This window comes from Amblyomma maculatum, chromosome 6, assembly GCF_055883805.1.
Source record: "Amblyomma maculatum isolate TAMU_Amacu chromosome 6, ASM5588380v1, whole genome shotgun sequence".
NCBI classification, from domain to species: domain Eukaryota; kingdom Metazoa; phylum Arthropoda; class Arachnida; order Ixodida; family Ixodidae; genus Amblyomma; species Amblyomma maculatum.
Genome location: NC_139349.1, coordinates 67,203,059 through 67,275,147, shown reverse-complemented (window position 1 = coordinate 67,275,147; position 72,089 = coordinate 67,203,059). Strand labels below are relative to the sequence as shown.

General features: G+C 45.9%; 2 protein-coding genes across 3 annotated transcripts in view; both read right to left on the bottom strand.

The window, feature by feature from the left end:
* LOC146185932 (uncharacterized) overlaps positions 1-12,625 on the bottom strand; it is a 42,807-nt gene extending 30,182 nt beyond the window's left edge. Inside the window, exon 1 of one of the 2 annotated variants that reach the window (XM_084606859.1) lies at positions 12,102-12,625. In XM_084606859.1, coding sequence (XP_084462985.1) covers positions 12,102-12,262 — 161 coding nt within the window. In that variant the 5' untranslated portion in view covers positions 12,263-12,625. The remainder of the gene's footprint in view (positions 1-12,101) is intronic. The other variant, XM_084606860.1, reaches the window with a different exon arrangement.
* Positions 12,626-26,984: 14,359 nt separating this feature from the next.
* Positions 26,985-66,180, bottom strand: LOC146185931 (uncharacterized). The gene is made up of 12 exons (XM_084605603.1): positions 66,098-66,180; positions 63,803-63,874; positions 54,052-54,090; positions 52,845-52,957; positions 44,325-44,396; positions 44,127-44,263; positions 43,592-43,638; positions 37,626-37,737; positions 35,758-35,901; positions 33,271-33,415; positions 29,060-29,191; positions 26,985-27,211 (listed from the first exon to the last, which is right to left on the bottom strand). The coding sequence occupies exons 2-12, from the start codon at positions 63,846-63,848 to the stop codon at positions 27,185-27,187; spliced, it is 1,014 nt and encodes a 337-aa protein (XP_084461729.1). The 5' UTR covers positions 63,849-63,874; positions 66,098-66,180; the 3' UTR covers positions 26,985-27,184.
* Positions 66,181-72,089: the final 5,909 nt, after the last annotated feature.

Genomic DNA, 72,089 nt, shown 5'->3' with positions numbered 1-72,089 from the left:
CTGAAATGCGCCAGCAGTGGTTCCCTTATTCCGGCAGATTTCGTAACCTCTTCCGCCCAACTCACAATGAAACGTTTGCTTACTCCTGGGACATATTCCGTTACCCTTGTTCCTTTTTTCGCTAAACATAAATAACGTACCTTGTCATTGTCTTGTCTTCTCTATTTCACTTCTAGGATATCATGAACATGCATTTGATCCCTATCTAAGAGTTCTTCATTTCCCCTGATGAGTACGCCTATAATTTTCCTCTCCTCAGCTCTCTTAGAGTCGTCATTTTTATTTGGTTCTTTTCGTCTACTCCAAAGTTTATGCTGCGTAGGCAAGTAGCGGCATGATACAACTGTAGGCTTTCCACTTAAGAGACGGAGTTAAACTGTTCTCCATGTCCACTGAAGCGCTCAGCACACTTCAGTTTCACACTTTACACTGTACGCAGGTCACAGAAGCCAGACTTCGCATAGTAGAAAAGGTCTCTCAGCTCAGGCAATAGGTACTTGCTCGAAAAATCCGCTTGAAGTGCAATTAATCTTGGACGATACCCCAAAATTTGACGTATTTCTGCCCATAGGTTGGATATAGATCATAGTCCTTCGTCTCATGCCCTTATTCACGGGCCGTTGCTTCCTACTGATGCGCTCTGGCCAAGAGACTATGAATACAAAAAGTCGAAAAATAAAGGCAAGGAAACCCCGAGCAAGGATTGAAGAAAAAAAAAAAGAGGTGTAAGAAATCTTTATTCACATGGAGACCCGCCAACAAAGCATTCTCCCGATGACTCCTCACCACAGTTGTGGCTGATATTCATGCTACCAGAAGCCGACCTGCCCGCGAAAGACTACCGAACAAAAGGGAGCATCATTTGGGGGCACATATCAACATACCATATGCAAAATAGTTTAGTTTTTTTGAACACGCATGACGGGTCAAATATTTACAAGACAATGCTGCATTTTGGACTCGAAATAGGTGCGCATTACATCAGCGCGGACATAGGATAACGCGCCTTTTAAACTTGTTTCGATGGGCGGGGGCGAGAAGGGGGGGGGGGGGGGGGGGAGGCATAAATATGGCACCCAATATTTAAAGTCAAGATTTTTTATGTTATTTTTTACTTTTTGTGAAATATGACAAGCAAGCTAGGCGGGATGTCGGGCTGCTTGGCTCGAATGAGCAATGCATGCTCTACTTCGTTGGGTTCGCAGGGATACCAAATTGGATTGAGCCGTCGAGAACTATACACGTGCAGCTGCTAACCTCGTTTGCCTCTGAGCTTCAAAGAAATAAAGTAGGTCATGTCCTGCGCGCCTAACCCAATGTTTGCAGATGGCGGTATAGACTCCAAAGCCGCCAGGTTGCACCTCACTATATTTGCATCACTGACACTGATTCACGTGTTCAGAAGGTTGGTAGAGCATGATATAACTTGTGTTCTTCCATCTTCACATTTTCGCCACTCAAAAAAGAAAAAGAAAAAAGAGTTTACCTTTTTCTGCGCTACTATAGCAGCGCCTTGCGCTTCGGGCGCACAGAAGCGTAACGGGAGCCGCAGTCTTCAAAGCTTCGTGTGGGAGTACACGAAGGCGAGTCATATTTGCTGCCGAGACCATTGTGTGAACATCTTTATTCTTAGCTACTTGACCAGCATTGTGTGCAGCTGTAGTGGTTGTAGTTTTGTAGGAAAAGATTTCCCGGAATCATAATTGGCTGCTATGGTGTACATAATCGGTGTTTCTTTATTCTTTTCTTTTTCATTTAGCAGATTTCCCAGAAGCATAATCGGATTCTATGGTGTACTTAACCGCAGCGTTTCTTTAACCTTTTTTTTTTTTTCATGTAGCGAATCCCGTATAGTCTTTACGAACAGTTCAAGGCGCAATGTATCATCTACGCTCGTACTCACTTAGCGAGTGGAAGACATTCTCAAATGTATTGCAAATTAGCCCGTAATTGACACCTGCAAATAGGTGCTAAAAATTTGGGGACGGGGGGCCCGTTTTTGCGCTTTTGGTAGCTTTGGTTTGGCTGCACAAGCCGTACTGTGCGAAATCGCGAAAGAGTCGGTCTAATCCGGAACAATATACCAGTTTTGTGATTCATGATGCGACTTGATATATGCAACGGCTACGTTTTTGACCTCTAAGAGTGACCTCCCCAAAGGAGGGGGCACCTCTTCAGAATGCACGCGTATGCTACAGCAGGAGAAAAAAAAAACGAAAAAAAAAAACGCCCTCTTAGTATTCACTGTGGGCACTGCGGGTGGGTTCTTGCTAAATATTTCAATCATGACGTTCGTGCGGTACAGCGTCTGGGCGGGCTCCGACATCACTGGGCTCCTAAGCGACCGCTAGCCTGTCGACAAATGCTTAGCTGCCTATGTTAGCACGTGTGTTCGCCTAACGATACCAGTCCTCGCGCGTGGGACTTGTTCGTGCCGCTAACAAAGGAAGTCTACGTTACTTTGTTCCACCTGCCTTCTGTTTGCGCGCATCATGGAGACCGCAGTGGGCGCTTAGCGAGGCGCGCACTTCCTACGCAGTGGTTAGCGGGTGTTGCTCCGTAAGCCATACAGCGTCAGTAGAGCGATTAATCTTCTTTCTCGCAGCCTTAAACAGCAAGGACGACGACGTATATGCGTTGGGACTAGATGCTACTGTCATTTGTCAAAAATATACAGGCCACCGGGTCCGTAGCAACAATACGGAACTCCTCAGCTGCACGGGGAGAGGTGAGGAGCACCATTCGATTCTTTCTCACCCACGAGGGGTTTGTAGGGCAGATAAATGAATACGGGCCATATCCTGCACGCCCTATAGAATCACAACGGGTAGTATGCATGCTTTTGACAAATGCTGTCCGTTCCATGTCATCAACCCGAATATACAGTGAGGCACAAAAGTTTACGGGATGCGGATTTGTGGAAAAACTGTTATTTCTTCGCGGCCTCGCTAGGTTTTCTTGTGATAATTTTTTCTCTGAATGGGGCGTGCATGTCCCCTCGGGATTAATCACATTTCATTCTCTATGTTTGCTTAACCAAACAGAAAAAAAAAATATTAATTTTTCACGAACTTCTGTCCGCGCAAACTTTTGTCCCTGACTTTACAGAACCATCCACACGCGCCCCGAAAAAGTGCTAGGATCTGCCGTTGTGCCATGCCACGTGCTGAACGTGGTGGAACATTGAATGAACCCTATCAGACGGATCTAGTGATCCGGTACAATAATTGGCTACATTATACGCGTAACAGTTAGTGGATTCCGGCAGAGCGCCCCAGGCAATGCCAGGAGGCACGGAGTATATCGAATAGACGAATTCAGCACAAAATATGAAAGAAAAAAAAAAACTCAAAAAGCTGGTGGTGGTAGTGGTTGATTTATTATTATTATTATTATTATTATTATTATTATTATTATTATTATTATTATTATTATTATTATTATTATTATTATTATTATTATTATTATTATTATTATTATTATTATTATTATTATTATTATTATTATTATTTTGATAATCAAAAAGAAGGAAAAAAGTATTGCCGGCCGCAGCAACTGCTATCTAAAAAAACTGAAGCACTTGAGCTGCGGCTGGCGGGAAGGAAAAGGGGATAGGGAGAGGATAGCGAGGGGAAGTAGAGAGGGGAGCGATAGGAAGAAAGGACAGGGGGAGCTTTGTACATTCAAAATACTATTTCCGCATTGCTACTAGCGACAAGTATAGGTGCTGCGCTCGTGAACTTCAATAGCAAAAACTTGACTAGTCACAAGCGCATTCTCCGACAGGTATTAATTTGCGGAGGAGAACTCGTGTACGACACCTTCGCTATAATCTCTGCATACCGTCCCCATCGCCATCTGCGAACATGGTGGAGCTGACTTGGCTCGGCGTGGCATAGGTTCCAGCACACGTTCGTCAAGCAAAAGCTATAGTAAAAATGCTGGCAGCAGCTGGCGTCGCATGGCAGAACAGCACGTGTATAAGCTGTCGGCTTCATTGTGCCTCGCTCTGAAGTTGAGCCCTATTTGGAAGTGCTCGTGCCGTTAAGCCGCAAAAGACGATCAAACAAAAAAGACAGAAAATAAAAAGTGGATAAAACCGCAGCGAGAGCGAGAATGCGGCACATGAGAGAACGCCCGCTGAGCCACAGGTGGTGTAGCCTCGGCTGTGGTGGGAAGAGGCTCGCGGGCGTTGCATAATAGGCAGAACATGTACGTTAGCAACACTGGCTTGCGAGCTAATTCCGACCCCGAGGCAGAGGATAAAGGGACTGACTCTAATGAGCATTTTTCGCTTGTCATTGATTCTAAGGCCAGGACACAAAAACGGTTCTGTTGTATTTTAGTTTTATTTTTGTTCCTCCTGACTTCCGTAATCGGCTTGAACAGCACCATGTCGCCGTTATCCGAAAGTGGGTGCTACGGATATGAAAAATTTACGATGTGGCACGCGTACATCGGGGTACACAGGAAGAACGGCATAAAAATGATGAAAATAAATCGTTATATAATAGTGGCCTCCAGTAAAATATCCTGGCGGAATTCTGCCCTCATTTCGTACTTTTTTCACTGCTTTGCTTGTACGCCATAGCATATTGCAACTAAGCTTAGGTTCGCGAGGTACCGTTATCTGATGCAGAGCTCTGGAAGAGTGCACAGAGACACTTGTGCTACATTACTGACAGATGTCCATCGGTGTTGGCTTTTTTTCATCATCTTGACTTGCCTGAGAGTTTTTCAAATGACATTGCATGTTGGGCGCTCAGTCAGGTATATCCATATTTTTCATGTATGGGAAAACCCGTTTCCTCACCACGTGTGTTCCCGCTGAAACTTCGATTCTCTCAAAGCGTGTCGATGTCTTCGTGGTGCATGCATAAGTAGCCATTTGCTGTTATGTCTGAATTTGATATAAGAAAGGCTCTTGCGTATTTGTTGCCGATCAACTTGCGAAACCGTACTTTATTTCAACACAGCCACCGGAGTTAATAATATAAGTGGTGTATTGCTGTGGTCGATAGCAGGCTGTGATATGTGTTGTCACGTTCGTATTAGCGCTGGGCTCCGCTCAGTTGGTTTAATGGTGGATAAGGTGTAAACCACTTTTTCACTATGCTGCCTGCCTCAAAAAGGTGTTGAGGACATGCTGAAGGTGGCCTGTTTTGACAGATCATTAACATCTTCTAATGACAGATAGGATACTTTCACAAGAAACAGTGTTCACGAGATAGCTATAAAGCATAACAAATGACAGACACGTGTCACTCCACCCATTTTTGGCAGTCAGTGTGGCGAAGTTACCTCCGCGAGGATTCCTGAGACTAAGCTGTACCACCATCCACTTTCTTAGCAGTGATCATGGGGCCACAACACTCGCATCATAAGTTCTAGCTAAGTGGCGGTAAAAAGGTATCAAGTTTTGAAATTAAAGTTTTTCAGCAGTGAATGCACCTTTTCAGAAGGGCTAGACGCAACATAGCCATGTGGAGTTAAACAATAGATTTTCAGTAGAGGTGTTTGAAAAGTACTCTTTCCAAACGGAAACGAATAAGAACAGTGCAGCTTAGCTGCCCAATCTAATACAAATAGTACCCATAAAATCCGAAACGAATATGGACGAATATGAATAGAACAATTTTGCACGGGCAGTCGCAAGAGGAGTTCGTAACGGTCTTGTGGGCGCAGACTTTATTAACTAAATGAGTTTGTTCCACATTCTATTCTTTCTGCGTTTTTCGATAGTTTACGCACCCGAAACAATCTTGGACAGCGCCAAACCTGCCCAGCTTCTTAATCTTGTGGAGTTGCGTGAATAACTGTGGAAAGACGCAACGCTGAACTTCACTAAGGGACACGTAGCAAAAAGTTGGCACAAATGTCTCTGAATGACATGTCGTACTGTCCGAAAAGTACCTGCTGATACTCACGACGACAAAGGCTGGAGTCCCATACATCTAAGTAGTTGACTGGAGCAGGAGCTATAGATATGACCAGCGCCTCCTTTATACTTTCGAGGAGGCGCTGATATGACCCATGGCGTCCGGGATCGGGCACCAAAGCAGTGTTTGCTTAAATTGGTAGAGCTCTGCTGCGTCGGCCAAACTTGCAGGTCATATGTGTGACCATTATGAATACCGTGAATCGAGCAAACTGCGTCGTCGTGCAGAACCGTCCTGTCCGCGCAGACCAATAGCGCCAGCTTCCTGTCCGGGTCGCGATGGGCAGTTGTTTTGATACAATCGTCAAAGAAAACTAAGCGATGCCTTGTTCGAACTTTTGAGCAAATATTAAAGAAAATTGAATACCTAGGGACGTAGTTGATTCGGCACAAACAATTTTGGACATGCACTAATTAATTTGTTAGCTTACGAACGACCCTATTTTTCACTAAGAAGAAAAACCGAATAGAGGTTTCCTGGCTTCCATAGAAAGCGCAGCTGCTGGAGACCTTATAAATGCTAAACATTTGAAATTCTATGTGGCCTTTCTTTTTATATTGGCAACGTTGTAAGCAAAAGGGACAACTTGAGTACCCACATACGAAGCAGATAGCCATCATATTGTTTCACTTTTCGTCTTTCCTTTAGAGGGGGCAGAACAGGAGATACCAGAGAGCTGTGGATGCATTGTTCGGTAACTATAGTCGCACAGCACTAGTACAAGACCTGTGCTATCAGAGCTATGAAATGCCGTTCAAACCAATTATGATGATAAAGTGCATGCATACGTTTGCTTACGCTTGAAGCGAAGTTTCTATTTCATTCATTCTAATAATATTCCAAGGTATTTTTGTGGGTACCATATAGGGCGCAGTTAACATAAAGAAAACATCAAACACACTCGTGAAATAGACATCAATTTCGAACGGTATCAATTTTCCTTTTGCTTCATTCTGGCTGTCTTTCTGCCTGCTGGGTGCCGAGGAGGCGGCGGAAATAAGGCTCGGGTGCCTTGGTAAAGGGTGGTTGTGAGGACGGTTGGCTGCACGATGTTAGCGACGTTGCCTAGAGAGATTTTTTACCTTGGAAGGCTGAAATGCTGATACGCTCTGGTCAGTCTTGTTTGAGCTGAACTGCCGCCCAGTAAAGTACATTCACAAACTCCTCTACTGCCTCATACTGAACTTCTAAAACATAGGGGTTCATCTGTCATTGAGCTGCAAACTGAGTCAGTGAATCGACGTTTATTTAGAGGTGTTGAATTTTGGGCCCAGGAAGAGAATGAGGATGGAAAGGGGTGTCCTTTAAAGGAATCCTGTCAGGAGAGCTCGAGAGTACCACTAAAGGGTCAACCTCTTGTTTATGTGGCTCGTGACGTTTTGAAGTTTCAAACACTCGACGCCACCGGCCATTTCTTTTTCCGACATGTGAACGGCCGGTTACGCTTTCAACTTGGCTTGCCACAGGGACGATGAGCGGCATATGCGTTTGAAAAAGTCTGTAAAGGTTAGACAGCCACAGCCCATGATGCTCTTTGTAGAGCGAAGAAATCTCGGGAATCGCAGTGGGGGTGAGAGCAATGACAGCGAGGGCACGCAGTTTGTCTGAATCATACTAAACGAAGTTGAATAAGCTTTTATTGATGCAGCTGGCACGAATACGCGTCGTGATCAATTACTGCGTAGGGAACATTTTTCGTTTAATTTTATTTGCAAGAACCTATATGCTGTTCTGAACCTTGGAACCCCAAAAGAGACCTCCGGTTCGTACACCCTCAGTATGCGCAGTTCTGCGAACGAAGCACCCCTCTGCAGCAGCCGGTTTCAGCCCCATCGGAAGAAGGGTGTTGCCGCTTTTGGCGCTCGCGCTGACGGAGCGGCAAGCGATGGGCGCGATAAAAGACGCACTGGAGCAGTTCCACACAAGCGCGCGACATGCATGCGGAAAAGTTTCTCAGCGCGCATGACTTCCCGCATGAGAAGGGACGCGGGGGCGTGTAGCCGACTTTTACCACCGGCGCATACCAGCGTCTTGTACAGTCGTGAGAAATGGTTGCGAATGCCTGGAACCACTCGGGCATGGACACACGCGCATTTGAATTTCAAAGTGTTTCTGGCTATGTCACGGCAAGACGGGTAGGGAAAGATCGACGATCTGTGGTATAATGTTCTCATATTGATGGTGAAATGGGCGAGAACAGGTAGATCGTGAGGACGGTATAGAAGAAAAATTTTCATAGAGACGTCATCTTCGTTAGCTGTTAGTTAAATCTAATGCTCGCGGTAGATTCACTTGAGCAGCAGAGCGGCTGGTTCAAGAAAGCAGGACGGTAATGTAAATAATACAGTTTATAGAAAGGGGGCAGCATCTTCTATATATTTCAGCATTCAGACATGTAAGCAACATCCGCATACTTCGCGGATCCAGGTTAACAAAAAGTTCTTACGAAAACATTATCAGAATCAAAATTACATAGTAATGAAAAATGATTGTTAGCTTAGAGAACTCGAATTGGCATTCGATTCGGCAGGGACGCTTGCACTATTAGTGTTCAATTCGGATTATAAAAAGGTTCTATTTGCACTCCCTACCCGTATTGTTCGATTCCCGTCTGACCCTCTAATACAAAGTAGCTCCCCCAGTTTGAAGTTTCAGCGAACTCGGCAGTGTCACGTGGTTTCGTGACGCCATACAACTCGTCGGCCAATCAGTTCCGGTCATGGCCCCTGCCAACCGCCACCTACTAGAGGTATGCGCGTGAGTTTTCGCTCACTATATACACCAACAGTGCCGTTTCTTCTGGAGAGGGGGCGTTAACTCTTCCGAGCTAATACTGATTGGCAGAAATGAGGAGAGAACGATGATGCATTCACTATACAGAATACAGACAGAATAGAGCGTTCGGGCATTTTATTGCACATTCCTATAGAGATTCTGCAGGAAAGTCAAAATTCATAGATAAAGAGATAGGTTTGAGCCAGTGATCAAGTTTTCATTTGTGAAGTAAGATATTTAGTGACGTCATAACAAAGAAAAGTAAAGAAAAAGGTTAAGAAATGGGAAGTTCCCAAGATACTGCCTCATTATTTCGCAGCTTTTAAGGGCTACAAGACAACGAGTTTTAAGGCAGTTTAATGCGTTCAAGTAATGTGAGCAGTTTAATGATGTCACCCAGAAAGGACCCCTGCCAAAGTTTGTTTTTGAGCCGAAGACATTCCGGTAATGATGATGATGACGACGACGAAGACGATGTAGAACATTTCTTTCGTTTTAACTGGTGCTTGTAGCGAAATTTCCCCGCCTTGTTCAAGGGTATGTCAATCGAGAGGGTACGGTGGAATAAAAAAAAGTAAGCAAGCACGAGAAGAAGTGATAAATGTTTCGCTGTTCACATGCACAGGCGCTGCAGCAGCCTCGACTTCGGTGAACTGGAGACGGTAGAAAAGGTGGCGTTTATCTGGTACTCAGGTGGCCCCCTTCTTCGATGTACATTAACGAAGCTGTGCTTGATTTATTATCATCGTACCCTCGACGTAAAGTGCAAACCACCCATATTTCAATTTCGGATCGGAGGTCTCATACAATATACGTGTGGCGGAAATAGCAGCGGCAGAACGCCTCTACCATCTCTAAATTTTGAAGAAAAGCAGGAAGGCTCACGAAAGTGTTGATGTCGCAATATCCTAGCAAACAGCTGCAGCTATGAATGAATCTCGCCTGCACACGTAATATCGGCTCGTTTTATTCCCACTGCAAAATAATTAACATAAGGGAGTGGGGAGCTAGGGTTGTAGAGCGTTCTGAAACTATGATTCGTAGATCCCAACATTCACGTTGGCGGATGCCATTTGAGATTTACTAACATTCACAGAAACACCTTTTCCGGTGATCAACACAGCTCTAAGATTCAGCAAAAACAAACAAGAAGAGGAGAAAAAGGTATGGTTGGTTTGGTTTGTGGAGTTTAACATCCCAAAGCAGCTCAGGCTATGAGAGACGCAAAAATGTCCAAGAAAATGCTTTAAAATGCAATGAAAGAGCAAGCATGAAGCGGGTTTTCACCTATATAAGACGTTGAAGATGAAAAAGTACAAGATGAATACATAATTTCAACAGGTAGATTCCTATGCTAGGTACGATTTTATTATCTTTTCTTTTCCTTTTTATTTTTTTTCCCAAATTCTAGTTAAACATCCATATTTATCTGAATACTCCAGTCCTTGAACATATATATTTACAATCTACAATGCACCCTGGCCAATCCCCCGCAGTGGGTATGTGCCATTTTGTCTGAGGTCATAATCATCATCAGCAGCAGCAAGTGGAGAAAACAAAGCTGCCAGGTGTGCGACCACGAAGTGCACTCGGTACAACACTGATAACGTTGTCAGGCGTCCGCGTCCCGGCTGAAAGTTTATTAATAAGGAGAGTGGGGCCGGATGCTGTTCTCGAGCTGGCGCCAGGCTGCCGTGGAGAGCAGTTCGTCACAGTAGCAAAAGTGGAGCATGAGTAGAATACTAAACGCTGCTTCTACCACTGCGACATTAACTATGCGATGGATGATCAGAGACGCTTTGTGCAGCACTTTACAAGCTTGCGTGTCGTTGTTGCGCAGTTTGCGCGGGATGCACTATATGTGCACTGTCAATTCACATAATGCATTCCTTCCTTTTTTCGAGATCAACCACTCAAATATTAGATGGCGGGGCTAAGGAAGTTTCATTCTATCGTTGTTAGCGCATCCGAAATTCAGAAACATTTGGAAGGTATTAGTGTCTCGGCTGTTCAATAGCCTGCACCTTCAATAGCCTGCAAATTTTTCTATAAGCGTGCATCTAAATGTCGTATTAAACAACTCGACTCAGTATCCGCCGCAAGAACAAGCGAGTTTATTTCGCCTACTTATCAAATGTTGCTCAACTGGGAGGGACCCGCAGAACTCACTGTGCACTTTTACTCAAGCGTCGCCAGCTTGAAAGTAAAGCTTGGCGCCCAGCAGACTTTGCAACAATGCGATTCAATGGAAGACCTCGAGCCCAATCCCTGTCCGAAACTGCTCGGTCTCCTTTCTTTATGACACTAGTGTGGGTTGGCTCGACAGTGTTAGCGGCTGTCAATGAAAGAAAAGAACGGAACGGCGGAACATCTCCGAAAATAAGCTCACTGCGTCGTTACGTTGATTTTTAAGGCGCTAACTGCATGTTGCGATAATTTAAGCTGGCACGCCGCACCATATATATAGCATCGTGCGACAAGCTGGGGGCCACCGAACCATTGGCGCTCATCGTATCGCTCACTTTATTTATTTAAAGTTTATTTGATCGCCCGGATATGGCCCTCGAAACTGTCCAAAAACAGAAGACCTTGCGGGTACGCATGTGATTTTGAATTTCTTTAGTGAGAGCAGTTAGTTCCAACGCGATAGGACCAGAAGCATGATGAAAAATAAATTTATTGCCTGCGATAAAATTTGATGATCGGCTGGCGCGAAATGACGACGCCAGAACGCAGTGTTTCCATTTTGGCTGAAGGAAGGCGGTGTCATCCTGCAGGAAGTGATGACACATGACCGGAAGTGACAATTCTACATTTCAATGCGCTTTCATTCCGTCCGTGTCGACATCTCTAAACATCATCCGGAGACACCTAACTACCCGACAGATGTGCAGCAGAGACTTGGTTGTGTGCAGATGACCACAACCACATGCACAGCCTGGTAGGTGTCCGCAAAATTTACCATGAAAGTATGACACAAAACTTGACGTGAAGGCACCAATAGCGGCGAATACTATCGCATAGCCAACAAAGAGTTAATGAGGTGTCCCTTTAAATTTGCTTTAACACGGTTTCAGCCAAGAGACTGTCGACGCCTGCTTCATCAATGCTCATGTATCAAAAAAAAAAATTAATGAAAGCCTGGAAGAAGCTGTGCACCAGGAAAAGGTGCTGTAGGACATCCGTTTTCATCCGCTTTAAGACATTTGAAGTCATAAATATGGGTCGACAGAGGAAATATTACGTAAGGTAACGGGATGTGGCAGGTCGCTGAAGTGGCTGAAACTGAGCAACGCTACTGAAATGCCCAATTTGCCGCTAAATATCGTCGCTTGGTGCAATCCGGGGATATCGTTCGATCCAGGAGCAAGGCAATTTCGTTCTTACCTGGGGCCTTCTCGCGGTGGACGCCGTCGATGTGATCGCGCACTGCTTTCTGCTTGGATTCTCATACTCCGCACGTTTAATACAGCGGCGCCGTAAAATCCACGTGCATCGCCGCAGCTGCCGGCGCCGAAGCCTCGGAGCGAGTCGGTGTCTTCCTCCATGGCTCGTCCGGGCGGCTCCCGGCGAGCCGACTGTTCAACGCGTCTCGTTCGCGGCGCTCGCCGACGTCGCGTGCTGCCTCACGTACTCTCCTCGCCGCTGGCCCCTGACGCGCTTCGCGAGCGGCCGGCAGAGGTCTGCTGCCGCTTCTGGCACCACGCCGACCACGCCTCTCCGAGGATGTCTGTGGCGACGAGGAGACGAGGACGCCCGCCGCGCCGCTTCTCTCGAAACTTACCAAGCCCGGCAAAACGAGGCCGCCGGCCGCGTTGCGGCGCGTCGAGGTCGTCGCGCGGCAGCGCTACAAACCGTAGCAGCGCTGAAGCCCGGTCCAGATGGCCGCGTGCTCACAGCGCCGCACGGACGCTCGTTATCGGCGGCAGCGGCAGAGCGCGTCTCCGCGCCACTTGCTTTTCTCGTATTTTTGTTGGATTAGTTCCCCCCTCTCCCCTCCCTCTCTCTTTCTTCGTTTCCGTTAGGTGACCGCTCAGATCGGTGCTGGGTGCAAGCAGCACAATACCCGCAACTTCACGAGGCTGTGAGCGCATTCGCTCTGCCGTGGAACATGAAGGTGAACGACAATAGCCGGATTATACGTTATCTCTTATAAGCATTGCTGGCAAAAGCTCGGCGCCCTGAAAAAAAAAAAAAAAAAGAAACAAATAGCTAAGGTTGAGGACTTCGCGGTAGTCTTCTTTCGTCCAGGTTCTGCCTGTGCCTGAAAGAAATACCACTCGCTGTCGGCGCCGACCGTGTAAGCATATGGTGCGTACTCCGGATTGTCTCAGGATGTGCCTGTAAAGCCTTTTTCTTTGTGCCCTCACAAAGGCGTGCAAAAGCAATGAAAGAAAAGAATGCTCTTTTTTCCAGGGGCGGTGGTAAAGGGGCGGGTGGAGGCATGCGGTGTTCTAAACAAACAAACCAGAGCGTCCGGTTGTGGCCCCAGCTTGGCCAGCAGTCTGGGCTACCTTCTGTTCGTGCGACCGACGGATAACCAGCGTTACGCTGGCCTGGCCTTTTGAGTCGCCTTACGCAAGCAGTTGCGGGAAGAGATAGTGGACTACTATTGTGTGTATCAGTACTGGCGCTTTCTTTTTTTGCCATTGTGTTTTGTCTTGCAAAGGAACGTGAAAAATGATCGAGGAATTTAGGGGCTCCTTTTCATGAGTTAGCCACATTCTCCAATTAGCGCGACTCATATGAAAATGAGCATTAATGAAATGGAAAGATAGAGATAGGGGGGTTTCTGATATGCGGTTTCTTCAAATTCGATCGACTTCTCGAAACTAGAAGACCGTCGCACTTTAATGCATGACCACACAGACGTGTTTTTCTTATATGTACCTCATGTCGCGCTTCGTCAGAACTCGTCTTAAACCACAATAAAATTGATTATCTTACTTAAAAGCATCGGAGTCCGCTCTGCCTTCACTCTGCGTGCCGTATGCAGCCTCCAAGTGTTCAGATAACGATGATTCTCAAGTGCTTGCATATGCGCAAAGCGGTGTGTGTGGTTGCCGCTGGCATAGTTCAGTGATTTTTTTTTTTGTAATCGCTGCTTGTGTAGTAGGCTGGGAATTCGATATTCGAACATGAATACTAGTACCCACAAAAAAATAATAATAAAGAGCACTGCAGAATCTGCGAAATGCGGGAATGCGGAAGCACGGATGCTGCTGTTGATTGCTTCTGGTTGCTTCTAGTTGCTTAATTCACTTCTTGTTTGCTCATTTTAGTGTTCTGTACTTTCAAATTTCGCGCCAATCCCTCCCTATGCCCCTTTCGGCTCTACTTCCGGTTGCGTGACGTCACATCCTCTACGTCACATTAAATCCCTTCTTGTTTATTCATTTTAGTCTTTGGTACTTTCAAATTGCGTGCCAATCCCTTCCTATGGCCTTTTTTGGCTCGACTTCAGGTTGCGTGACGTCACATCCTTGACGTCACTCTAATTGACTGATTTAATTAACTATTTTAGTATTTGATACATTCAAATGTGGCGCCAAGCCATTGGCTAATGAGACCATTTTCGCCTTTATTTTTTCATTTTTGCCTCTAAATCATTACCTAATTAACTTATCGCTCTAATTATTTTTTCGTACACAACATTACGCCACCCTCTATCGATTGACACCACTCATTAACCTGCAACACTTCTAAATTACTCGCAACTGCTGCGGACAGAAATCTGTGAACATAGCGAAGTAATGCTCTCGCATTAATAAATAAATTGGAGCACAGGTTTGTGCAAAACGCGGTCTCCTTCATCCGGGCTGCTGATGAGGCGAACACTAACAGTGTGAAGCTGAACATCCGGGTGACCCACACGCATCCAAGCTATACATATACGATGCTTGCAGGGCGCGCCGCGAAACGAAATTTTGTTCGTTCGTGTGCTCCGTTTTATTTTGGGGGCATTAGTACATGTCAGGGTCAGCAGTCTTCATTAATGTTTTCATTATCACAATAGCCACTGCGCCAAGTATTTCGCTTGCTTAGGCAGCATTTTTTTCGTCAGCTCGCACTTTGATTGACGAAACTAACGATTTATTGGCAAAAAACAAGATAGGGTGATGTCTACCCAGGCAAGATAGCTTGGCCATGTCCATATGCCAGCGTTAAAGGCCTCGTCGGTGTTGGCGCGGTGATCGAAACATCATGAGCACGGAGCTTGAAGGCTGTAGCTGGCAGCTGATATGGCCGCACTGACTGGACGTAGGGTTAACTAACGTTAACTTGGACAGGAGCTGCCAAGTCGGGCCTCTCTTTTCACATGAGAGGGCCATATCAGAATCATCCTGCCAGGACTTTTGAATTCAGGTTACTCCTAGGCCATGCAGGCACATTGATATGGCCTGGCTAAAGCGGGGCTTCATACAGTTGTTGGTGGTAGCCTACGCTATCGCGTCATACCTTAAAACCGGAGCTTAAGCGTCCCCCATAATTTTTTTAATATGTGTTAGATGGAGTCAAATATTCTCTTTCTCTTTTCCAAGCACTTCTGAGAAAGCAGGAAACAGGCAAGCTTGCACGGATTGAAAAACTGGTGGCCACACGGCTGCACTGTATACTTAGAGCTTTGAAGCGTATAGAAATGAAGCGGTTTTCAATCTTGATATGTCATTTATTATTCGTTCATGTCAGGTAGAATGGCTGTGGGCACTGTCACGTGGTGGTGTTTCAGTAAGAAAATTCAACTCGAAAATAGACGTTTTTGGAGTTCGAACGGCCAGATTTATTTACTACGAAAGGAATAAGACAAATATAAAAATATCTCTGAGTGGTGCACGCGTTGTTGACTCGAATGGGGTGACTTACATTCAAGGTGTTTAAGTATAATGGATAAATTGAGTATATAGTTTTACGCTTTAGCAATGCGGTCGCTTATGCGCCCAGAGTGAAATCCACAGCACAGCAGCTAGGGTAAGTTATTATCTATTTGTGACAAACCAGCGCGTAGCAAAGAGACAAGACACGGGTCAAGATAAATATATTATGGTGAGGCTACCCCCCAAAAAATTATCAAATAATATGCCTCTGCCCGTGGCGAGACAAGATACAGACGAGACAAGAAATAGACAGTTGTAAGTGAGCGCTTGCGTCTTGTCCTGTTGCGCTATTTTGTCTCAAGTGAAATCCCCGCGAAACAAAATCTAACCAGAACGGCCACTGATACTCCAGTTTAATGCCGTTGCCTCCAAAGTATCTAGAATTAAACTAGATTACACGACTAACTTTCTTCAGCGAATTGAAATATTTAGGTCGTTAGGGAGGCACGCCTCGAAATTACGTGGGTATTTTGTATTTAGGCAGAAGGAAGAGGAGCAACCGAGGAACTTAGCTGTATTGAACACGCATAATCACTGGTGAAAAACGCTTTCATGTGCACAGAAATTGAATAAACGCAGGGAATACGCAGAATTGCTTTTATAAACCATGAACACCGGAATGCGCTGGCTGCAATCAACAACCGAATCCACGCACATTGCTTTTCTACTATTCCAAAGCACGATGAGCCAGTCAAGGTGCTATAAACTCCGTGAAACATATTTGCGTGCGTTGAATTTTGAACAAGGGCGCATCGAATGCCACTGCAAGAGTACGAATGACGATGACCGTTCACACTCTAGGAGTCGTTAAGCCTGGTGCACTCTTCCGACGTAATGCCATCCTTCATGGCGATGACACGCTGAACTTTGCATGTTTCGTTCAGAACTACGTCTAGGAATAGAGAACAGGAAACAGTAGGTGACAGACTATACTGCCATCGCATTGGGCAGCTGCCTCGTGGGAACGATGACGTCATGGGGGAAACGCGAGGGGGGTTGTCGTAGTCGCCGTCAGGAACAAAAGAATCGACACCCAACACCTAGGCAAGCTCCGTCAACGTTTCAGTGCTGCCGTCTCTTCGTTGCGGGACTGGGGCAATATTCTATATAGTTGAAATTCTCTCTGAAGCGAATTGCGGCCACCATAGCCGCAAAAATACATCGGTGCACTTGTTTTACGCGCGGAAATGCGAAAGCACTGCGAGTCCTGTCGCGCCATTTGCTGATTCGCCCGACGATACGCTCGCGGACCTTGCCCGTACTTGCCCAGATGGCTGATGTGTACAGCTATAGTTAAATGAAGGAGCGGCGCATATGGAACTTCATGAATACGGCGATGTTCATTGCACAAAGCGGGAGTGCGCTGCAGTTGAATGAAGATGACGTTTTCTGCAAAGTGCAAAAATTTGTTGCAGTGTTACACGAGGAGTGATCGGGTGCGGTGATAGTATCCACAGAAAAAGTCTTCTTCGGGGACTCTTAAGAAGTACAATTCGCCTGAACCTCACGGTATCAGGCACTTCCCGAGTGAAAATGAAGACTATTGTATATGATCTTGCATAGGCATGTGCAGAAGGGGGGGGGGGGGGGGGGTAATTCTCTTAGGAGGCGCCAAGTTTGCCGCAATACTTTCACTCTGTCGGACTTGTGCCGTAATTTCTAAAGGGGCAGGGTTACGGTCATGCAGATTTTTTTTTTTTTTTTGCTATATTAGCGGTCGATGACTCGTGCTGTTGCGTTCCAAGCCGCCTTTTACCCCTAAAAGCCGGGGACTCAGTTTTGAGAAACGCGTCGTTGAGTTATTTTCAATTCTGCATCCATGGCGACGCTTGTTTTGTTTCTCAAGCGCACAATATTTTTTTGCGTGTTGCTACTCTATCACATCAATATAAATGGCTTATAACTGTTTCTCATCCTCGAGTTGTGTTTTGGCTGTAGGAGCCTTGAAGTGGGGGAGGGGGGCGTTGCTGTGAAACTTCACTCCTCCCTATGCAGAACCCTGCTCACGCCTATGTGATCTTGTAATGGTGTTTGGCCCTCATAGAGTGTGAAATAGCAGGATGGTGGTCTCTCAAGTAGATTTGACGCACGGCTACTGAGAGAATATTAAGGAAGGTATTGTTAGGCGCTGTTCCGTTAAAATAGTTTTAGTTTTTAGTCATGTTACGTTAGTCAAATACGGTTTATGGTTCTTGCGAAAATATTGTAATTTTGAGTGCAGTAAAAAAATGTGGCGAGAGTACAGCGCTCGGCTGTTTGAGCCAGGGAAGCAGACCTGTTCGTTCTGGCGCGGGTTCTAAACGCAGTCACGGTAGCATTTTTAACACTTCCTTATTTCTGCCTTTAAGTATAACCTTGCCGCGGAAATGAACTGCTGTGTCGAGGAGAGTGGGAGGTGAACAGATTTCTCTTCATCGAGCGCGGGTGATCTCGAGGTAGATTCTGCAAACAAGTGACTATAGGTCCTTATATTCTTTGTAGCAGTCCAGAGACGCTCGTCTCAGTCGCAGCGAGTCCGTGGGTCTGATGTGCAATGGCGGATCGATTCACTCCCTCAGGGCGCCAAGTTGGTGCCCGCCTATAAGACATGAAGTGTTCTCTCCCGGATCGTGTCGAACGCATAAAAAGTCACCAGGAGGTGTTCAGTCGTGTCTTTGGGCGGGCATGGCTGGCATATAGGACTCGGCTATGAGCGTGGGGTCATGAGGTGCAGCCTTGCTGGTGAAAGTTGTATCGCCTGGGCTCGGCTAAGGAGGACCGCCTCTAGACTTCGGAATGTGCTGGTGGTTGCCTGATCGAAGAAGGATGCCCCGACAATGTTTTTATTTATTGCCAGTTCGCGCGGACAGGATTCGCCCGCACGCTCTGCTGGTATGCTCTATCCACAATTAATTTCCACACCAGTCATGAGATAAGTGCTTTCGCATTAAGAGAGCTGACGAGTTGTCTGGTGGAACGAAGTACCCCGTGGTGCCAAAACGGTAGACGGTGCCAGAGCAACCGCCCTTTTCCACGAAGTGCGCCACGCTCGAAATCGAAGCCGCCAACGATTCTGCTACGCCGTTGACGAACCGCCTGAGCATGAAGTCGCTGCCCCAAAGGGAGAAGAGCCGATAAGACGGGCGGCATGTTTGGAGTATGGAGGTTCCACTTTCGGCCGCGACAGCATTGCGTAGCAACCCAGAGCTTAGGGTGACTCTTCAGAGCTTAGCAGCAGTGCCGCAAGATACAGATTTATTGGTAACTAGAGAGGTCTCAATCAAGGCAATTGTACTCGAACCACCATGCTGAAACCCTAAGAAAGCAGACGTTTTCGATGTGTGTCACTTCGAATGAGGGCGGACAGTAGAGGCAGTGCGGCGACTGAATATCGACGTAGTCGTATTGGTTGTGCTTCTGCACTGGACAGCAGGTTTTGTTTTTGTGACGTGTTGTGGAGCAGTGGTACTGTCATGCCCTGTTTAGGCCGTAGGTTTTCTGCGGGGCTGAAGGTCAACGGCGGCTTGCGGCCTTAGCAAGTGCAGTACGACGGAGGTCGCCAGGGTATTTTTCTGGGCTAGTTAGTGTCTGTTAGTCACAGATACTTGCGGACACAGAATCACAGCGCTTGCGGACAGACTCAGAGAGGTCATGTACATAACTTCACTGGTATTTGAACTTTATTTTCGCCGAATTTTTATCCGTGCCTCATATTTTACACGAGGACATCGACACCCAAGCTGATGCACGCAGGCTTTGAAGGAGGGGTCATTTGAAAAGCGGATACGCGCACGATGAAGTTTCGCGTTACATAGGAGGATACATTCCGTAGCAACGACTCATGATAAGATAATCTTGGAGTTCCTAATCTCAACAAAATCTAAAACGTCACCAGAAAACGAAACAAGCACAAGAAATTTTCCAAGGCTAAGTAAACAAATGCGAATAGCTAGCACGGTAAACACGAAAATAATGGTGAAGGCTAGGCATAAACCCGGGGTAAAATGCTGGCATAAATGAGTTCAGTTCAATCGTTCAGTCGTGTCCGACTCTTCGTGACCCAATTCAAACGCGTCAATTCTTCGGCGGTCAGCCTTTTCACAGTTCAACTCTCGCATCCATACATCACAACTGGAAAGACCATAGCACGAGTAATACGGATCTTGCTTGGCAGACTAATGTCTCTGCTCTTTACTAGGCGGTCAAGGCTAACCATTGCTCTCTTTACCAGAAGCAAGCGTCTCCTAATTTCATGGCTGCAGTCTCCTTCCGAGGTAATCTTGGAGCCCAAGAAGAGAAAATCTGTCACAGCTTCCACTTCTTGTCCATTGATGCTCCATGACTTGATAGGGCAAGACGCCATGATCTTTGTCTTTTTAATGTTCAGTTTAAGCCCAAACTTCTCACTCTCTTCTTGTACGCGCATCAGAAGTCTCTTGAGTTCCACTTCACTTTCTGTCATTAAAGTGGTATCATCCGCATATCTAAGGTTGTTGATACGTTTTCCAGCAATCTTCACTCCAGCTGAAGACTCGTCCAGACCGGCCTTCCTCATGATGCCCTCTGCATATAGGTTAAATAGGCAGGGCGACAGTATGCAGCCTTGCCTCACTCCTTTCTCGATCGGAAACCAATCAGTAAGACCATGCCCAGTTCTGACTGTGGCCGCTTGCCCTTCATACAGGTTCCTGAGGAGACAGATGAGGTGAATTGGAACTCCCATCTCTTGGAGAGCTTTTCACAATCTGCTGTGATCTACGCAGTCAAACGCTTTCGCATAATCAGTAAAGCAGAAGTAGATGGGTTTCTGGAACTCTCTTCTTTTTCCATGATCCAGCGAAGGTTGGCAATTTGGTCTCTAGTTCCTCTGCCCTTGCGAAACCCAGCTTGCACGTCCGGAAGCTCCCGATCCACATACTGCTGCAGCCTACCTTGAAGGATTTTAAACATGACCTTGCTAGCATGCGAAATAAGTTCGATCGTGCGGTAGTTGGAACAATCTTTGGCACTGCCTTTCTTTGGAATGGGGATGTAGACTGACCTCCTCCAATCCTGTGGCCACTGCAGGGTTGTCCAAATCTTCTGACATAATGTATGCAGAATGTTAACAGCGTCATGGTTGAGGTTTTGCAGCAACTCAGCTGGAATGCCATCAATTCCGCTAGCTTTGTTCTTAGCAAGGCTGGCTAAGGCCCATTCAACTTCACTCTTCAGGATGCCCGGCTCGAGATCAGTAATCACAACCGTCTTATGTTGGGTTTGCACATTCGGGTCCTTCTTGTACAGTTCTTCTGTGTATTCCTGCCACCTCTTCTTTATCTCTGAGGCTTCAGTGAGGTCCTTGCCTCGTTTGTCCTTTATCACGCCCAGCTTAGCACAGAAGCTTCCTTTGATATCTTTAATTGTCTTATACAGAGCTCTTGTGTTCCTTAATTGGCTGTTGTCCTCAACTGCTTGGCACTGTATGTTCAGGAAGGCATTATTATCTCTCCTTGCTATTTTCTGAAAATCCGCATTGAGAACCTTGTATCTTTCTCTTTCCCCCATAACTTTTGCCATCCTCCTTTCCTCAGCTATTTGCAAAGCCTTTTCAGATAACCAGTTTGATTTCTTGCATTTCTTTTGCTTTGGAACTACCTTAGTAGCAACTTCTTGTATTATATCACGAACATCAGTCCACATCCCTTCGGGCTCTCTGTCTTCTAGATCTAATTCTTGAAATCGATTCCTCACTTCCACAGCATATTCTAATGGAATTTGATCCAGATCATACCTGAAAGGCCTTCTAGTTTTCTGCGTTTTCCTCAATCGATGCTTAATTTTGGCAACAAGAAGCTGATGATCGGTGCCACAATCGGCCCCAGGCCTTGTTTTTACTGCTTGTATAGCGCTTCTCCATCTCTGCCGGCAAAGAATATAATCGATCTGATTCCTGTACAGACTGTCCGGTGAAGTCCATGTGTACAGGCGCCTCTTGTGCTGTTGAAAATGAGTATTCGCTATGGTTAGGTTGTTTTCTTGACAAAACTCTACTAGCCTCTGCCCAGCTTCATTTGGCTCGCCAAGACTGAACTTGCCTATAATTCCGGATATTTCTTCACTCCCGACCTTAGCATTCCAGTCTCCTATGAGAAAAACGACGTCTGATAATGGGGTGCGGTCTAAAAGGCATTGTAGGTCCGCATAAAATCTCTCAACGTTAGCTTCTTCAGCAGTAGTGGTCGGTGCATAGACTTGGATAACTGTTATGTTGAAAGGGTGACCTTGGATCCGAAGTGAAATCATTCGGTCGTTTTTGGGGTTGTACCCTAGCACTGCTTTCCCTATTCTTCTGTTTACTATGAGAGCGACCCCATTCCTTCTCTTGGATTCGTGCCCACAATAAAAGACAATGGTCGCCGGAGTTAAATTCTCCCATTCCGGTCCACGTGAGCTCGCTGATAGCCAAGATATCAATGTTCAATCTGTCCATTTCTCGCTTGACGACATCCAGTTTACCTTGTGTCATAGATCTTACATTCCATGTTGCTATGTGATATATCTCCTTGCAACATCGGACTTTCCGGTCGCTTCCCGACACATCCACAACTGAGCGTCCTTTTGGCTTTAGCCCAGCCGCTTCATTCGTCCTGGAGCTACAAGGAATCGCCCTTTGTTCATCCCCAGTAACATGTGGGACGCCTTCCAACCTGGGGGGCTTATCTTCCGGCGCCATATCATTAATGGTATTGTGACTGGCCATAGGCTTTTCTTGGCAGGAAATACTGGAGTGGGTTGCCATTACCTTCTCCAGTGAATCACATTTTGTCAGAACTTTCTGCCGTGACCTGTCTGTCTTGGGTGGCCCTACACAGCAGAGCTCATCGAGTTTCGCAAGCCCCTCCGCCACGACAAGGCAAGCAACAATTAAATTAACATGACAGAACATTCAGTAAGCCGTAAAAATAGATGAAAGGACATTTAAGGTAATGGAGGGTTGTGATGAAGAGAGTTGCAAGTCGCTTGGAATTCTCTAAAATAATATTGACTAGGACAGAAATGTGCTCTCGTTTTCCAGCATTTTGATAGTGTTCTATGCTAACGGAGCCTGCCTTTAGGTTGTCAATAATGGCTGCCTCAGTTATTTCATGAATAAGCTTGTTTTTGTGATGACTCATCATATGTGTTCGCGATGCTTGGAGGGCGGCGCTTGCAAAGTGTCCTCGTCTGCAAGCGCTTCGCTTCTTTGATGAACATGAATAATTGGCCTAGCAGCGTCGATGGCGGTGAAAGAGCGAGTGCTCACAACCCTCGTGATGTCTCTCCTGTATCCGGGCGACAAGGCCTACACCAGGGGTAGGAAACTTTCGTTCGTTTCGGTGCGCACGTGCTGCCGCGCACGTGTTGACGGGAGGGCACCGATGTCTAAATAAAAGTTAGTTGTGGTTTAACTCTGGTTAACCCTAGTTGAATTGCGATCAACGGCGGAAGCTCCTTTTGCCTGCTACATTATTTCCCCATCATTAGACTACTTCTATAGTCTGTCCTTACTGAATTGTCTTCTTTACCTATACCTTTATATTGGCAGCCGTATTAGAGGTTTATTAGCACATTTATTAGACTGCACAAATCAGCACTCTCTGTCAAGGCATGGCTTCACGCTACGGAGCTGTTTTGCCATGGCCGGTGAATTGTCACTTGTGTAATACGCCAGAAAGCAATGATCATTGCTTGATTCGTCTGCCGTGATGTTGCGTTCTTCTGTGATATGTTACAGCGAACTCTTAGGAAGGCCATTAAAACCACACCGTATTCAGTTTTTGCCTCTTGAGTAGAACTGGGGTGGGCCTTGCGATTTATTCATGCTATCATGGCACCTGACCTAAAGGAGGCGGTCGACAACTTTAGCCACGAAGCAATCTTGTCCGGTCTGAATAACCTACATTACGGGCCAAAGGTTTACGGCTATGCCAAGGCCTTCCTTAAAGATGGAACCGCGACTATAGAGCTAGGGGACTTGCGGCCGGACAAAGTCCGGATGCCTAACAAGAGTACACCTCGAGGATTCGTAATCTCGCCCCTTTTCTTCAACATCGATATGGCTATATTGGCGAAGTCGAACGCCATAGATGTCATTCGGCATACAATGAATGCCGAGCAGAACCATTTAGACTACGGAGGGCTCGCTGGGTCTAAAGCAGGAGAGGCTAAAAGCGGCCGCCTACTGTGTAGACTGCTACGCTATGGATCGGGGAGTATCGCATTCACCATAAAAGTCTGAAACTCTCAGAGTATAGGCCCACATGTGACAATACTGTAGACCTCACGGTTACGCTACCTGTGGCTCGCATACCAGAAGTGCATGTGCTAACAGTCTTCGGAATGTGGATTCAGTCCAATCAGAGAACAGACCACACGATCAAGTTGCTGTCTGGATCGGCGGCCCAAATAATGCGAATTATTACACGAGTGACGTATAGAAGAAATGGGAATGAAGGAGGACGACACGCTCAAGCATGTTCGAGCACTTGTGGTAAGCAGAGCCACCTGCAGGTTTCCCTATAAAGACTTGAACCAGGCGGAGAAGCAATCCTCAGGAAGGCGCATGAGATAGCGCTGGGGCTGCCAGTGAGAACGACAACCTCTAATTTGATGGCCCTCGTCTTAACAAATACATACAAAAAGCACAGGGAAGCGCAACTTCTCTCTCAGAAGATGAGGCCATAACGAACTAAGACGGTAGAGCTCACCTTCGGAAACTGGGCTACCGTGACAACATACAGGAGAGAAAAATTACTACAGACATTCCAGATGTGTTCCGGTTTATGTTTGCAGCAGCGCCAATGCCTAAGAAACATTCTTTCATTCATCAGCGGAAGCCTTAACTAAGACCCGCCAGAACAAAATGAACACCGTCTATGTAGATGCGCCAATGTATTCAAACGGAAGAGATGCAGTGGTGACGGTGATCGTTTTCCAGCTAAAGGACAAGATCAGCACCTCATTGCGAAGTTCCACCGTGCTTGAAGCTGAGGAGGCCGCTGTTGCTGAAACAGTCGCTGAGCGATTGCGAACGTTCTATAGTTATCCTGAAAGATTCACAAGAATCTTGCCGGGAGTTAACCGACGGTCGGCTATAGGCAAAAAAGCGGCTGCTTTCTTGAAGGCCGGCGGGGAAAGCACTGAAAGACACTACTTACTTTGGGCTCCGGGTTGCGACGGCAATGCCGGGAAACTCCAGGCCGATCTCAAATTTAGAGGTTATGCAAACCGAGGGAGGTCAAAGGCTGAAGGGGTCGAAACGGTGACCTTGCCTACGGGGACATTTTGACGCATTTTCAGGGGATCAGGAGGCGGGATATACCCTGCCTCACAAGATGTTAAACAGGAAGCAGTCGGTCTCATGGCAGCAGATACAATAAACCGTCTCATATCCAGCTCCTTCGATATACAGCAAGATACACCGGACCATATACAGGGACACATATCTCTGGTGCGCAGAGAAGCCCACACTTTATCGCACAACATGGACCTGTCAGAACACAGATGCAGTGCCAATAGTCCCCAACGTCACTCCAGAGCAAGCTGCGCTGTCCAGCAGGGACTCGGAAGACCAGCTTTGGCTTGTTGAACGGGCCAGCGAACAACAAAGGCCACGGGGAGTCCTGGAAGGAGGACCCAACCACGAGAGCTCTAAATGCATTTTGGAATTATAAAGTTTCTCTCTCTTTCTGTCTTTCTCTCACTCTCTGTCTACCTCTTATCTTCCTCTATGTAGCGCGTTTCTGTGTTCGTTATAACTTCATTAATTTCTTTCCTTTGGCTTTGTTGTCACAACCTATTGCGACGTCTCGCTGACGCATCTCGTGGAATTTCGTGAAAACATCTCGGAGACGCGAGATATTCACCGTGAGCTTAGAAAGGCTTTCGCCTTAATATATTTTTACAGGGCTCTTGCATCAAATTGACTCTGAAGCTGTTAGCCTAAAGTGGTCTTTCAAACATTGTTCGTCACAACAAATAGGCCAAGCTGTGTCGTTAAAATCCATCTATCTACACATGTCCAGGAGAAAAAAAAAAACGCAACTTGTCATCGTTTCAAATGTACCGAAAAAATTTTCTCAGGATTTCGTACCAAAATGTTGACACAGCCGTTCTTTGCGCAATGTTCAGAGTGACGTCATACCATTTCGCTTCCCATTGAGCATCCATCTAGTTGTCAAGTTTGAAGATATTTTGTGATAGAGATTCGAACCGATGACATATGTGCCTTTGGCTATATGCCGTTAATTTAAGGGTAGGTATCAATCCACCGAAACGCGAGACAGATACTGTGCCTTCATTTCCACAAAAAGCAACTCAAACTAAGATTACAGAAAAATCGCGGAATATTCCGTATTAAAGACGCTATCGCGTCTACTCTTAAGGCGAATCTTGAGCATCCCCCTTATTTTTCATTACCCTTCTTTTTAGGAGAAAATTGCAAAAGAAGGGCGTACGTAATACGGAGACGACATAACGCTATGGGTGGAAACCGGAAGCGACAGCGAGATTGAAGAAGCACTGCAAGCACGGGTAGACCAAGTATCGCAACTTGAGAGGAGTTCTAATGGTCCTTTACGTCCTCTAAAAAGTCAAAACGTGTGATCATTAGCCTTTGGCCGTATGTTAAAACGCCGAATACATACATAAGGGTAGAGGTGAGCAGCATGCAAGTATCACAAGTGCAAAACCTCCCTCTTGGCCTCCTCTCACCCCTCCTCTCAAGTGCTAAGCATATGGCAAGTTTGAACGCCACGGATATTGGCTAAGAGTACTGGTATTTTATCTGCGTAACTTCGAAGTAGTACAGTAAACGAAAATAACGCGAGAGATGCAAATGCAACTGTAGCACGATTTACCGACGACAGATGCTTCCCTGCAGGACCCATCACCAGCTAGCCCGGTGTTGTATCCTCCTGTTCGTGCACTTATAATTGCGAAATATTTCTGGGTAAACACATCATCAATGGGCAGCTGAGTAGCAGGCTTCTGATTTCGTAAGAGAAGGGTTGCTGTGAGGGAGATCTAGATGCGTTGTTGTAGGACAAATAGTTAATGGTGCTAATGCGATGAATTTCGTACTTCACTGCCGTGACAACTGATGAGTATAAGTAATGGTTAAGCATATAAATCGAGAGGAATTGCTTCCGGGCTAATGTCAACCTAAGTTGTTTCAACTCTTGGTGACCGGAAATAAACTGGCAGTACATGATTAAGAATTATTAGTCTCAAGTAAGTGACATAATCTTAACTAGTCAAAGCTAAATCTGTATACATAAGGCGGTGACTGCTAGTTTATTTAAGATGCTTTTTCGGAACTCAACCAAATCGCAGTACTTTATTATCACAATGTCGATGCTATTCCAATAATAGAGACATGACATCAACTGCAGTCCAGTGAAGAAGTGGTACTCACGACATCTCGTCAGTTGCTTGCAGAAAGGAGGTGGGGTAGGGAAGAGGAGCTATCAGTTTTTCCTTCGGGAAGAAGGAGGATGGGGAAGATGGACTATCACAACTATGATTGTGCCGCGCGATAATATTTATTATCTTCTCCTTAAACAACTGAGTGATATTGCGAGTGAAGATCTTGTCCTAGACGCACTTGCCATGTAAGCATATCTGAAATGAGAAATTTGGCAAAACGATCGGTAAACGATGGTTGTAGCATGATGGCATCGTCCTATGTTGGTGGGTGTTAATTGCAGTATATGGGTGAAAACCATCAAATTAAGCTCAGGAATCTCCACCATCTTCCTCTCCCTTTCATCCTCTCTCTCCATTTTTCCTGGGAGTGGAAGCTTTCCTCTTCATTTTGACAATCATCGCATTCCAAACCTTTCTTCGTGTTGTCGACTCCCTTAAATTTAAGGTGGAGATAATTGTTTTCTACAGTTTGCCGCCTGCCCTCTGAGGCTTCAGTCAAACGGATGCACAGATCTTTTAACATGAGTGGTTCTAATGATAACACAATAAAAATATAACAGATTACTAGTTATGCTTGCCAAATAGCTTTATGGGATGATCGGGAACGCTACCCGTTAAGAAAATAATAGATTAATAAATATGAAAAACATGTAATGTATTGCAAGCAACCAGTTACATTTATCGAGTGAATAGATGTCTTCTAGGGACCCTCAGCATCCTGGTGCGATGGTTAGGGTGTACGCAACCATGCTCTTGTGGGAACCCTTCCACGTTATGTAGCCACCTTTAATCGAACCACTTTAGTAATGTAGCCCATGTCAGCTTCCGACGTCAGAAACATTATTCAAATGAGTATATAAAGGGCATCACACCGAATCGCAAGTTCTTTTTAACATTCTTTTCGTCGAATCCACGTAACCGTTTGTGATGGTTACGTGACACTTCGTTCTGCACTTAGATGCATTACACCTAAGCGACTAGTTTTATCATTCTGAAGGTTGTGCGAGCATCGCATTTGATCTTCTTTTTGGTTTCTTCCGTCATATTTAGCGGCATATGAAAGGGTCACTTGTAGAAGAAAGTTTGAACGTGACCTAGGTATTCATAGGCGCTGGGCTTTTGGGCTTAAATACATTTAACAAAACGTAAGCATTTGGCAAAATCAGCGCCTGCTGCATACAAATAATCTCGCGTGAGGTGGTGTCTTTTTAAAGCTAGATTGATACTCCGCTTCTTTTAAGGCAAAAGCCTCTAATGCGTCATCGTTGTCAGCAGAGGCTGTCGGCAGAAGGTGTCACGCTTTCGTGGGAGATAATTAAAAATAAATTAATAAATCATATCTCCACCGGGAAGCGAGCCTCCATCCCTTGGATCCTCAGCTCAGCGCTTTACCAACTGCGCCACGCCTCGGATCGTGAAACGTTCACCATAATTCCCCTTGTCTACCGTGAGGATAGCGGGATTCAACAAGCGACAGATACTGCGGCATTAATTTGTTATAAACGAATTATAGAATGCCGGTGAACTTTGATGCGTTCAATGAAATGTTGGTTGTGTTCGCCTTTCATTTTGTGCTTCTTCGAACGCCGTACCACACAGAAAACAGAAGCAGACCCAGATCTCTAGGAGGCGTTAGTACAGCAGGCATCAGCGGCATTTCAAATTGATTTACAGGAGAGAAAAGGCAGAGTATCTGTCACAATTCTCCGCGACATGTACCATGCCGTAAAGGATGGGAGGAAGGTAGGAGTGAAAGAAAAGAGGGAGATAGAGGTGCTGTAGTGGAGGGCTACGATCCACTGCGCTATAATGGCTTTCGCCTCATCGCCCTCTAGTGGTCCAAAGTGCCCTCTAGAATTTTTTTTTCTCCGTGACGTTCGTAAAATAATGTCTGCTTAATTAGGGGATAACGGTTCAAAATATTTCATTTCTAACACTTTACGGGTGAAAAACCGTTATTATCGAAGTTTCCCAATTCTTATTAATCGCAGTGCCGACGCTATATTTCACTTATGGAAAAAAAAACAAATAAAAGGACCTTACCATATATCCACCGCAAGGTGTTCCATCAGGCATATTGATAGCATTAGCCCAATCACAGTTCCTGTGACGATATCTCGACGGTTTGCAGCAGTGTGCCTGGCACGCGCCGTTGAGAAGCTTCGATTTGTAGCCCTATAAAAAAAAAATAGATGGTCTTTAGGTGTTCCTTAAGAGGAGAATGGCAAAAGTCTACCCTTCCTCTCCTATAATTTGCCTCTTATCGAAGTTCTTCGCAGCGCTACATACAATTATAATTGATTTACATGAAAGGAAAGGCGCAGTATCTTTCACACTTTCTCCCGCAAGTGTGAATTTGGACGGTACATCATCGCTCCGGTCGCACGGCGTTCTTAGCGCGCGTTCAGGCATTGTAGATGGCAGGAACGCTCGACAAGAACTAATTTCGTGGAATCTCGCGGAATATGACAGATCTCGCGCACAACTCTCGCGCACGGGATTTCGTTCCATAAGCCTAGAAAGGCTCTCGCTTTAAAAACATATAAGTGGACATTAACGCTCGCCTTAAGAGTATGGCGCGACAGCGGCCTATTGGTTTGGTTTGGTTTGGTTCGTGGGGTTTAACGTCCCAAAGCGATTCAGGCTATGAGAGACGCCGTAGTGGAGGACTCCGGAAATTTCGACCACCTGGGGTTCTTTAACGTGCACTGACATCGCACAGCACACGAGCGCCTTGCTTTTCACCTCCATCGAAAAGCGGCCGCCGAGGTCCTTGACAACAGTAGTCGAGCGCCGTAACCACTGTGCCACCCGCGTATTTGGGTTTGCTTGGTACGGTGGCTCCGCAAGGGTCAAAGCAACAGAAGAGACGAAGAAAACGGGCTGTTCCGACTAGCATCTACCGCCCCCAGGAGCCGAGCAGCCTAGCGATTAGCGGCGCATGCTTTTTCAATGGGCGTCACGTTAAACGCGGCACTAGCTTGAGAGAGCCTATAATACTACTACTACTACTACTACTACTACTACTACTACTACTAAAACTACTACTAAATAATAATAATAGTAATACACAGCATTATTTCTCTGCGAATTATTACTATTATTATTATTATTATAATATTATCATTAGTAATAGTAGTAGTATAGAGGAAGACTCGTTTCACGAAGTTGGGACTGAATTGTCTAGTTAACGGCCGAACTAACTGGCTAAATATTATCTTCACAGTTCTAATTAACAATAATAATAATATTAATTGGGTCACAGGAAGGGAAAGGCGCAGTATCTGTCACACTTGTGTCTGTGGACACCTTCATCCCTTGGTGTCCACAGACACAAGTGTGACAGATACGGCGCCTTTCCTTCCTGTGAACCAATTATTATTATTATCATTATTAATTAAAACTGCGAAGATAATATTTAGCCAGTTATTTTGGCCGTTACCTACAGACAATTCAGTGCCAACGTAGTGAAACGAACCTTCCTCTATACTACTACTACTACTACTACTACTACTACTACTACTACTACTACTATTACTAATACTACTACTATTACTACTACTACTACTACTACTAATACTACTACTACTACTAATACTACTACTACTACTACTACTACTACTACTACTAATAATAATAATAATAATAATAATAATAATATTATTAATAGTAGTAGTAGTAGTAGTAGTAGTAGTAGTAGTAGTAGTAGTAGTATAGGCTTTCTCAAGCTAGTGCCGCGTCCAACATGACGCCCATTGAAAAAGCATGCACCGCTAATCGCTAGGCTGCTCGGCTCCTGGGGCGGTAGATGCTAGTCGGAACAGCCCGCTTTCTTCGTCTCTTCTGTCGTTTTGTCCCTTGCGGGGCCACCGTACCGAGCAAACCCAAATACGCGTGCCACCCCGGCGGGGTGGCGTATTTGGGTTTGCTCGGTACGGTGGCTGCGCAAGGGACAAAACGACCTGAAGTGACGAAGAAAGCGGGCTGTTCCGACTAGCATCTACCCCCCCCCCCCCCCCCCCCCAGGAGCCGAGCAGCCTAGTGATTAGCGGCGCATGCTTTTTCAATGGGCGTCATGTTGGACGCGGCACTAGCTTGAGAAAGCCTATACTACTACTACTACTGTTACCACTACTACTGCTACTACTACTACTGTTACTATTATTATTATTATTATTAATAGTAGTAGTAGTAGTAGTAGTAGTTGTAGTATAGATGAAGACACGTTTCACTAAGTTGGCACTGAATTGTCTGTAGGTAACGGCCAAATTAACTGGTTAAATATTATCTTCCCAGTTTTAATTATTAATGATAATAATATTAATTGGTTCACAGGAAGGGAAAGGCGCAGTATCTGTCACACTTGTGTCTGTGGACACCAAGGGATGAAGGTGTCCACAGACACAAGGGAGGAAGAGAGAAAGAGGAGCCGTAGCGGAGGACTACGGAGTAGTTCAGGTGTCCACAGATACAAGTGTGACAGATACTGCGCCTTTCCCTTCCTGTGAAGCAATCATTATTATTACTATTAATTGAAACTGTGAAGATAATATTTAGCCAGTTAATTCGGCCGTTAACTAGACAATTCAGTGCCAACTTCGTGAAACGAGTCTTCCTCTATAATACTACTACTACTAATGATAATAATAATAAAAATATTAATAATAATAATTAGCAGAGAAAGATTGCTGTGTATTATTATTATTATTGTTTAAAGGTGTAGTAGTAGTAGTAGTAGTAGTAGTAGTAGTAGTAGTAGTAGTAGTAGTAGTAGTATAGTATTATAGGCTCTCTCAAGCTAGTGCCGCGTCCAAAGTAGTAGTAGTAGTAGTAGTAGTAGTAGTAGTAGTAGTAGTAGTAGTAGTAGTAGTAGTAATAGTATTATAGGCTCTCTTAAGCTAGTGCCGCGTCCAATGTGACGCCCACTGAAAAAGCATGCGCCGCTAATCGCTAGGCTGCTCGGCTCCTGGGGGCGGTAGATACTAGTCGGAACAGCCCATTTTCTTCGTCTCTTCTGTTGGTTTGTCCCTTGCGGAGCCACCGTACCGAGCAAACCCAAATACGCGGCGGGGTGCGACCTATCATCATCTGGCAACTGCTTGCGAACTGACAAATGAAACGAAGACACGCTGTTTATGTATACGAAGACCGCCTCCGAACACAAAGTACTGAAGCCATAAAGTGGCATTGCACCCGCACACAGGCGTGCTGAGCAATGAATTAAAGGCGATGGACAACATTAAGGAAGAAAAGTTTACGGGAAAGCAGGGAAATTAGAAAAAAAATAATAGACCAAGAGAAAGCCTTCGTCTAATCGAGGGATGGCAGGCAAAAGCAGTGCAGGCAAGAGCATTTCGAAGCACACAAACTGAAGATTCATAAATCTTTACCTGATCCGAAACCGTGGCGACACGTGTGCCAGCATACCGTCCATTCTCCTACTATGAAAACAGATAGCCTATCTAAAAAAAATTAAGTATACCTCTCTCTCTCAAAACACTATTTTAAGCCCTTTTACTCAAAATGCTATCCTCTCTTCTTAACCTAACCCCATGTTCCACGACCCATCTTTCGGCTAGCATGTTATCAATTCCATACGTCATTTTTCCCACATCCATCGTCATTTGGAACCTGTTTATACCTTTTAAATTTTATAATTTTATCGCTTTTATTCGGCCCATTACATCTCCCCTGACGTCGACTATGCTAAAAGCTTGCCTCAAGATTGCTTAATGTGTGCGCTTGTTTCGAATAAACCTCAGTTGTAAGCCAGCGCCTGTGTTGTTCGTTCTTCTCTTTGTCGTGTGTCTACGCTATTCCCTTTTGAACAAAGTTACCGCAACAAGCCCGAAACCGCACCCTCGTGAGGAGCGGCACTTCTCCCCACCCACACCTCACCAAGTGTACCAGTTCCTTCTCTTCCATGGATCTCATATCCAATAATTGTATATTCTCGGAGCAGCTATATATACTGTCCGGCTCGCAGCTCTTTTAAGCACAAGCCTTTATGAGCGCCGTCTTTTCTAGAGGGCGGATGAACACGGGGAATATGTCGTCGAAAATACGAGCTGCGATTACTTTTAAATGGCGCACACATAGTTATCCCTTTATAACTTAGCAGCAAATCAAGCAACTACCCCAGAATTATATTAAACTTGGGCAAAATTTTACTTCTGGTTATTCTCCCCAACTTATTTCATCGCAGCCGCTGCCATTTGCTCCAAAGATATGTTATTGCGCTAAGCGGCACTTACCCTGCACTCAGACGCATTTCTAAACGTCTCGTTATGAACTTGACACACATCACATAACTTTTTCTTGTAGAAGTCCACTGGCAAGTCTGTGTTGTCAACAAGGGCGGGCTTTGGCGAGTCCTTCCAACAAACGTCTCGCCTGTCACTGAAACGGAATATCTTACATTACAACTGCAGGTAGAAATAGTCTAGGGTAAACATCTTTTAATTATTGTCAAGTGTCTTAAATAAAACTCTCCGCTTAAGATCAACTCAACGTGATGTAAAATGAACAGCGTGCGAAGATTTGTTTGTTTTCATACAGGCTTAGGAAGAAATTCACTTATTTGTACACACTGAGTCTTCCAGAGCTCCTGTTCAGGTGTTCCATGGTTTCGTCACGACCACGAACCACAGCGAGTTCATGAGAGATACTCACGGGCTGACATAGTTTTTCAGCGATTAAATTGCCGAGACTATGGAGTCGACGACGCCGTCAGCTTCAAGAGGGAACACATCATGCTTTATCTGCCGTCTCCTCTTCTTTTCCTACTTCTTTTCTCCTTCAACTCTTGGCCCAGCTTTCGGTCTATATCACGTGACAGTTGCCAGGCAACGGTCACGTGGCATGGTGCCACGGTGCCACATCGACGGCTTGAAAACCTAACACAGTGTAGGTTTTGCTACAAAAAAAAAAAAAAGCTATTGTGCAGTTTGCGAGCCAGTGTACTGCACGGATAAGTTGCTTGCGCCACTAGAGCGCTCACTGCCTTATGCGAAGAAAAAAAAAAAGTAACATGGGAAGAAGAAACAGCGGAATAGATGAAAATAGAAAAAGAAACAGACTGGTCAGGGCTGTTTCAAACTACGATGATGAAATATTATTTCATATCATGGTGGTAGAAAAACTAAGGAAACAACGTGACGTCACGCGGCCAACCTTCGCAAGCTAAGTGCGAGGACGCCGTTTTGCTCTCCCGTCTTTTCGCTCTCCGAGTCGGACCCTAATGTTTTGATGTCGGTATGTTTTAGTGCGCACGTCTGTGCTGGCGCGCGGCTCTGCTTTGGCGAACATGGGTTACCACGGGTTACCACGCTGATTCCCCGGGGCTGCACTCGCGGCGGACTCCGCGCGGCGCCGATTCGCGCATGCGCAGCCGTAGTAGCTATCACGTGGTCTAATCACGTGGGGACCGAATTGCTGCCCCTTTTTTTTTGTAAATAGGTTTCAAGAGTATCGCCACGCGCTCCTTCCTTAGTTTTTTTTTCTTCCCCTCTATCTTTCATATCCTCTGTCTTCAGTATACCGCGTGCTGATGTCGCGGCTGTTGCGCTGGGTCTTTTCGTTGCCCTGTTGATCTGAGGTCTCTGCTGCCGTACTGTTTCTTTCTCTGTGTCAGGACGTGACATTGATGGAGGTGCTGGAAGATACTCATGAATTAAGAGCATCCCAACACGAAATTTGAGCCCAGTATTAAGTCCTGGCCGCCGCAATTTCTTGGAGTCCACAGAAGCACTAGAGATCCTCGCTAGATGCCTAGATGCAAGATGCAAGATGCCTCGGGCTAACGTGTACATGGCCTTCTAGTCAACAGCCTGACAACGCGACTGCGACATGAATAGTCTACGTGCCTGTGACACCAAAGACTGTTGCCCCGTTCCGTGGCGATGACCTGATGACGTTGAAGTCTGGGTACACCATTATGAACGGATTGCTCGCAACAACGGGTGGACGTACACCTGATCAATGCCTGCTGAACATCTACTTTTCAGTGGAGGCACCAGCGAAGTACTGGTTAGAGAACCACGAAGCTTCGCTGATATTTTGGGAGACAGGCAAGACCGAACTACTACACACATTCGCGAACCAGCACCAACGACAGCGTGCTGAAGATTTGCTACAAACTCGGCTTCAGGGCCCCCCGGAGAAGATTCGTCAAGGACTTTCTGCGCTTAAGCGCTCGCGCCTCGTCGAGACCTTGTCTCGCCGACGCCTCGAAGGCCTGCTACACGGCTCTGTAGAGTTGGTTGTTTAGGCTGTAGCTGTGCAGAGCGGCTGACCACCTGGACGGGAGGGTTCCGTGAATAACGCTGGTTCGTTGTGCCATATACCTTCCCAGAGTATGTCTTGCAGGCATTACAGGGTAATATGCCTTGCAGAACCGAGTCTTGCAGACTTGCACGTGCTGGTGTTGTATACTTCGGGATTGATACTATTATACTGCAGCGGGTTCGGGCCCATGTTTCTTTGTAATTGCCTTAAGGCGACTGCCTGAGCTCTGTAAAGTGTGTTGCTAGGCAGAGGGAAGGTCCGGTGGGCCAGGTAGAAGAGTTTGTTTAAGTCATTGAAACTTGTCTGCCTGTCTCTTCCCCCTTCTTCACCATGTCTGCTCCGGCACGGTTTGTGAGACCTCGCGCGACAGAGCTGGCCACTTCGTTGAGGTGGTGAGGTGGGGAAAGAACCATAAGCTAGTCAAGTTTAAAGTTTTAATGAAATTGGTCACTTACTTGACGCGCAAGTAGAAGTCCCACATCGATGTGGCGCTGCAGTACGAGAGACTGGGATTGCTGCCTCCAGTAATAGAGGACATCAGGTAGCCCTCAGAGCGGGGACATTCACCCCATTTCCCGTTATCTTTTTTGGCTCCTAACCTGGGCCAGGAATATTATTGAAACGTAATATAAAAGAAAAAATATAAAGCTCTCTATAATTATTTTACATATACAAGATGTAACTTTTCTCATGTTAAGCAGTTTTGTAGGAAAAAGAAAACTACCCTTGCTGTGCTACAAAGCGTTCATCTCCAGTTGCCCGAACATTGTGATGTGATGCCAATAGTAGATACTGTGATACTCTATGATTAAATGGGCTACACATGACATGCTCGGAATAGCTAACTTTGCCTGGCGTTTGTGGGACAGGTTGTATTAAGCTGCAGGCAGTATTTATTGAAAACTAACATTTTATTGCACATCTTTAAACATGCATTATTATGAAATCAGTGTTAAGGGTTTCGTTAGGTTCTACCGGGCGAACTGTAAGGTGAAACATATCACGAAATCTGGCTACGCGGCAGCTATTGTGTAATATGAGGTGCTGACAAAAAAAAAAAGTAGTTTTCGGGCCAGGTGATTACTTTGTTAAACACTTGTATACTTCCTTATTAAACTATCACGAAATGTTCAGTTTTGCGTTTACTAAATGGTGTCGTCTGTACGATGTGCTAAGGCGGCGGTGATAGACAGACAACGAAGCAATGCAGAGTTTAAAGGACACCCCGCTTCGCCATAGCAAAGACAATGCGCGTTTCAGCGGGAAGGTGAGAGGATGGTTACGGTCAAAAAACAAATGTCGAAGGCCGTTCACTGCTGGCCGGGAACCGGTAGCCAATCAGCGGCACAGCTCGAGTGAACGAGAGTTAGCTTTGCATCCGGTGTGTTGTTTCTGATTAACAAAGTCAAAATCGACCATTCCAGTTCCCAGCGAGACTAATCCGGGAAAATGATTCTAAAAAATTACCATCGTCCATAGGCTCCGCGCCATACAAAGTTTGCGTAACCTCAGCGGTAAACTCGTGCCATAGTGGACGTCTATCGATGTGGCGCTTGTAAGGCATTGCCTCTCGTACATTAACGTAAGCTAGTGCCTAGATCTCTCTATGTCCTAAAGCCTCGATTGTGCCGAGATTGGATGTTTTGCATTGCTTTGCTATATGTGTTCTGAATAGTATTGAGATTACCTGTTGTATTGTCACTTGGTTGCATGACGTTTGTTGTATTTGTTAATGTTTGACTCCAACGCATACCGTCATTTGCAACCGGCAAAGTCTGGGAATCGAACAATGTCACTTGGAAGATGGATTTCGGCGAGTTTGGCACGTTAGTGACAAGCATCTCTTGAGATACCCGATTACCTCATGTTTCTGCAAGTTCTAAGGGTGCCTGGGAGTGCGCATACCCACCAGTGTCTCATTGACCCCGAAAACCGCACTCCTGTAAAACGTCCCTCAATGCCTAGATGAACTCACTCGCCCTGAAATTCTCCTCTGTCACTTTCACAAAGATGCCACACTTCACAGCGCTTACACTGCGGTCAGCGGGCCTATCGAGGCAGAGGCGTACGTCGAGAATGCTCTCAGAGCAGCGGTTAAACGCAAGAGATTTAGGACATATACTGCGATGCAGACAGGTAAACTGAAGGGAAAATTGATTATAAATCTATCATTGTAATAACAGCATCAAAAAAGCTTACTTTTGTAACGCCACGGTTTATATAACCTTGGTGGCGTCTACACATACATATTTGACATTTGTCACAATAAAACGCCTCATTTAACTTAAAATGAAACTGAATGAAGCATAATGAACTGTCTTACAGAAGGGCTAATTGAAGGGCCAGCATATGTGCTCCATTGAATGTTTTCCCATCATCATGTATAATTCCAACTGAAGCGTTTCCATAGCAAATGGACCTTGGGGCAGCAAGTCCTGAGTGAAAAAACGTAGTACGCATCGTTGAAGTCCACCTTTCTTAGACATCACTAGTAAATGTTAGGCAACTTTGGGAACTAGTCAAATAGTGATATAAACACAGAGGGATAGTTTAACAATCCAACGCGTATTTTAACGTTCTCATTGCGTTCGCAAAGCATTTAAAAGTGTCATAGAAAACTAGTGAAATGCGTTTGCCACAATAATTGGGAGGCAGCTGCGGAATATCGCAGTCACAGGATACTATTAATACAATACAATAAATACAATACGATGCAATACAATACAATATAATTTATGTGCCAGTTTCTTTTCACACAAATAATCTGCTGGTCAGCCTGAGCACATAGCGCTTGTTGTATGACCCGGCAGCCAGTGCATACACCATCATCTTCGAATGCATAAATTTGCAAAACAAATATCAGATTGCAGTATCCCATCCTACGTCGCCGAAAAGGGCAGCAAAAGGTCAAATAATGGATAAAATATGTACTGTAGAATACCACTTGAACGAACGTCGCTTTACAGAGTATTCAGTTGCATGAATTTTATTAAATCCCCCACTGAAGCTCCACTAAATGCACTGCAAACGCTCTTCATTTTAACTAAGTTCAGTTATTACTCATTGCAGCGCGAACATTTTCGGCGGCGTCATCCTGTGTCTCCCATGTCATACTGAGCACTTTGACAAGCACAACCCGCATTTTTTATAGGATATTTTCACGTTGGGAACCACGTTTCATTACCGCGGGACAGAAAGTGGCCATCATTTAGCTTTAAACTGAACAGGCTATCTAAACAAGCTTGTAGCCAGCCGAATACATAGCTGATTTTGCATGCTTAGTATGCTCCAAAGTCACAGCCAGCCAGAGCTTCAGCCCAACCAGGCCCTTCACTGCTCCAAGAAAGGCGTATTTATGCATGCTGATTAATATTTTTAGTTCCATATTCTGCGTGTTGATTGGTGCAAATGCGCCACGTTACAAGCACGGTGGCGTGTTTGTAAATAAAATATGCCCCGATATTGCAGGTGGTATCGCGGATTTCACTGCATCTGGGCGTGCTCACAGCGCTTTAATTTTCTGGTTTAAACTTGATCTGCTACATACGCCAGCTGCCATGCAGAGTGATGGGCCACGGGATTGTTTATTGTGTTGTTGGGTGCACAAATTCCTTACCATGACAACAGGCTTGATCTACCATAATTTTATAACGACGAGAACCTGCTTGGTAGGTGGGCAAAAGCTTTCTGTCGCGCCCGCAACATGTAAAAGTCTACGTGCACGCTCTGAACGTTTTGCATTTCAGTGCTATGATGGCTTCGCGTAAAACCGTCCGGATATTCGATAACGCTACGCGAGCGTCGATTTCTAGGTGCAGCGGAGGCGAAGCGAAGCAGAGCGGAAATCAGGAGAGGCAGCGAGCATGCGCATCGGTCATGTTGCTGGAAAGTGCATCGCGTGCTTGGCTGTTCTGCTTTTTGCGGAGCAATTAATCCCAGTGAAGGAAGTGCCATTGCCGAGCTCTGAGAGCGATTGTTTCGTTTTCTATTTTTAGTTCTATCTCCTGCGTCCTGATTGGTGCAAATGTGCCACGTTACAAGCAGGATGGCGCTTTTTAAATATGCTCCGATATTGAGGATGCTCTGAAAGTGGCTTTTCGTAAATAACAATTGCAACTTTCATTATGAGATGATTTGCAGAATATTAATTACATGCTATTGCGATGAAAAGGAGCGCTAATAACGGAGCGCATGCCATTATGCACAACCAGCGAAGCGTAGCGTATACCAGCCAGTCTGAAGCTGGTGATCCAACTCCGCCATGCATTGGCTGTCGCTGGGAAAGCTGATTCTTTAGATTGGAGCCACCGTAGTGCCACAGTCATGTTCGAGATGACTGCCGCTACCACACTGTAATCTCGTTCGAAGCGTTAGAATTGACCAGATCATCGAAGCGTCATGACACTCGCGGCGAGATTATAACTGCGAAATAAAAGAGTCTACAGCCGATAGCTTTGTTCTTATACCGTCGACGAAAAGAAAGCAGATTCTGGACGCCCTTTCCAACTGCGGTGATTTTCGGCAATCTTTGTGTTTGTTTTTGTGCATGCTGTTATGATCGGGCTTCTAGCTGCGGTTCGCGAGACTTCTGCAGGGGTCGACGACTGGAGCTGAACGGGTGCCAGCGAACTCCTGACGCCCCTTTACAAGCCCCGGTGCTGCTCCGCATGACACTTGCGCACTGAGGAGAAGCCTCAGCGTTGTACGAGTTTGGAGTCGTATTACCTAGATGTCGTGCGACCTCAGCCCGCCGCCGGCAACGTAGAAGCGCGTCCTCCTCTCCCCTTCGCGCCTCGCATATTCGAGGCGGGAGACCAGCGTGTCAGCGCACTCACTATTGGACCTCTTGGCCCACCGCCAACAGCTGCGTACGGATTGGACAATAAGAGTGCCAACGGTTTTCTGGCCTATAAAACAAGGCACATTGCCGCTTGTCGAGCGAGACCGTCGAGCGTCCGTCGAATGCTGGGATCTCGCCCGGAGGGGACGTGACGGTATCTCCCTGGCCGTAGCTGCGCGAAGAGAGCAGCGTGTAGCAGTAGCTTTCGGCTTTCGTGCCAATGTTTTCCATTGTGTATTATGACTAAATTATGTATAAAGTCGCCTTTTGTTCACTTCATCTAGTGGACTCGGAGCTTTGATAACCGGACACGGACCTGAATCACAACAATGTCTACAGGCTATTTTCAACGTTTTCCTTCTTCAACACAAGCAACAAACGACGTTGCCTGAAAGAGTCTCGAAGTACTTATCTTGCGCTGGTAAGAACGATACTTGGCACACGCACCGGATGCTTTAGTGCAAGCCATAACTAAAGCTTTCCATCGAGTAGCACACTATACCACGAGAGGACACTTGCGTAAGTCCTGCAGCCGATTAAAAGCCTTCAAAAAGCTAACAGTAGTGCCATCTTGTCAAGTCATGTGTTTTCGTGCGCTCTTTCTTGTTGGATTGCTGTCTCCTTTCCCGCCGTGCCAAAGAGAGCACGCGGCGCGAACCAACGCCACGTTCCGCTACGCTGCGCGACACTATTGTGCTGCTTCTAGCATTGGCCGCCGATCGCGACGCAGTACTTCTGCGCTTCAAGTGCAGTGAACGTGAAAGTGTCGGCAAGCGGCTATTCAAGAGGCCAATCGCGAATCGAGATGTGGTGAGGAGGACGGTTTGTCTGCACTAAATCGGCCGGCTTGATTTAAACGCAGCATAATGTCCTCGGCTCTATGAGAAACACACCACTAGTCTTGTATGCCGCTATACACAATATGTGGGGATTCGTTAGCTTTCTTCGTTGCTAGGTTCCCCTTGTCCACACTGCGTTTATTTACAACTTTCATGTCCAATCTGCATGTATACTGCAAATTTTAAAAACCTGAGCTTCTAAACGACTCTGACAAGCTTTCCAGTGCGTTGCGCTTGGCCTGGATTTAGCTTCACTGTATCTTATGCATGTATCACCGCAGTTAAAAAAAACAGTGATTGCACTTGGGAAAATAAAAGGATAGTTACTTGCGGAAGGATTAGCTTAATTTGACGACTTTACGCCCTGAAATAACTCTGTAGTCGGTGAAGATCTCTGCTTTTGCTTCTGTCGGCTATGCTCAAAGACGATGTATGAATTACTTATAACTATACCAAAAATGGTTGAACGTGATTAGCGCGTTATATTTCTAAAATTATAGTCACGCAGAAACACACAGACAATACCCCCGCTTGCGATGAAGGGCGAGGGGAAGACAGACATGCAAGAATTCACAGGGATATTAACGGGCGCCTTTTATGCCGCGTTAAGCTTTAGGCTTAATGGATCATTGCTTTGCAGCAACGTTTCTTCCATTTCGCTTTCGAAACCCTTATTTCCCGCTCAATGAGCCTGAGCCATCTGACTCGAAGATGCGGCACGAAAAAAAAATATTGAATTTCGATGCTGTTGTGCTGCCCTTCAGCCATGAGAAGCAGCCGAAGCCGTGGCAGCCGCCTGCCCAACGTGAGACCTTGGTGGCTTGACTGGTTTCGCCACCATAGAAACGCAGCCACCGTGGCTGATAGCAGTAGTTGAGCTCCTTAACTACAGTGTCACCGCTGGCGAGGTAGATCATCAGTGATAGTTTACCCCTCATCATTATATAGATCTCAAAATGCGTGGGCCAGATACGCGTTCTTTTTGAATTCCCTCAGTTATCTAGTGTTGCAAAACTGAATTCTCCGGTCTAACCGCTACGTTACCTCGATTCTAATTGCAGGGACCTTTATTTTATAACCTAAATATTGCCCGGCTGGCACTGTAAATGGCCGGGATAAACCTGAAAGTTAACTAGTTAACTGAGCGTTTCTGCTGAGCCTTCGTTTTGGTAAGGTAAAGAAAACTAAACATTGATTTTAGCCATGGCTGCTTAACCAATGTGATCAACCCTTGTTATTAAATTTTTATCCGACATTATGTTCGGCGAGCAATTGCAGCAATAAAATGACCTAAAATGTGCTCCTCATGAGACTCGAGCTACAGATGCCGGCTACTTAAACAATGCTTAAAGGAAGACAGGCCGATTCACACCTACTGGCATTTTAGCCAGTTGTACGCGCGTCCTGCGATTTAAGTAATCGTCGTCTTTGTATCACTGTCGCTGGAGCTGCAATGTGTCGACATTTTCATTTACCGAAACTTCTTACTTCGCTCAGCGCAATTGTTGAAATCGCACTCGCGAATCCAATAGATTTCAACTGTCTTCTCGTCGCGGAGGGGCACGGCGTCGCCTACTTGGGTCTGAAAACATCCAAATGTTCTTTACAAACGCGCCCATATATGAAAGCAGAGGTGAGGCCACCTGTTTCTTTCCACGCTAATGCACGCTTCGTTTGCCTTGTAAGCTCCATTTTATTGGAGGCAGGGAGCGAACGAGACATTTATGTGGCGCGCCTTTGCAGCCAGAACGTCATGCCGACAAGTAAAAAGGGCTCGGAATAGTTCCACGCACAAAATTACAATTCCCGAGAGACTAAAGTACACTATACGTCAAATTTCGCCGTTAAGTCAACAACTGAAGGGCATCCCTCTTGGCCGCAATACAGCCCAGCTCCTCGAAAAAAGCCCTTAACTGCCAAATGAGGCCACGGAGTGCCAGCCACGAGCGGTATATGAAACCACCAGGTCTCCCATAGCGTTACGGAGAAATTTTGTAACCAGTAAGCATTGAAAGGCTCTGGTCACGCAAAAGTCATGTAAAACCGAGCAGAGGTCGTCTAACTCGATTAAAAACATAAAGGAGAAGTGAAATCGTACCACTGAATGTTTACGCATTCACAGTACGTAAAGAGGCTTAAGAGCCACAGATAGTTTTTTATTTATTTTTTATTTCATGCATGACAGAGGCGTGTAACGCAGGACTCGGGAGGCGAAAGGTGCCGAGTGTCTGCTCTTATTATTGCTCTGTTATCTTACTCTATGGCCATCAATATCTGTGCCGAGATTTCAGCTCCACGACAGCGAGTAATCAAAGCGCCGATTTACCATCGACAGCAAAACCACATCGGATTTGGACATGCGGATCTTCGGTTTAGCGCTCCAACGCTAGAATGCGCGGAAAAACACGCGCTCCACTGTTCACATTTCTTTTCACCGCGGTAGCGCAAAGCGACGTTGCTATCGAATGCAAATGCCTTTGTAAATAGAAGAAAGAAATTAATGTAAAGGTCAAAGGGGTCTTTTTCTGATGGCTGTGTACTGATGCTAATATAAAACGAGGTGCAACACGAAAGTCTAGGTAGATGGCTATGTTTTTTTTTTTCTCCTACCATACCACTCGTCGATTCTTTCTGACGCCCTTGTCTTCATCTTGTACCTGCACAGAGCAAAGAAAGTGGTAATAATGGTTGGCTACAGCACGCATATTCAATGTGAGATGAATATTAGCTCAGAATGGATTAAGGAAATATAGGCGTAAAGGGTGTATAGCATTTCTTCTGTTCCCTACGCATGCCTCAGAGGGTCGTTGGCAAAGGAAAAAAGTACACTGTAGTGCTCACTGTTCAATGGTGCTGTGAGGTTAAGAGTTGCCGCTGTCGAAATACGACTAAGGAGTAAGTAGTGGACATAGCGTTGCGCTAAAATTAACGTTTTGAGCATTGCTTGTGTTCAGTACTAAGTGAAATGTTTTACAAAGAATATCATAATATAACACGATGTCGCAAAAATTTACCGCTATTTTGGTAGATGTGAAGAAAACTGGAAACCAAAGAACTGAACACCCAATTCCTGTGAGAACTGAACCATTTGTCATTTTATAGAAACTTCACACTTAAAACTAATATTTGTTGCGCAACAACTTACCCCGTCACAAGAAACACGACGTCGACGTCACTACTCAAACTTTCATTCCACGTAAACATAATTTCCATATTGCGCAGAGTTTCTTCAGCGTCTAGCAGCTTTTCCCCGTTATTGACATATTTAAGCTTCTCTTGTTCCTGAAGAAGTGAATGTACTCACGATTAGTGGAGGAATGCAGGACTGTAAACGTATTCTCACCTGTAATATGGATGAGTTGACAAGTGTAAAGTAAAACTTTAGGTTACGATGGTTCCTGAAATATGCCTGGGCCTGAAATACAAATATTTGTCAATAAAATAGTGGAGATATTCCCCGTTCCCGACCTTCATGGTTTATAGCACTTCACAACGTTACTAAAAATATTCCTTTGTGCCTTGACACCCATTAGATAGCACGCTGCAAAAAGGAGATGAAAGCTTTACATGCAGTTGATTACTACATCTAAATTTTGTCAAATTATGAACTTTGGAAAGCGCCGAGATACGGACCTTCAGTAGCAGAGAAAGGCCAACACGCAGATCACAGCTATGAATAGTTCTGGGCACGTTATAGTTACAGGTTTTAACCTGGACAAGAGCGAATTTTTGTATTACCTGGAATATTCTACGAATGCTGCTGTTCCTATCGCAGCCATATGTTGCGCTTGGCTGGACTCGGAAGATTAATCACTTTCCTGTTATAAACCTATTCCACTTAAGTGAATTACCCTAAATGTATCCCATTAGCATCATTTAGCTCAAGTTATTACTCAACTTGCTCTCTCGCTATTATTAGCTGTCCTAATTAAATTAGTCGGTAGGGCGGTAGCCACGAACGTGAGATGGTCTTTCCAGGAAGGCTGATCAGTTTTGTTTTCAGCCGCATGACGGTTGCAGATAAGTATACTTATTATCTTATTTCAAATATAGTAGAGCTTGGAGACAAAATGCAGCACATCCTTCATTACATTTGTTTGCTCCAATGACAGAGTTGTTTACAGAGCCGTCTGCTACAGCCCTCTCAGAAATGAAATTGACCTTATGCTCGAAATAACGGTCATTCCTTTGGCGGCCTGTCGAAAGAAGCTGTAGGTGTTAGGCGAAGGTTGAAATAGAAAAAAAGTACGGAATCATAATTTTCTCTACCGGGACAGGAGGACATATAAATCTCAGAAAATTTTAAAGACCAAGAAAGCGTAAATGAAGGTGATAGTCAAAAGCAAAAAGCATACAGGTAGTGAATGCGGCCATGAGCTGCACTTAACAGAGCGCCATGCTCGTCATATCTGGACACGTGTGTAATCAAAACAAACAAAATCAATAGAAATGCGTTTTTGATTGAAAAAACGCATTACATTTATACAATAACTGGCAAAACTATGGCATGCAAGCAATTAATATGTTTTTCCTGAAATTAAGGCTCATATAGTCTGCGTGTACCCAACCATCAGTATTTCGGTTGGTTGCACTTCAAGCGTGCATTCGTGGCCTACGCTACAGCTTGTGCGTAAGAAAAAGTTCAACTAACTTCGCAATAATTCAACACAAAACAGCATGTAGTTTCGATCATAGGAGTGCAATTACAATAAACTATAACAAAGCGGCATTCCAAAGTATATCGCTGTTGTAACATCGAGAGTTGTTCTGGAAATGATTTCGTAAGCAGCTGGATGTTGAAGATTGCGGGACCGTCGTAGACAGAATGGTGGACCAACAAGCACTGTGAAGATATATTATTTTACTGATTTGAGGGAGAGTTCAGTCTTATGGATAAATATTTGGCCTGCTACTTTGCACTCCAGAAAGGAAACACGAGGAGAAGGAGGGCTGTGATGGGTGATGATGGGGTGAGAAAAGAAATGAAAGCATATACAGGCACATTTCGTGGCATCACAATCGCGAGTCGAGGCCCGTGTAGCTCAAAATCGTGATTGGCCGCGAGATTGAGAAGCATCGCCACAATCCGGCGCAGCGGCAAACCTTGCACAGTGCTACGCAGTCGGTCTCGAAAGGAGCGCGTGTCGTCTTTCCCCGGGACCTGCTGTGATTGTACGTGGACACGAGCGCGCATCGCTTCCTAGCCAGCAATGGTTACGTGCGCGCGTACAGCGCACATGCCCGGTGGCTGATGTTTGCTTCGAAGCACCGCTGCACTTTTTAAAAGTTGTATTTAGTAGCTCACCTGTTGCGTGCGTCTGACGAGACAGACCCAAAGCTCATCCAACACAGTACAAACATCAAGTGAGACTTGAATCCATCTCATCACTAAACAGTCTACAATTCAATTGATCATCTCTTAACCCTATAATGAAGTCAATCTAGCAAATAGTCCATAATTCAATCTAAACCTATTCCAGTAAATCCATCAAAGTCCATAATTTGTCCTCCACTGGGAGTCGAACTCCTACCCCTCCGAGCACCAGCCGAGCGTGCAAACCAAACTAGGCCACGCAGGGCAATTGATAAAAGCCTCTTTATTCTCCTTGTCTACCTTTCCTGGCGTCTCTATAACAACGCGGGATGACATGATGACGGCTTCACACCCTTCTCCAAGAGGGGGCGTGGCCGGCCACAGCCGTGCGTCGAACACTGTGGCACGCAATCTGCCTATGCTCCGAAGACCAAGCGGCGCAAGGAGCGCGCGCCATCGGCACCGAGTGAAACTATTGTCCTCGAATCCAGCACAGAAGAAGCCGCTCTCCTGCCCTGCGTCATCGGCGGGGTTCTGTCAAATAAACACTACAGCAGAACTAGCCCTAAAGGCCTTACCTTGCCGCTCTTGAGGGGTCTTAATGGCGTCCTGAAGTTTTTGTTTGGCTCTCTGACTCTTAGGAAAGAAACGTCAGTGGGCGACCATTACAAACTCAGGCAGAAAGCTTTATCCGATGGCGTCGGCGTCAAGCGTGTGAAGATTCGCAGCTACGAAGAATCCCGAGCTACTTTTTGCAAGGGGTAGTTGGAACTCCCATTAAGAAGCATTAGAGCCTTTAAAAATCTCGGGTACGTCTCTGGTCGGTGGTATTTGGCAGCTAACGAACACCCACACCATTGCACATCCTGGATAAAGCCTGACAGCTTCGAAAAGTTGACTCTGACTCTGGCAGGCGGTAGCTGAATTTCGATGATCCGGTGTAATGTACATGCATCATACCCGACAAGGTGCAATGAAATCGCTCAGCCAGACCATTAGTTTGAGGATGGTAGCTTGAGGTTGTCTTGTGAAGGGTGGATGACGCGTAAAGAACTTCGGCAACGGATGTCGATAAGAAGGTCGCCCCCGGTTACTTAGGAGCACCGGAGGAGCGCCATGACGCAATACAATTGATCGCAAAAAGAAATTTGCTACTTCTTGAGCGGAACCAGTCGGTACAGGTGCTGTCTCAGCGTAGCGTGTAAGGTGGTCGACAGCTGTTATACTCCAATGGTTACTCCCATCGGAGAGACGTAGGGGACCATATACGTCGATGCCGACTACTTCGAATGGCGTGGAGGGACATGGAACAGGTTGTAGAAGGCCAGCGGGCGAAGAAGTCAGCCGTTTGCGACGTTGGCACAGAGGGCAGGATGCTACGTATTTGGCTACGCTGGAAGATCATCATCATCATCATCAGCCTGATTATACCCACTGCAGGGCGAAGGCCTCTCCCATATTTCTCCACTTAACCCGGTTCTGTGCTAGCTGCATCCACTTGACCCCTGCGAACTTCTTAATCTCATCCGCCCACCTAACTTTCTGCCGCCCCCTGCTACGCTTTCCTTCCCTTGGAATCCAGTTTGTTACCCTCAGCGACCATCGGTTATCCTCTCTTCGCACTACATGTCTTGCCCATGTCCATTTCTTCTTCTTAATTTCTACTAGAATGTCGGTAACTTGAGTTATTTCTCTGACCCACTCTGCACGCTTTCTATCTCTTAATGTTACCCCTACCATTTTTCGTTCCATAGCCCTCTGGGTTGTCCTCAACTTAAGTAGAACTCTCTTGGTTAGCCTCCACGTTTCAGCCCCATAGGTGAGTACAGGCAAGATGCAACTGTTGTATACTTTCCTCTTGAGCGATACCGGTAAGCTGCTAGTCATAATCTGCGAGTGCTTGCCAAATGCGCTCCATCCCAATCGTATTCTTCTTGTTATTTCCTTTTCGTGGTCCGGGTCTGCGGTTACTACCTGTCCTAAGTAGACATATTCGCCTACTACTTCCAGTATTTCGCTACCTAATGTAAACTGCTGTTCCTTCCCGAGGCTGTTGAACATTACCTTAGTCTTCTGCATATTGATTTTCAAGCCTACCTTTCTACTTTTCCTGTCTAGGTCATCAATCATTATTTGCAGTTCATCCCCCGAGCTGCTTAGCAAGGCAATGTCATCAGCAAATCGCAGATTACTGAGGTATATTCTTCATCTACCCTTATCCCTAACTGCTCCCATTTTAAGTCTCTGAATACTTCCTCTAAACAAGCTGTGAATAGTACTGGGGAGATTGTGTCTCCTTGCCTAACACCTCTCTTTATGGGAATTTTGTTACTTTCTTTATGCAGAACTATGGTTGCTGTGCAGCCACTATATATATCTTCCAGCGCTTTCACGTATGGCTCGTCTACCCCCTGATTTCGCAATGCCTGCATCACCGCCGAGGTTTCAACTGAGTCAAATGCTTTTTCGTAATCAATGAATGCTATGTATAAGGGCTGGTTATATTCCGAGCATTTTTCTATCACCTGATTGATGGTATGGATATGGTCGATAGTAGAGTACCGTTTCCGAAACCCTGCTTGATCCTTTGCTTGATTGCAGTCTAAGGTTGTCCTGATTCTATTAGCGATTACCTTAGTAAATACCTTATACGTAACAGACAGTAAGCTGATTGGTCTGTAATTTTTAAGGTCCTTAGAGTCCCCTTTCTTGTGAATGAGGATAATGTTTGCATTCTTCCATGGTTCCGGTACCGTCGATGACACCAGGCACTGCGTATACAGGGTGGCCAGGTTTTCTAGCACGATATCCCCCCCGTCCTTCAGCAAATCTGTAGTTATCTGATCCTCTCCAGCTGATTTCCCCCTTTTCACGCTGGAAGATAGGCCAGGCCAAATGAATCGTTTTTTTTTACGTGGTCGTATGTTTTGTCAACAGCAAGGTAACCTGCAGTAGCGTCATCGTGGAGAGCCTCCAGTATACGTGGGCGAAGCACACGAGGCACGACTGGGATTCAGTGAGTTCCCATTACAAGTAAAGACCAGCTGCGGTGATGTATGTGCTCAAGATATGGCTCGAAAATTACGTTCTCAGCAGCTGCGCAGCAGGAAAAATAAATTCACGTGATAAAGCTCCGGCATGACACCACGACGCATCACTTCGACTCGTCGGAGACCCAGACATCGCCAGTTCAGACAGCTCAACACATGTCATCCGGCTAAATTTACTCACCACTGGCCAACCTCCATGTGGCCCCATTTTCCCGACATTTATAGGATGGGGATCGCCTACTGGGTTGACGTTTAACCGGTCAAGGATGAAACGGCTCCACAGCCCCCCTCCCGACAGGTATGCACAGCCGCCTCGTTGTCAACCCGCTACCTAAAACATGCTCTCTCGCCGACACGACGCGCGCCGTCAGCACAAAGTCCGTGTATTCGATGACATGAACACGCAACGTACGTGGACGGCGCAAGGCAATATGCAACAACCTATGTGGCCTGTGCTACCACGCCGCCATCTACCCTTATCTCCGCCACCACGGTGCGTGCCTCCTCCCCCGCCGTAGCGGAAGAAACAGCGATAGCGCTGGCCATCGCTGACCCGCGTACGCGTACAGCCCTCAGTGACTCAAAAAGAGCTATTCTAAATTTCTCGGCAGGCAACACCTGCCTTCCTGCCGCACGCATCCTACGCGGCTGTACTCCCGACCACAAAATTAACCTAATCTGGATACCCGCCCAGGCGGGCAACTCTGGAAACGATGGAGCCGATCAACTTGCCCGAGGATTAACAATCCGGGTGGTCGGCCTCACGCATCCATACGCACGGGCTGAAGGCCCCAGACTTTTGCCGAAATTACCAATTATCTCGAAGAAACGCGACGCCTTTTCCCGCCTCCCCACCCAGACCTCGACCGAGCACAAGCCAACCTGCTCCGCAGATTACATACACACTCAATTCTTAGTCACTCCAGGCTATCACTAATTACTAACGGGGAATGCTACCTCGCATGTTCAAATTATCACAACGGAGGAACAGCCAGTCAGGCGCACATCTTCTGGGGATGCGAGAATAACCCGCCCCCTAAGGGTCCTCCTGCTAGCTCTCTCTGCGCAAAGCTGGCACCAACTCCTCACCAAGCCAGACAAGAACACATAACCTGCACTTATTTCATGGGCCTAGCATGTCGCACTCAACTGGGGGCCACTAAGGACCCACCTGCCATAATTCACGACATCTGGGGCAAATAAAGTTGTTCTCTATTTCCTAACATTCGTATCAAACTTGAGAAGCAGTTTGATACGAATACGGAACAGCAGTTTGATACGGCCTCGTACAGTGTTTTTGTTGGTATCATACGATTTCTCGTTGCATACAGCATACCTGTGGTAGACCCACTGGAGGCTAGCACGATCTATCTTTCTCTCTCTCTTAATTCACTAACACCCGCCGCAGTTGTGCAGACTACTGTGGCCAATGGATGCGGGATCGAATCCTGGCCGCGGCGGCCGCTTTTCGATGGAGGCGAAAAGCAAGGCCCCATGTGCTGTGCGATGTCAATGCACGTTAAAGAACCCCAGGTGGTCGAAATTTCCGGAGGACTCCACTACGGCGTCCACAGCCTTAATCGGTTTGAGACGTTAAACCCACAAATCACCTAATACAATACCAGCTTAAAGACCGTAAATACAAGTCGAAAAGTTAATTTTTTAACATTTTACCTGCGGGTCTATACATTTTTCTCATTCGTGCACGCAAACATTCTTCAGTGCCTCTGCCGAATTCTATCTTTATTGGCTCCTTTGGCATATTTATTGGAAGCGATGACATGCGCCCCTTCTCGGCAGCGCCCGCCTGACGCACCAAGTGGAAATGGGGCGACGTGTGCTGAGCAGCTGCTGTTTGATGCATTCCTATGCATCTTATTCCGTGTTGTCATTGCATTCATTTATTTATTTAATATACACTACGGTCTGACACTGTTTAAACATAATTTGAGAGATTAGACTTTCTCATTCAGCAAAAGAACCCTTCACTAAGTAAGCGAGCTGTCGAAGCGTAACCCGCAACTACTGCATTGGAGGAGCGCGCTGGCTTCATCGTTGTTCTTGCTGTTATAAAAAGCACTGAAACTGCCCACAACCAGTCCGAGGTAGGTTAACTTTTCTTGCACCTGGTTAACGAGATTTCTCTACCAGAGGAGCGGAACTGCCAGGCCCCTGAAAAATGTGCAGTATACTTGTACAGTATCGGTGGAACGGTACCGTTCGACAGCTCCCGGCCTTGTACGTAGTAGACTCTTCAAGTTGGACAGTGGGAACGATGAGGAGAAATATTTTAATGCCACTGTGCAGAGTTGTGTTCCACGGCACGAGTCCTTGCGCGTTAGCCGCGATCATTGCTCCTCGGGCTTCGCGGACGAATGGTTATTTTCCTGGTGCAGAGTAGTTTTGTTGACCCTATACCTCGTTTGTGTATTTGCTGTATCGGTCAACCTAAATTACTACTTTATCACTGCTGAAATTGCCTAAGCAGGCTCATCATGCATACCGGTGCTCGTAGCGCCAGTATATTACTTTGTTTCTGTGAAACTAACGTTGTTGCGCGTCAGTATTTTCACTGTAAAAAAATTACAGGCTTCCAGGTTCTCGGACGAAACTTCGATTCTTGCTCTGAAGATTCAGGTGCTGGTTCTTAAAGATCCCAGCATATTTTTAATCCTGACGACAATCAGTGTTCGTCAGCTTCACAAGTGATAAACGCTAACGCGCGCGCCTCTCCTTCTGCTGCTACTCCCCGAACTGCTTAGCGCAATTATACATCATGTCTTCTTTATTTATGTGCAAAATTTTAAGACAAAGGCTTTAGGTTTTTTTACCTTTGAAGTTATCTTGAGGGCTGCGGCGGAGATTGAGTGAGAGGCAAACTGCTTCAATTAGTTCTGTAATCAACTAAATATGATAATTCATCTAATAATCTTAATATTAGCGGTATGCTGCATTTGCAGATTTATAGCTCGCCATTCAAATAGTATAGCCAGGAAAAACAATTTTCCTAAAAAAAGTTGTAGCGCGTATAAGGCCCTGAAATGTCACCCTGATAGGCAGCTTCACACTCTAACTCAGCGCCTATGAGGTAGATCGCTCCACCCAGATTTCATCGCTCTGCTGGCATTCGCTTCAGTGGTTAGACTCGCGCCCATCATCTTCATGTCATCGAATCATAGGGTGAGTATAAAATATCCTAAAGGCCCAAAGCGCTACAAAATGTGACAAGCTCAGAATGCCCAGGTGCCACTGGTTCCGTGAACACTTTCATTCCTCGGCGTGAGTCGAAACGGCAGCTCCGAACCTAAAGCGAAGTGAAACATAACGTGCCAGCCCGCGTACTTCGCATTCGGTTAACGTAAATAAATCCGCTGTAGTTTTTAAAATCGCTTAATAGATTATGTGTTCGTAACGCAAATAATGCTGGCGACTGCTGCAGGACACAATTAAAGCCCCTTGATTTTGAGACAATATATAGAGGTTTTTGTTTCCATCTTACGGTATTGGTGAGTACTGTGAAGTAAGTATTAAAGCTGTTGTTCTCCTTGAAGATTGCCTGTTGAGCAAAGGTATGGTCGTAAACAAAATACAGTCCCAGCTTCACTGCGTCCTCTGAAAGTCAATGCAAGCGTTGTTTTTATAGTATTGCCTCACTTCATTAGCGCACTTAAAACAGGGCACTACCTCATCAGTGCATACTCCTTCTTCGAAAACGTTTTGCAATTAGGATGCATAGTGCTCACAGTTTTGGGCTTTCGTAGGGTATATTAGAACGATGCTATAAAACAGACCCCTTTCATAATTTTGTTAATTTGGCTTTCCCAAATTGCGTGTTGCAGACATGACGTCACTGGTCACCACAAAAACAAGCATAAGGTGCTAAAATAGCCTATTTATGCTACACAGGTTCATAAATACTCCTCGGTAAATTGTTTTAACATAACGTACTACCTTAATCACGCGAATTATAGCTCTAAAAGGTAGTTCCCAAATAGTGCTCAATGTGGACTCTTTAACGTGTATCTTTTGTTCGAAACTGGAGTTTCTGCGTCCACATCAATCCGAATAAATGGTATGTAGAATACCTACGCTGATAAAGTTATGTCACAAAGGTACGAGCGGAAAGATGATGCTTTCAATAACTTATTGGTTGCCGAATGCGCTTTCAAGAGCTCGAAGATATTTTTAGGCTTGAACATTGTCACCATTATGTATAGCACATCTTTTGTTTTTCGAAATGCTTTGTAAGCATCCCAATATATCGTTTTATAATGTGTACGCAGAAGCTACACTTTGAAAATGGGAAGAAATAAATAGGCTGAAGAGCATAAAAAAAAAAAAAAAACACGGCGAGAACGTAAATGCAGAGTAGCTATGGCTTACGTTATTTTACGAATAAATAAAAGCAATGCAACTCCTAATCCTCCTCAAAGTTGTCAAAAATGTCTTACGAGACATAAAGACTGTTGTGTTATATCGCTAAATATAGCGTGAAGATTATTAAGACATTAGAGCAAAAATAAAAGAACATCCAAGAACTGAGACTTTTGGATTGGAACTACACTCCTATTTTAGGTTATGTTTTGTTTTCCCGAATTCCGCACTTCACAAACGTGATGCTGCGATAACATTACTTCTATTCCTCAATAATATTTTGAGAAGTCGTGTATCACCGAATAAAATAGAGCACTTGGAAAATAACTGACCTTCCACTACATTCGGCTCTTCACGGGCACAAATACCACCTGCAGAAAAATGAAAAGCAATGATTGACCAAAGGTAACATTCCTTTATGGAACTAACAAGGCGCCATTTTATGCCGAATTATTCCAATTGATGGGGGTATTTACAATTCACAATCCCCTTCCCCATCCCCTCCACTCCCCCCCCCCCCCCCCCCTTTCTTGGTTTTGGCTGGCACAAGTGTTTACAAAGATAACGCTTTTGGAGCAGCACTTGTTAGTCAAGTGGTCGCCAGATGACGATAGAAGTATAGAAGCGAATAGAAATAAAATACTGCTGAAGGGATATTTCAAGCGGTTGGGCACAAATTGAGCAAAGCACAAGTAAAGCACAAATTGAGCATTTATGGCTGTCAGTATTGTTTGCTTCTGCGAAACTATGGTTTCATGTAATGCATTCATTTGCTGATACACAGCACCCGTCAAGAAAATCTTCCCAAGTGCGGCTGCCCATACTGAGCTAATGCCTTCTCCAACCGGCAAAATAAGTCCTAAGTTTTGCATGCGGAACGCCTTCAAATATATACCAATAATGTTGAAAGAAAGAAGGTCTTTTTGTTTAAGTAACGCAATGTCATGAGTGAATAAGTGCGTCTGTGCAGCAAATACCACAGAGTGGCTGCAGACTTCAGAAGGAAACGTCCGAACTCGAATTGAACAGTGCTTTCGCTTTTTCTTCCTTACATCGAGGGGACGCGCGCTTGAGATCAGCGCTGAACGAAGATGATGAATTCGCCGTGTCATTAGGTTTCACAAGCATGTCTATAACCGCCGACATGCTACACTGTACGAAAAGAGGGGTTTTAGGAATAAGACAGCATCGGATGAAAAGGGGCAAAGCATTAAAAAAAAATTGATTAAAGTGAATGCTGTTGTGAAATTTCAGAAGCAGCAACTTCAAAGCGAAGTCGCAGAAATTAAATCTGTTGCAGAGAATAAAATTACTACTACTCAGAAAAGAATTGAGCCAACGTACTTCAGAGAGGGCCAGTTTTTTCTTGTTGAAGTTTTGGCGATATGTTTTTTTCCAAGAAAGCAACATTTTCGACCTCATTTTTCAGACTACAGAGGAAGTCATATTGTGCGTAACTGGCTTGTGCAAGGACCCTTACAATTACGAAAGTATGAGTGTGGGCCTGGCGAACTCTTTGTTTAGATTGTGCGCTGAAAATGTCGATGATTCGGTGACAAGCGGCAACTGAAAAGAACGAAGCATTACAGTCATCACGGCACCTCAGGTTATTCGCAATAATGTTTGCGGCAGGGACATTATACGGAGGTAGTAAATCATATACACGTGAAAGAAAATTTCGGATTTTTTTTTCTTTATGGGCTGACAAGTAGGTTAGAGCGGCCCTGTGCAGATACGCGAGACCCATGCACAAGTGAATACTGGGCGCGTCTGATTCGAATCAGACGTGTGCATTTATTATTCTTCGATTTCCTAGATACAGTGCTAGCTGGGACTGCTGACACTGGCTTTCATAACTGAAATATAACTGAAACTGGAATAACCTTTTCGACCGATTGACATTTTGAACAAGACAACGCATTGTCAGTATTGATTAGGCACCACGTGCGAGATGAAATCTTTTTCGCGTACTGCACATCAGAATGAAATGTGACGGGAGCAGAGACGTCTGGTTTTGATATCTTTTAGCGTACCAACATTACTCTTCCTTATATTGTAATCAGCCATGAATGCGAGAGCTCATAGTTTAGAACTAATGTAAAGAGCGCTACCGACAGCTACAGAAATAGGTACAGTACAATATTACAGAGAGCAGGTGGTATAAATCTATCTTCTACTGTTGAACACGAGGGTGACGTCGCTAAGTATCGGTGCAGTGTGGCCAGCGAGTTTTTCCCAGAGAGCATATTCCCGATTTGTCCTCTAGGCCGCGGCAAAATAAACACAAGCGTATAGTATGCATGTCTCCTCTGACGTACTGCACGACCGCAACAATGCACGCTGTTGATCCAGCTCAGGCAGTGGTTAATTTTTGCGCAAAAATAATTTTATCTTCAACCTACTGATTTTCCCAAAAGTAACCAGTCAACCTATGATTGGCTTTCCAGCCCTACATTGGAGCCCTTATACAGCACACCTAACAGCCAAAATGTCTTTAAATGTGAGGACGTAAGAACTCCTTAATTTCCTGAAATTAAGCGTTTAAGGAGTGCCGTCAGCGCACCACCATATGATTAAGAAGACCCTGTTACTTGGCTACTTCTGGCAAATGCGATGAGTATTATGGTACCAGAATCGCTGTTTTCTGTCTCGATTCCTACTAAGCGACAGGAAGGCGCATCACTACGGCATTTTCATGTCACAATCGTTCCACAGATAAGCTAACTTACATCTCGAATACAATAATGCCCATAAGTATTTAGCATTGTAACTCTATGTTTATTTATTTCCTTATTTCCTATTTATTTCCCTCAGTCTACATGCTACATTATATTGCCACCTAGCGTTGCCAGGTGGCGCATGACTGAGTGAAGGACGACAAAGTGTCGCTTGTGGGTTTCGCGTCTGTGCTGCTCACCGCTGTTGTATCGGAGCTAATCCCTTGATATTCTCTTGATATCCTCAATCACCTTGTACGTGACATTCTGGTGGAGCTGCTGGGTAAGATCACCTATGCAAGAGTCTCCATCTGAAAGACGTCGCGCCAGCCCTGTACCATTGGACACCCTCGTGCATCGCTGCAGTCGACGGCTCCAGGGACTGCCTCCGGAGTTTCAGCCATCACCCGCCGCCATGACATCTAGTGCTTCTGCTCAGCAGGTAACGGGCGTGGCACCGGCCTGTAACTACACCTTGCAGGCCCCTCGGGTACCGAAGTCTTTCCATGGTGACCTCTTTGAGGATGTGGAGGATTGGTTCCTTCAGTTTGAGCGTGTCGCTGCTTTTAACCAGTGGGACGATACTGCCAAACTAAGGAACGTCTACTTCAGCCTTGAGGATGGCGCCCGGATCTGGTTCGAGAACCGAGAGCAAATGTTAACATCGTGGCGGGAATTCCGTCGTCAACTGCTCGAGGCCTACACTAGCGCGGATCGTCGCGAACATGCAGAACGTGCCATTCACTCCCGCATCCAGATGCCGAATGAGAGTGTCCAAGCGTACGTCGAGGACATGATGCGCCTCTTCAGGCGAGCCGATCCCGCCATGTCCGAGGACAAAAAGGTCAGGCACTTGATGCAGGGTTTGAAAGAGCAACTGTTCGCAGGGCTTGTGCGCAACCCACCGTCGACTGTAAATGGATTGCTTGCGGAGGCCGCCACAATGGAAAGGGTGCTCCAACAACGTGCCGCGGCTTATAACCGACCTGTCCATACTGGCACAACTGTGGAGTCATTTGCATCTGCCGAGCGGCATCCTGATGCTTTGCGTGAACTAATTCGCAGTGTCGTGCGCGAAGAACTGAGAAAGTTCTGGAACCCCATGCAGCAATCGCCAGCTTCCATTTCTGCTATAGTGCAAGAGTAGGTACGACAGGCGCTCAAGGGCCCTCTTTCGCCTATAGTTACGAGCCCACCATTGCTGTCGGGGACCGAAAACCGTCCCACATATGCGGAAGTTCTGCAGAGTCAGGCTCCCCCTTCACCGCCACCCATTCCCGCGCCGCCTACAGCTCCGCTGCCCTCGGTGCAACCAGTGCAGTACTTCGACGAACGTCCCCTGCCCCGACGCAAAGCCGACATTTGGCGCACGCCTGACCGCCGTCCACTCTGCTTCCACTGCGGTGAACCAGGCCACCTTTACCGGGATTGTCCTTATCGACGCCTCGGTCTTCACGGCTTCCGCATCGACGCGCCTCCTCCCCGGTTTGGTCAACGATCCCGAGTTATTGAAGAGTACCTGGCGGAACAGCGTTCATCTCGTTCGCAGCGTCAGTCCCGCTCCCCTTCACCAAGGCGCTCATTGACGTCCACCCAAGGTACCTCGCGAGAGGGGCAAGGTCGCTCGTCTAGCCCTGGTCGGGAAAACTGAAAACAGCGACCTTCGGGGGCGAGGCCGCTGGTAGTCGCTGCGTTGAAGACCTCCCGTCGTCGCCGCTTCGATCCGACCACGAGCTGCTGGTACCGTCCCCTAGGGAAGCCAAAAGCGTTTCTCTGGACATTCCTGTTATTTTAGACGGTCGTACTCCAGTCAATGCATTAGTGGACACCGGTGCGGATTATTCGATTTTGAGTGGTCGCATGGCGACTGTTTTGAGGAAGGTGCTCACTGCTTCGCCAGGTGTGTACCTTCGAACCGCCGGCGGTCATATAGTTACCCCAAAGGGGATGTGCACGGCTCGTATTCAGATTAACAGGTACGCGTTCGTCGTTAGTTGCGTCGTTTTGAGTGACTGTTCCCGTGACCTTATCCTCGGCATTGACTTTCTGCGAGAATACGGAGCAGTCATCGACCTGCGAAATAGACGCGTCACATTTTCGATGGGACAATCTGCCGAACGAGATAGTAGCAGTCCTTGCAATGCCGCACTTCGCGTTTCCGCCGAGAGCGTCTCGCTGCCGCCGCGAAGCAGCGTTCTTGTGGAAGTTACCTGTGACGATTTCCGTACTGGCGATGCTGTAGCGGAAGCGAACCATTCACTCCTGCTTGCTCAAGGCATCTGCGCTGCTCGAAGTTTATTGTCGCTTCACAATGGCCGGGCTGCACTCCTTTTCACAAATTTTTCTAATGAGCACCGGCACTTGTTTCCGGGAACTGCTATCGCTTTCGCTGACCCTGTTACGCACGATCCGGTCTGTTTTACATCCACGGCAGTCGAAACTAATGAGCCATCTGTTGACAACATCGACATTAGCTGCCACTTGTCGAAGGAGAAACGGCGGGCCTTAGAGCTACTGTTGCTGGACTTCAAGCACTGTTTTCCTTCTTCCTCGAAGGTTCGTCAAACGCCCATCACACAACATCGCATCATTACTTATGAAGACGCTTGCCCTATACGACAGCAGCCTTATCGTGTGTCTGCCAAAGAACGAGAAGTGATCCAGACGCAGGTTCAGGAGATGCTGGATGATGGTGTTGTGCAGCCTTCACAAAGCCCGTGGTCTTCACCAGTAGTCCTGGTCAAGAAGAAAGACGGCACTCTTCGATTTTGCGTCGACTATCGGAAATTGAATAATGTGACAAAGAAAGACGTATACCCGTGCCGCGCATCGATGACTCACTGGACAGATTGCGACGTGCGAAGTATTTTTCATGTATTGATTTGAAAAGCGGCTATTGGCAAATCGAAGTAGACGAAAGAGACCGAGAAAAAACCGCATTTGTCACTCCAGATGGCCTATATGAATTCAAAGTGCTCCCATTTGGATTGTGCTCTGCCCCAGCTACATTCCAAAGGATGATGGACACCGTCCTCACTGGCCTCAAGTGGCAGATCTGTCTTGTGTACTTGGACGACGTAGTTGTTTTTTCCGAAGCATTTGACCAACACCTCGAACACCTTCGAGCTGTATTGGAAGCGCTCCGTTCTGCTGATCTCACGCTGAAGCCCGAGAAATGCCACTTCTGGTATACAGAACTCAAGTTCCGTGGCCATGTTGTGAGCGCCGATCGGGTGCGCCCGGATCCCGAAAAGACTGCTGCCGTCGCACGGTTTCCCGTTCTAGCTAACAAGAGGGCTGTTCAGCGCTTTCTCGGCCTGTGCGCAAATTATCGGCGGTTCATTGCGGACTTCTCTCAAATTGCGGAACCTCTAACGCGCCTCACAAGGAAGGACACCGCCTTTGTGTGGAACTCTGAGCAGCAGACGGCCTTCTCTTTGCTTCGCGAGCGCCTGCAAACATCCCCTGTTCTGGCGCACTTCGATGAAGCGGCTGACACAGAGGTGCACACTGACGCCAGTAGTATCGGTCTTGGCGCGGTCCTTGTTCAGCATCAAGACGGCATTGAGCGAGTAATAGCCTATGCTAGCCGCACACTCTCTCGCGCCGAAACGAACTACTCTACCTCGGAAAAGGAATGCCTGGCGGTCGTGTGAGCCACTATGAAGTTTCACCCCTATCTTTACGGCCGACCATTTAAAGTCGTCACGGACCATCATTGTTTGTGCTGGCTGGCAAATCTGCGAGACCCATCGGGACGACTTGAACGCTGGAGTTTACGACTTCAGGAATTTGACATAACTACTGTTTATAAGTCAGGCCGCAAACACGAAGACGCTGACGCGCTGTCCCGAGCCCCCGTTGACACTGACGATGCTGCAGCCGATGGCGACAACGGCTTTCTAGGAGGTCTCAGTGCATCTGAGCTCAGGGATCGACAAAGAGCTGATCCAGACATCCTTCCATTCATCGATTACCTGGAAGGGCGTGATACGCCGCTCCCTCGACGCCTATCTCGGCACATTGGTTCATTCTGTATGCAGCAAGGCGTCTTGTATAAAAGAAACTCCCAAGGCCAAGAAAGAGCTTACCTTCTGGTAGTACCATGCGAGCTCCGTGCGGATATTCTACTTGCTTGCCACGACGAACCGACGTCTGGTCATTTGGGTTACTCACGGACGCTTGCTCGCGTCCGCAACATGTATTACTGGCCAGGACTCTCCGCAACTGTGAAACGCTATGTAAGAAGCTGTCGCGAATACCAGCGCCGTAAAACACCGCCCCTGAAGCCTGCCGGATTTCTCAAGCCCGTTAGAGCACCACGTATTCCGTTCGACCAAATCGGCATGGATCTCCTTGGCCCTTTCCCTTTGTCGCAGGCGGGAAACAAATGGATAGTAGTCGCTACTGACTACCTGACCCGATACGCTGAGACAAAGGCAATCCCTCATGCCACAGCTTCTGAAGTAGCCGAGTTTTTCATACATAACATAGTCTTGCGGCATGGCGCGCCTTCATTACCGACAGAGGGACAGCTTTCACTTCGCAGCTCACCGACCACATATTTGAGTTGAGTTACACGACGCATCGCAAGACCACAGCGTACCATCCGCAGACCAATGGTCTCACCGAAAGGTTAAATAAGACGATTACGGACATGTTGTCAATGTACGTCGATGTGCAGCACAAGACCTGGGACGAGGTGCTGCCGTACGTCACATTTGCGTATAATACAGCACAACAGGAAACAACGCGCTTCACACCATTTCGACTTGTGTACGGGCGTGAAGTTCAGAGCATGCTCGATTCCATGCTTCCGTGCCCAGATGATGACCAGCTTCCGCCAGGTGCCCAGCAGTATGCCATCCGCGCTGAGGAAGCCCGCCAGCTTGCCCGTGTGCACATCGGGCGGCAGCAGACCTCTGACGCGCACCGCTACAACCTCCGGCACCGCCAGGTTCACTACAAACCTGGGGACTAAGTCTGGGTGTGGACACCAGTTCGCCGTCCAGGCTTGTCAGAGAAACTCCTTTCCCGCTACTTCGGGCCGTACAAAGTGTTGCGTCGTGTGAGTGATCTCAGTTATGAAGTTATTCCAGACGGCGCCGCACTTTCAAAACGTCGAAAGCCCAGCTCGGACATTGTGCACATTGTGCGGCTGAAACCGTACTACCAACGATAACGCACGGCCACCTCCTGTGACGACTCTCTTACTTTGCACACCGTTCTCACCGCCCGTCTTCACTTTTCTTTTTCCATTTTTTTTTCGGAAAGGGGAGTAATGCCACCTAGCGTTGCCAGGTAGCGCATGACTGAGTGAAGGACGACGAAGTGTCGCTTGTGGGTTTTGCGTCTGTGCTGCTCACCGCTTTTGTATCGGAGCTAACCCCTTGGTATTCTCTTGATATCCTCAATCACCTTGTACGTGACAATATAAAGGGGATGCACAAATAACAAAGGAAAATAACACAAAAAACTAGAGCACAAATTTAAGCCTAGAAATATACAAAAAAAAATCAGAACAACAAAAAGGAAGCGCCAGAAAAATATTAAGATAAATAAGAAATTATTAATTATCTGGAGTGTTACATGAACTATGAGTAGAAGATACATCCTAAAACTAACATAGTTATTGCACAGAATAAATCATTTTTTTTTATAATAATGCTACGTAGCACGGATGTATTGACAGATATTTACAAAGGGGTAGCTGACCAGACGAGCAACTTCATGCCAGCGGCGCCCAGCATGAATCACACACACACACACTTCGTCGTTCCCTACCTTCCACACGCGAGCACAGCACTTTGTCGTCGTCGTCCCTTTACAATATTACAGAAAAAAACTTTGAACGGTAGTTTTAAAATTGTCAGTCATGGTTATACTAGCGAGTGACTCAGGTAGCTGTCCAAATCTTTGTTCGTTTGGGAAAGAAGTGAATATAAAATAGCTTAGGGTGTTACTATGCGGAATATATGCTTTTTGTGGATGGTCTAGGCGAGATAATATACATGGTGGCGGTTGTAGCCAGAGAATGCTAGTGTAGATTGGTGTAACATATTTTATGGAAAAGATACAGGCTGCGTATTTTTCCGCGGACAAATAACGGTGAGAGGTGGTTTTTATATTAGCAACACTGCAAGTCTTTTGGTAGTTGTTTAGGATGAAGCCGGCTGAGCGATTTTGCATTGCCATCACTAACTGTATCAGGTTTACATGCCCAGGGTCCCAAATTGATTATTCATATTCATGTTGAAGACGAATCTAAGTTCTGTAGAACAGTATAATTAGGGACGATGGAGCCAGTGAGAAATTGCAGCCAACTTATCCCAGTGTTCGACTACTCTTAGAAGTTATGTGGTCAGTGTGCGTTTTCCGGGTGGCATTATAGACAATATGAAGCCCCAATTATCGATATCTAGTTGCGTAGTCTAATGATATGTATTAAGCAATTATGTAGGACACATCATGTTAGTGCCAGTGATATCCTATAGACTTACGGTTAACTTTAATGTTTAATTCTACGCACCATGTGAGACACCACATATTAATGTTAATAATATATTCCTAATAACATTGATATCTGAATCATGAGTTATTTGTTGATATAATACGAAGTGTTCTCTAACAAGACACATTTTCAATGAAAAATGAGCAAGCAAGTCGTTAGTATAAATTGGGAATAATAAGGGACTGAGTACTGAGCCTTGCGGGACTTCGGAGTCAACTGGGGCTAAATGGGAGTTAGCATCATTAGTTACAAACTGAACACGTGATATCATGAAAGAACGGATCCAGTCGATTGCGGCTCGATTTATGTTTAGGGATCTTAGTTTGTGAATAATAAGTGCATGGTTTACTTTGTCGAATGCATTGGAAGAATCAAGGAATATGCAGTCCGTTAAAAAAAAAAGAAGACAGTCTAAGTTAACGTGCAAGCCATAGTGAAGGTGACGAACTGTGTGTAACACGAAACGTTTTACGAAATACATGCTGCATTACTGTCAAGAAATTATTTTCAAGAAAATTAACTAGCTGTGAACATCCATGCTTCATAAGTTTGGTGGCTGGTGCTAATACTTGCTACATAATTGTGAAGACATTATTTTCAAGAAAATAACTAGATGTGCACGTGCCATGCTCCGTAAGTTTGGCGGCCGGTGCTGATGATTGTAAAATAGGCCTGTTGTTATGGGGGTCAGGTATTGATCCAGTTTTGTGAATGGGGATTATTTTGCCAGTTATTCAGTCGTATGGTACAATAGCGGATTTATATGATCAATGTCCACATTCTGTAAGAAGCACATGCTATTCGTATAGCTCCAAGATCACGAAAATAAGAAATTAGCAAAGTGTGGTTACTTACATAAGCAGCTGCTGACCAAAAAAGCCGTAAGAAAACCTGTTTTCATAGCGGACGCAGCAATGAACGGGCCTCCTGAAGAATATATGCAAAGTTAAAATTAAGGAAATTTGCATCAATGCTGACACTCAGGACCATGAAACCTCACGCAAAAAAATCGGTAGAGGATTATTTATTTGTATTAATGCGTAATATTTTTAATCCCACGGGCAAAGTGTTTTCGATAGATTTTCAGCGTTTCAGTGTTTCAGAAAATCGGCGTTCTTTCTGCTGGTGTTCTATTCAGTGTGCGTCCTTTGAATATCGGGCGTATACTGCCATGCTTTACGAGGCATTTCAGAACCATAACCATCGAAACCACGGTTTGAATGTTTGTGATAGTGGATACAGCTTGTTGGGTGCGCGGTGGGCTGGACAGCACGGTTACAACGCACGTGATTTTCGAACCCATCCGGTATTCGTCTCTAAATCTCGAGATTTCCTGACCTCGGAGCCTGCTCTCTGTGGTCAAAGGAGAGACCCAACCTCTCGTGCTGACTTAACGGATCACCACTGGGTACAACGTCGGTTCTGAGTCCTGACCTGGCGATCGCATCTCTCCAACCTGAGGGTTATGCTCAACATCCCACAACACAGACAGCACTGCCGTGGGAGTCTTTCACTTTCGACCCCAACCTGACCGCCACGGAGCCTGCCTCACTTACGGCCTTGCAGCAGGAACAGCGTGGGTGTCTTGCTGTCCATGCCAACGAACTTGGGTGCACTTCATGGGCTCAATCAACATCGGATCGACACTAAAGACCATGGGCCCCTTCCCCACCAACCCCGTCGTGTAGCCCCCGCCGAACGGCGGTTAAACCAGCAGCACGTGGCTGATATGCTGGATTAAGGCATCACCTCCCCTTCGTGCAGTCCCTGGCCCTCCCTGTCGTCCTAGTAATAAAAAAATATGGGAAAATGCGATTCTGCGTTGACTATCGTTAGCTTAACGCTATTACTCATCTGGATGTGTACCCGCTGCCTCATGTCGATCATGCGCTGGACCGCCTGAAAGTATCACGCTTCTTTTTCACCTTGACCTCCTCTCTTAAAATAAACTCGGACATAGGATTGTCTGAATCGGTGGTGGCCTCGGTCGTGGACCAGTCTGGATGCATAAAGCGCTGCATCGTGGATGACCGGCTTGCTGTGTGTGTCATACAACCGCTTGATGACGTCTCTCTGTTTTGCTTCGCATGTAGATAGGACGTATAATACTTTCGCATCAAAAGCAAGTGTTGTATCGGCACAAATAAATAAAACTGATGAGAAATCAGCCTCATATAATAAACCACGTGTTTCAGGCTTCATTTGTTCAAAAAGCTTCTGATTGTAGCATGGCAATGAGAGATTAGAAAAAAGAAGACACTGGAATGTTTCTGATTGGTGCACAAGAGTACTTGGTTATTACTTTGAGGCCGCAACCCTAATATAAGGCGCACACTGCTTTCGTATCACTTACGATCGCTGGAAGAGAAAGGCTGCTTCTTATCACCCCAGCAGCCGAAACTTTTTCAACGTTGAACAAAATATAAGGTTTTGTGCAGTACAAAAGTTAATAGGACTTTGTTCTTGAAGTAACTAATCTTCATTAAATAAACTGCAGCCTTGAGAGTCGACACTGAACAATGCTCAACGGTCTGAGCGTTTAATGCCCCCATTAAAGATATTATCTTCACCTGTTTATTTTTCACAGAAAGCGCTGCTGTGCATACTAATGTCAAATGCAGAAGCTAAAAATCATGAACAGTCTGTAAAATAGCTTCTACCTGTTTCTTTACCAAAGAGGCTGAAACTGAACACGGCGTCGCCTAACGTTCATATGGCACTTGACCCGCCCATTACTTGTGCACTTCATCCGCACAAAGATCTTTCATTCTTCGTTTGGCGAAAAATACACCATGAGTGCAAGTTGGTGCAATAAATTTTGTTAAGAGATGCCGGAATGCCGGAAGAGGGGGGGGGGGGGGGGCGGGAGGGGAGGAGATGTCCAATATACAGCATACTTAAAAGATGGTTTCACTGTGAATTTATAGTTTGCAATGGAAAAAACTTGTTTCAATCTTTTAAATTTGGGAACACTTTCGTAGTGTGGTTCTCTCCGGCTTCCCCACATCTTTTGCGAGAAAAACATAAAAAAAAAATCCCGAAGCTGCATTCCGCGAATATTCGTTGTTTATTGATTGATTGGCAGAAAGTTTGAGGTGTTGAGGAGCTGGTGTAGCCTGACGGATTCGGAAAGCCTAATTCGGTACTTACTTCAGAAATTTCTGTAGACCAGCGGGCAGTGTTTGGAAGCAGCCGACGGGCGATGTCTTGAAAGGCCTCCTAATGATCACAGTAGCAAAGGCGGTGTCCCTCTTATGTCGTTCATTAAGGTCGCACAGATGCAAACTGCGTTAGACATTATTCTTCACCTTATCATTTTGAAACTCGGTTGCGATAATGTATGAGGATAAATCCAAAAGCCAAAATATAACCTTAGTGGTTGTCTTACCGACCTTTTTCTCAGGAGAGTTTGGCGCTCAAAATTTACGAACTTTAGGTTTTTTAGATGTTAATTAGGCTAGATTTGCATTGTCCTGAATGAGCTATTTTTCAAACATGATCCTTATTGCCCGCATGGACTAGCTTTAGCTTTGATTCTGGTACATATATCATTTTGATTTATGTCTATTAAACATGTTTTGTAGACAAAATTCACATTGAACCTGCTACAGTCATGAGGATTGTTCTGTATGCTTAGCACCGTTCAATATTCTCTTGGACACAGTGAACTACTAAGAAGTGTAAAGCTGTCTGGGATAGTGAAGATGGAATTGAAGATGTTTTAGTATCCAGCTCTGTTGGTGCATGAATGAGTCCTCTTCAAACACGGCACAAACTGACGATGGATGTTTAGCCAGAATATATATGGAGATCAATGAAAAGGAAAATGACAGAATAGACTTCTAGGCAAAGGAAAGGCTGAAGCTATTGTAAACCCTAGTTTTTGTGCATACTTAATCTATCCTGTCACAGCCGTGGAGTAGGTATTCGTGCGAAGAACCCAATGACGGAGAACGGAAAATATGTTTTATATAGAAGAATGCGGTGCGTAATATAGAATAATGCCGTCATCTAGCGCGCTCGCCTGGGTAGGGCGGGGTAAAATGAGACGTGGAGCGAAATGAGACATGTCTCCTCTAGCGAAATCTGGCGTAAAATCTTTGAGATGAAGTAGGTTTCTTAAACCGCCATTAAGTGCCGCTAAGTTTCCACTAAATGTGCGCTAAAAAAGGTGGGAATCTTGCGTTGCCCACATCCGCAAAAAAATTCTCGAGGGACTTTTGTGGAGTGGCTCTGCCAAAAAAAGATGCGAAATTCAGACATCCCGTTTCTTCGGGCCTCTGCAGCAGCGTAGCCGTGAACTACCGTGACAAAGTACGTATTCTTGCTGTTACTGCATCTCTTTGGCTAGCTGTGGAAATACTTACAGTTCCAGCTTCGTCCTGTGTACTTCTCCTTCCGAACGCATCTTTTCCGCTGTTTTATTCTCTGTACCTACAATTCCACATGTGGTAATCTTCATAACTGTAAATTTGATTGAGTAGGAGCCTATGGAAGCGGCAAAACGCGACAATTTGTCGTTCTGTGGAAGCAATTAGTCTCTGCTCGCGCAAAGTGCATTCTTGAGCTCTGATGTTTTGTCTTGTTTTCTAGAATGGCCCGTACGTACAAACAAAAGGCGACGAGGGCTGCATGGAGCGAGGCCAATATGAAGAAGGTGTGTGCCAGCGAAAACATTCTATTCGCGCTGCAGCGAGAGCTTCTCTGTGCCTATGGATGCCCTTCAAAGGCGAGCAAAATTACTGGAGACGCATGATCCATTAGTGCTTTGCTAGAAGCTGCTTGGATCACAAAGACGAATTCTTTCCTCGAAGCAAGAAGAGCTTCTGGAGCATATTTTGTGTATGGAGAAATCCCTCGGAACTTGTTTATGACTTCTGTGAAGAAAACTAAAAGGTATGGCCCCAAGAAAACAAAACGGGAAATAAAACGAAAAAGTGCCAGTAGTCAATCTACTGTAAAAGAACGGCTGATTGGGCGAGTTGGTGAACCATGATGGACTGTAATATAAGTGCGCAACAAAAGCCAACAACAGCGTGACAAAGTCGTTGTCCACTTCTCCTCTTTGTCACGTTTTTTTTTTTTTTTTTTGCGCACTTATATTACAGTAGTCAATAGCAGGATATTGCACTGAAAGGAAAACGTTCTGCGAAGCGATCAACAAGCAACAACTGTTGCTGGAAGTGACCCGTGTGCAAAGAATTATGAAGTAACACAACTCCTCGCTCTGTTTGGATTCAATGCACCATGTGTGACGAGTGGGCTCACGAAGAGTGTGCAGAGCCTCATAGATTGTAATTTAAGGAGTCCAAGCGCAAAAACTGATTTTTATTGGTTTTAATATAATGCCTCGTATTGCCCCACCTTATGTCTCGTTTTTCCCCGTGGATCGTGGCAAAATAGACAAACGGAACCTTTTTATAATTGACGAATATTTATAGTTGTGATGTTTCACGGTTTCTTAGTTTTGCTGACCGCTTAGCTAAAATGGCAAGAAAGGCTCCTCTACGACGTTTTTGGGTTTTGAACTAAAAAAGTAAAACATTATGAGTTTGCACATTTTTGTCTCGTTTCATAACGCAAGACCAGCGGCAAGAAAATATCGCCGTGACACCGGCGAGGCTTCTTCATGATACACCCGACTCCCTGATGTAGCTTGTGCATCCCCCAGAACTCCATTCATTTTAAAGAAACTGCTTGCGTGGCGTCAAGGTCCCTATAAGGTCATTTAGCAACCATTTCCTGTCAATGACATTCTTGAGTGCGGACTCCCATCACCGTGGCCGCGAATCTGAGCCCGTTAACCGTTTGAAGACTTACTGCAACCCGTATGTCCTTTCGTGTCTAAAGCCGCCAAGAGGGATCTTCTAATGGGGGAAACTGCAGTGTGCAAATCGACGTTGCGCCGGCGCTATGCTGCATCTGAAGACGAAGAAGGTCGTCGCTTGCTTGCTACTGGCTTCGCCTTACACTTCGCTGCTAGATCCGCCTGAGCAGCTCGATCTCTTCGAGCGCCAGAATAAACAAACTGCTACATTAAAAATAATAAGGGTCGTAACTAATGCTGGGATGATAATGACCGACACGTGTAGTCCTGACGCCCACGTATGTAGAGCTTGCACATTTGAAGAAGCTGTTCCTACAATTAAGAGAGATGATGCATTTTATTAAGCTGGCAAAAGAATAGCAGCAATGCAAAATAAATCTGGTTCAACATTTACATATCCGAGAAGAGCTGCATTTGTTCGTCGGCCTCAAGGCCGACCTCCAAGGGGCGAACTTTCACTGCGAAATTCTCGAGGAGAAATTCAAATGCGGTGCGTTGCTGCGAAGTCTTCGCACGGCGTTCCGAGGAGGGAGTACCGCTCCCTCAAGCTATGAGAGACGCCATAGATAAAGGATCCGGAAATTTCGACCACCTGGGGTTTTTTAATCTGCACTGACACGGTACAGCACACGGGCAACTAGCTTTTCTCTGCGAAAAGTGGCTGCTGTGGCCGGAATTCGGTCCCGCACCCTTGACCACAGCAGTCGAGCACCCTAACCACTGCACCATAGCGGCGGGGAGATGTATGGATAGCTATACAGATTTGCTAAGCTTTCCAATTCAATGTGTCAAATGTGTCAGCCGCTACCCCGTAACTATTCATGGAGTTGTGATACGTAAGTCTCCAATCACAGATTCTTGGTATTTTAGGGCGAAAGCCTTTGCTAGTCTATATTGGCACCGGCAGCATAGCAAAATGTGTCGTCGGATGTGACGTCCTCAGTTGGTGACGCCTCTATTCATGATTTGAAGTGTGGTGAAGTACATAAAGGGGGGAGTGATTATTAAATTCAGTCATGGAAATTAGTCATGAAGAGTTATGACGTAATTAATGATACTAAATAATGATAATTGATTGTACCCGCCGCGGGGGGGGGGGGGGGGGGGCGCAGTGGTTACGGCGCTAGACTACTGTTCGCAAGGATGCAGGATCGAATCCCGGCCTCGCTGGCCGCTTTTCGATGGAGGCGAAAAGCAAGGTGCCCGTGTGCTGTGCGGTGTCAGTGCACGCTTAAGAACTCCAGATGGTCGAAATTTCCGGAGTCCTCCACTACGGCGTCTCTTATAGCCGGAGTCGCTTTGGGACGTTAAGCCCCAGAAAGCAAACCGAACCAACCTAATGATCATTGGGTGCGTCATGTCAGTATGAGAGTATCATGTGACAAGGTCACGTGACAGTCAAGTTTCAGGAAAATGTCATATGAGAATATCACAAGACAAAGTCTCGTGACAGCCAAGTTGCATGAGAAAGCCACTTGGCTGTGAGAACGTCACGAGACAGGAGCGACGCATTACCACCAATGCCACACTTGCAGGAGCACTGAAACGAACGCGAGCAAAAGAATGAAAATTATCAGTGTGCGGCACATGCCCTGGCCTTGCCGGTAAAAGCTATAGAAGGGGCGAGCGATGACCCGTGTGCAGCAGCAACTCTCGGGCTTTCGCATTTCTCCAGTGCAGATTCTGCAGGGATCTCGAATTTTTTTTTTAATTATTGACCACAGACTGCCGTGGTCGAAGCATACCAACACGCTGAAAAAAGGGCTTACCAATTTTCGCTATGTTCTTTACTTTATAGCAAGCATCAAATTAGGTCCCACTTATAGCTCATCATTGCGATTTTACAAGAGTGTTCACAGGTGACATCTGGCACATTCTCCCAGTACTCTCTAATATGAGCATTTTTGCGTGCTTGAGGACTTTAGAGAGCATAAAAGAGCGAGCGCTCCAGATGTGTCTTGCATTGCCACGTCGCGCTTTAACAAATGCGTGATTGAAGAGTCATACGTGCCCGCCAAAATATCGATATACTTCTGACACGAACCACTTCGTGTCTATTTGCGTAAATTTACACAACGTCGTCCTCATCCACTGATGTAGGTCTTGGATGGACGGCCAGAGGGCATTTTGAGAAAGCCTTTAATGGCTCATGCTCGGGGCCACGATCATGTCCGTCCGTCTGTCCGTAACGCTTTAGTTAAGTGGGAACTAATAAAGATAGGAGAGAAAGATTGCTGCATCAAATAGAGGAGGAAAAATTAACCTAAAAGCCAAATTTGATGGCTGTAGAGTAATTGTTCAATTAATGATAATCAAAAAATATCAAAGTTCCGTCGAAATGACGCGGGAATCGATAAGCCTCGGGAACGGTGTGACATCACATCCACCGGAAGTCGTCTCCGGTAGTCTAATAACCGGAACTGACGTCACAATGACGTCACATACGACCATGGCGTAAAGGACCGGTCATTACGTCACCAGGCGACTCTCACCGGCACTCGATCCAGGCGTCCGTGCTGCGCCTTTCATTTGCGCTTCCTCGAACGCCGCACTACACAGCATACAGGAGCAGACGCAGTAGAGCAGGCATCAGCGGCGTTTCAAATTTATTTACAGGAAAGAAGAGGTGCATTACATATCACAATTCTCAGCGAACACCTTAACTGTGCCGTAAGGAAGAAGAGGAAGATGGGAGTGAACGAAGAGAGAAATAGGTGCCGTAGTGGAGGGCTTCGGGCTACAGCGCGACAGATGTTTTCGCCCCATCGCAGTTGAGCGGTCCAAAGTGCCCCCTTTTTTCAAGTGCTTTTCGCTGAGGCCCTGCAGCTCCCATATCATTCCGCTCGACCACCATATATGTAATGCTCAGTGTTCAGAATGCCTGGGTGTTCTGGATATACTAAAGAAATCAATGGTACCGACGATTGGACTCAAGCAGCTTGGTCTGGCGTACACCTGATCGGAATATCAGAAATATATTTACGTGTGGACTGTAGGATCTGTGTCACCACAAGCATCAACAGAAGTTGAGGTGATACCCAGCCAGAATACTAGTCAGTATATTTTAGGTAATAATGCTACATCGCTCGCAGCGGGGCTTGTGCACCTTCGGCAAGTGATTAGCCACTTTTGTGGCAAATCGATGCAAGGAAATTATACTCACAAATTGAAACTCCGCGCTACGAATTTTGGCGTTCTACTCTACCGCCTACTAGTCTCTGGCACTGAAGCTCCTATTACGTACTCGTGTCCAGGGCCGCAGAATAACGTTTCATCGGATCCCTGCACACTGCTGGCTAGGTGGACATGAGCAGG

Excerpts from the sequence above, each read along its gene's own strand:
- LOC146185931 (XM_084605603.1), bottom strand. The coding sequence starts at position 63,848 with ATGAAAACAGGTTTTCTTACGGCTTTTTTGGTCAGCAGCTGCTTAT. Across the intron at positions 33,416-35,757 it reads GACTTCTACTTGCGCGTCAA|TGACAGGCGAGACGTTTGTT; the intron begins GTAAGTGACCAA and ends ATTCCGTTTCAG. Across the intron at positions 29,192-33,270 it reads GAAATGCGTCTGAGTGCAGG|GGCTACAAATCGAAGCTTCT; the intron begins GTAAGTGCCGCT and ends TTTTTTTTATAG.